This window comes from Hyperolius riggenbachi, chromosome 5 (assembly GCF_040937935.1).
Source record: "Hyperolius riggenbachi isolate aHypRig1 chromosome 5, aHypRig1.pri, whole genome shotgun sequence".
Taxonomy (NCBI): Eukaryota; Metazoa; Chordata; class Amphibia; order Anura; family Hyperoliidae; genus Hyperolius; species Hyperolius riggenbachi.
In genome coordinates this window covers 244,847,608-244,919,696 of record NC_090650.1, presented here as the reverse complement: position 1 = coordinate 244,919,696, position 72,089 = coordinate 244,847,608, and the positions used below count along the sequence as shown (strand labels likewise).

Below are 72,089 nucleotides of genomic sequence, written 5' to 3'. Positions count from 1 at the left end.
TTAGTGGGTTTCCACTAAAGGGTTTACTTTGCTGAGTTCTTCTTGCGGGGAACTCAGTAACTCCTCAGCATATCATTACTGTTGAGGAACGCAATTCTGCGTTCTTATCCTAGTCGCAGAATCGCACACACTGCCCTTCCTTCCAGAGGTCACCTTCCCTCTGAGTTAACGTCAGTGTGGTGGGTTTTCCACAAGTTATCTGTTCCTTGTGTTTTCCAGAGTACGCATAAATATTTGTATTATTGGTGATGCCGCAGATCACCATATAATCAAATATATCTGTATTACTAGTGATACTGCGGATCACTAATAATCAGAAAACTCTGAAGTGTATGCACCAATCACCACATTACAACAATTGTGTGTAAAAAAATCAAAAGATTGTCATTTACAGAGGTATTTCTCCCACCCAGCATGGGTATGTGTAAAAATACACCCCGAAACACATTATATTACTTCTCCCGAGTACGGCGATACCACATGTGTGGCACTTTTTTGCACCCTAACTGTGCTAAGGGGCCCAAAGTACAATGAGTACCTTTAGGATTTCACAGGTCATTTTTGTTTCAAGACTACTCCTCACGGTTTAGGGCCCCTAAAATGCCATGGCAGTGTAGGAACCCCACTAATGACCCCATTTTAGAAAGAAGACACCCCAAGGTATTCCATTAGGAGTATGGTGAGTTCATAGAAGTTTTTATTTCTTTGTCACAAGTTAGCGGAAATTGATTTTAATTGTTTTCTTTCACAAAGTGTCATTTTCCGCTAACTTGTGACAAAAAATAAAATCTTCTATGAACTCACCATACTCCTAACGGAATACCTTTGGGTGTCTTCTTTCTAGAATGGGGTCATTTGTGGGGTTCCTATACTGCCCTGGCATTTTAGGGGCCCTAAACCATAAGGAGTAGTCTTGAAACCAAATGTTGCAAAATGACCTGTGAAATCCTAAAGGTACTCATTGGACTTTGGGCCCCTTAGCGTACTTAGGGTGTAAAAAAGTGCCACACATGTGGTACCGCCGTACTCAGGAGAAGTATTATAATGTGTTTTGGGGTGTATTTTTACACATACCCATGCTGGGTGGGAGAAATATCTCTGTTAATGACAATTGTTTGATTTTTTTTACACACAATTGTCCATTTACAGAGAGATTTCTCCCACCCAGCATGGGTATGTGTAAAAATACACCCCAAAACACATTATACTACTTCTCCTGAGTACGGCGGTACCACATGTGTGACACTTTTTTGCAGCCTAGGTGCGCTAAGGGGCCCAATGTCCTATTCACAGGTCATTTTGAGGCATTTGTTTTCTAGACTACTCCTCATGGTTTAGGGCCCCTAAAATGCCAGGGCAGTATAGGAACCCCACAAGTGACCCCATTTTAGAAAGAAGACACCCAAAGGTATTCCGTTAGATGTATGGCGAGTTCATAGAAGATTTTATTTTTTGTCACAAGTTAGTGAAAAATGACACTTTGTGAATAAAAACCAATAAAAATCAATTCCCGCTAACTTTTGACAAAAAATAAAATCTTCTATGAACTCGACTCGTCATACACTTAACAGAATACATTGGGGTGTCTTTTTTCTAAAATGGGGTCACTTGTGGGGTTCCTATACCGCCCTGGCATTTTACGGGCCCAAAACCGTGAGTAGTCTGGAAACCAAATGTCTCAAAATGACTGTTCAGGGGTATAAGCATCTGCAAATGTTGATGACAGGTGGTGTATGACGGGGCGAATTTTGTGGAACCGGTCATAAGCAGGGTGGCCTTTTAGATGACAGGTTGTATTGGGCCTGATCTGATGGATAGGAGTGCTAGGGGGGTGACAGGAGGTGATTGATGGGTGTCTCAGGGGGTGGTTAGAGGGGAAAATAGATGTAATCAATGCACTGGGGAGGTGATCGGAAGGGGATCTGAGGGGGATCTGAGGGTTTGGCCGAGTGATCAGGAGCCCACACGGGGCAAATTAGGGCCTGATCTGATGGGTAGGTGTGCTAGGGGGTGACAGGAGGTGATTGATGGGTGTCTCAAGGTGTGATTAGAGGGGGGAATAGATGCAAGCAATGCACTGGCGAGGTGATCAGGGCTGGGGTCTGAGGGCGTTCTGAGGGTGTGGGCGGGTGATTGAGTGCCCTAGGGGCAGATAATGGTCTAATCTGATGGATAGCAGTGACAGGGGGTGATTGATGGGTAATTTGTGGGTGTTTGGAGGAGAGAACAGATGTAAACAATGCACTTGGGAGGTGATCTGACGTCGGATCTGCGGGCGATCTATTGGTGTGGGTGGGTGATCAGATTGCCCGCAAGGGGCAGGTTAGGGGCTGATTGATGGGTGGCAGTGACAGGGGGTGATTGATGGGTGGCAGTGCCAGGGGGTGATTGATGGGTGGCAGTGACAGGGGGTGATTGATGGGTGATTGACAGGTGATCAGTGGGTTATTACAGGGAAGAACAGATGTAACTAATGCACTGGCGAATTGATAAGGGGGGGTCTGAGGGCAATCTGAGCGTGTAGGCGGGTGATTGGGTGCCCGCAAGGGGCAGATTAGGGTCTGATCTGATGGGTAACAGTGATAGGTGGTGATAGGGGGTGATTAAAGGGTAATTAGTGGGTGTTTAGGGTAGAGAACAGATGTAAACACTGCACTTGGGAGGTGATCTGACGTCGGATCTGCAGGCGATCTATTGGTGTGGGTGGGTGATCAGATTGCCCGCAAGGGGCAGGTTAGGGGCTGATTGATGGGTGGCAATGACAGGGGGTGATTGATGGGTGGCAGTGCCAGGGGGTGATTGATGGGTGGCAGTGACAGGGGGTGATTGATGGGTGATTGACAGGTGATCAATGGGTTATTACAGGGAAGAACAGATGTAACTAATGCACTGGCGAATTGGTAAGGGGGGGTCTGAGGGCAATCTGAGCGTGTAGGCGGGTGATTGGGTGCCCGCAAGGGGCAGATTAGGGTCTGATCTGATGGGTAACAGTGACAGGTGGTGATAGGGGGTGATTAATGGGTAATTAGTGGGTGTTTAGGGTAGAGAACAGATGTAAACACTGCACTTGGGAGGTGATCTGACGTCGGATCTGCAGGCGATCTATTGGTGTGGGTGGGTGATCAGATTGCCCGCAAGGGGCAGGTTAGGGGCTGATTGATGGGTGGCAGTGCCAGGGGGTGATTGATGGGTGGCAGTGACAGGGGGTGATTGATGGGTGATTGACAGGTGATCAGTGGGTTATTACAGGGAAGAACAGATGTAACTAATGCACTGGCGAGTTGGTAAGGGGGGGTCTGAGGGCAATCTGAGCGTGTAGGCGGGTGATTGGGTGCCCGCAAGGGGCAGATTAGGGTCTGATCTGATGGGTAACAGTGACAGGTGGTGATAGGGGGAGATTAATGGGTGATTGATGGGTAATTAGTGGGTGTTTAGGGTAGAGAACAGATGTAAACACTGCACTTGGGAGGTGATCTGACGTTGGATCTGCGGGCGATCTATTGGTGTGGGTGGGTGATCAGATTGCCCGCAAGGGGCGGGTTAGGGGCTGATTGATGGGTGGCAGTGACAGGGGGAGATTGATGGGTGATTGATGGGTGATTGACAGGTGATTGACAGGTGATTGACAGGTGATTGACAGGTGATCAGGGGGATAGAGGTATACAGTACACAAGGGGGGGGTGTGGGGGGGGTCTGGGGAGAATCTAAGGGGTGGGGGGGGGGTGATCAGGAGTCCCCAGGGGGCAGTTTAGGGTTAAAAAAAATAGCGTTGACAGATAGTGACAGGGAGTGATTGATGGGTGATTAGGGGGGTGATTGGGTGTAAACAGTGGTCTGGGTGGTGGGCAGGGGGGGTCTGAGGGGTGCTGTGGCCGATCAGGGGGCAGGGGGGGGGAGATCAGTGTGCTTGGGTGCAGAATAGGGTGGCTGCAGCCTGCCCTGGTGGTCCCTCGGACACTGGGACCACCAGGGCAGGAGGCAGCCTGTATAATACACTTTGTAAACATTACAAAGTGTATTATACACTTTCCGTGCGGCGATCGTGGGGTTAACATCCCGCCGGCGCTTCCGTATGGCCGGCGGGATGTTGCGGTGGGTGAGCGGAGTCAGGCGCCGGCGGAGGATCGCGTCACGGATGACGCTATCGCTCCGCCCATGCCCCTAAAAGGACCGCCGCCTCTGTGGGTGAGCTGGTCCTTGCGGGCTCCACTTCCCGGCCGCCCTTGTGCGTTAGGCGGTCGAGAAGTGGTTAATTTGGTAAAGACTGTAGAACTCTTTGAAGACATTTGTTTTACCCTCTTCATTATTATATTTCAAGGAGAACCTTTCTCTCAAACTATTAACATATTTTATAGTAAATGGCTATCAAAATGTCCTTGATCTAATTATACAGCCTTTTACTTCTATGCAAATGGACAGACCCAAACCTCAGAAAAAAACATCAATGAAAACCACTTAAGCTTGAATAATTCACAAATATCCCACTAGGATGTGTACCCCTGACTGATACCCAAAGCAACTAACTAAGAATTCAAGTTTTGTCTTAATGCAGCACATTTAAACAATATTTGGAATATAAGCAAACAGTTTATCAGCACCAAGGAAATAGAACATATGATCGCTGCTGAGAATGAACAACGTCCAAAGTCCACAAAATTAGCATTAAGAAGGCAGCACAGATCAAAGAGGAATAAATACAGTCAATAAAACTTCAACACGGTGATATTCCAACCTCACATGGTCTCGTGGCCAACCATCACCAGAAGAGAGTAAGAGGGGCTTACCAGCTGCCAACAACTAGTGTTGGGCGAACATCTAGATGTTCGGGTTCGGGCCGAACAGGCCGAACATGGCCGCGATGTTCGGGTGTTCGACCCGAACTTCGAACATAATGGAAGTCAATGGGGACCCGAACTTTCGTGCTTTGTAAAGCTTCCTTACATGCTACATACCCCAAATTAGCAGGGTATGTGCACCTTGGGAGTGGGTACAAGAGGAAAAAAAATATTTGAAAAAGAGCTTATAGTTTTTGAGAAAATTGATTGTAAAGTTTCAATGGAAAAACTGTCTTTTAAATGTGGAAAATGTCATGTTTCTTTGCACAGGTAACATGCTTTTTGTCGCCATGCAGTCATAAATGTAATACAGAGAAGAGGTTCCAGGAAAAGGGACCGGTAACGGTAACCCAGCAGCAGCAGCACACGTGATGGAACAGGAGCAGGCGCAGGAGGAGAAGGCCATGCTTTTTGAGACACAACAACCCAGGCCTTGCATGAGGACAAGAAGCGTGCGGATAGCATGCTTTTTACCGCCATGCAGTCATAAATGTAATAAAGATAAGAGGTTCAATAAACAGGGACCGGGCGTCAACGCTAACCCAGCAGCAGCAGACGTGATGGAACAGGAGGAGGCGCAGGAGGAGAAGGCCACGCTTTCAGGTGCAACTCAGGCCTTGCATGAGGACAAAAAAATGTGTGCGCAAAGCAATGCAATGAGTAGTTTTCAGGACACAATGGGCTATTCGGAGGAGCTATTCCCACCCCCACAATCTTCTACCTGTGAAAGGTCAATGGAACAGCCACAAATGTTGTGCCCGGATTCACAACCTTTTTCTGTGGAAAATGCACCTCGCACTGAAATGCAAGGCGAGGCCGAGGATGAACATGACGTCAACAACTCAACATGACGCAAAATGGGGGTGGAACAGAAAGCTGCTTTCAATGTTTTGAAGGCCTTAATTGCCTCCGGTGGCCAGTTAGATGCATCATTCATCACACCCAAATCCCAGAGCAATGTGTGCAGGAATTTGAATCTCAGGAGGTGTACCGAGATCATCTGGACAAGTGACCAAGTGACAAAGTGACTAGTGACAAAGTGACAAAGTGACAAAATGACAAAGTGACAAGTGACAAAATGACAAAGTGACAAGTGACAAAGTGAGAAGTGACAAGTGACAAGTGACAAAATGACAAAGTGACAAGTGACAAAATGACAAAGTGACAAGTGACAAAGTGACAAGTGACAAGTGACAAAGTGACAAGTGACAAAATGACAAAGTGACAAGTGACAAAGTGACCAGTGACAAAGTGACAACTGACAAAGTAACAAAATGACAAAGTGACAAAGTGACAAAGTGACCAGTGACAAAGTGACAACTGAGAGGTTGTTCTGGGGAGCTCCACTGCACTCAGTCGCATATGAGGAGAGGTCTCGTCGGGACTGCTGATCCTCCTCAGCTTGCTCAAAGCCTTGAGGGTTCCTGAAGATCCTCTGCTTGGAGTTCGCCGGGGTTCAGCTTGGTGTCGGGGTCGGCGGCGTCCTCCTCACTCCAACGTGGTAGATCTTCTGTTGAAGGAAAAAAAAAAAAACATTGTTAAAAGTCCAGTACCGCTTCTGAAGGACTCACCAAGAGATGCAGGAGCGCTTCAATCCAGCGCACCATCGCTCGCTGGGTGATGTCCCTGCCTACGCGCTGGAATTCTACGCTGCACATGCTAGCACGCTTTTGCGCAGTGCCGAGGCGCATTCCAGCAGCTAGTAGCTACCAAGCTTCTGTGGATCTGATTGGGCCACCATGTTGGATCTCTGCCAAGTCCTCCAAAATTTTGAGCAATCCACGTTGCGTGACTGAGCAGTGACAACTCTACAGTCAGCATTACAATACCACTGCTGTGTTTACTGAAGAAATCAATGTTGAAGATGGAAACCGCTGGCATGATGCAAGTGGGGGATTCTGAAGATGAAAACGATCAGCGTGATGATACCAACATCAGGCAACCTGCCTCAGGAAACGCTGGTCCCAGCTATGACAAAGAACAGGACGAGGAACAGCTGGAGTTGGAGCAGGAATTGGATGCCCCCACTGCCGAGGGACAGAGCGGTGCACGTTGGACTTCCACAATTTAGCGGGAAAGGACAGCAGAAGAGGAAGAAAGTGATGCTGGTGACGAATATGGTGCATCACAACAATCACAACGCTTACAAGAACATGAAGATAGAGGAGTCTGGCAGGACTCTCTGGCACACATGGCTCAATTCATGCTAGACTGCATTGAACGCGGCCCGCGCATTATTCACTATTCATTATTATTCATTATTCTGGAATCTGGACAACACCAATTACTGGGTTTATACCCAGTTTATACAAACACAATGTTAAAAAACTGATTGAAGAAAGTGTCAGACAGGTCAAAAATGGAACAATTCCAGCAGGCCCTTGAGGATGGAGACTTTAGAGAGGAGATTGACAACCTCCTCCTTCTCTAGCCAGTTGTACGCCGACAGACTGACTTCAGCAAACCCAGGAGGACCAGGAGGGCAGCAAAGAACACAAGCTGCTGCTAGTGCCCAAAATGGAATGGTATTGGCAGTGTACTTGGAGTGGGAACATTTTCTGACACCCATGCAGCAGCCCACAGAACAGCAATCGGGCAGTTCCACGTCCTCCAACACCAATCGCCTGGAGAAGATGGTCAAGGTCCAGGACTACATGTCAGATGGCGTAGCTGTGTTGAACAATCCATCTGCAGACAGACGGTGAGTGTGACAGGCAGCACAGAAGGACCATGGCAACTCACTCATAGTACCACAGTTTGATAGTGTTGCCCAAAAAATTATATGGATCCGTGGACCCGGGCACTGCAGGCAGTACTGGGAAGTGGGAACGCAGATTTTAGTACCTAAACACACGATACAACATGTTTTCCGGGGTCGGACTCTGAGGCACATACAGATGGTCCCGATCATCATCCTCATCATACAACTCTTCTCCTGAGTCTGACCCACCCACCACCTCTGCCACCCCAACATCCCCAGACACAGACCCCTCATCGTCCTCAACATTAACTTGGGATGCTGGCCTGAGCCCGACCTCCTCCTCCACATCAGGCCCCATCATCTCCTCAATGGCAGCCCTCATTAATCGTTCTGGCGACGGACCGATGGACACAACATTCTCCTCCGGAGAGGGCTGCTGCTGACCACTGGCTGCTGTAGTGGATGTTATAGCTTGCGTGGGGCGTTGGCTGTTGCTGTTGTTGGGAGTGCTGCTCACAGCGGAGGTCTCTGAGGAACTCATGGTGAGCTCATATAGTGGTTGGCGGTGAGTGGAGTATTACTGATCCCAGCAATATACACACTGACTGGCAGAGTACGCAATGCTATATAGTCTGGCTGAGCGGTGTACACAGAGTGGCAGTACACACAATGCTATATAGTCTGGCTGAGCCGTGTACACAGAGTGGCAGTACACACAATGCTATATAGTCTGGCTGAGCGGTGTACACAGAGTGGCAGTACACACAATGCTATATAGTCTGGCTGAGCCGTGTACACAGAGTGGCAGTAAACACAATGCTATATATAGCGTGGCTGAGCGAGGTACACAGTGGCAGTACACACAATGCTATGTAGTCAGGCTAAGCCGTGTACACAGAGTGTCAGAAAACACAATGCTATATATAGCGTGGCTGAGCGAGGTGCACAGTGGCAGTACACACAATGCTATATAGCCAGGCTAAGCCGTGTACACAGAGTGTCAGAAAACACAATGCTATATATAGCGTGGCTGAGCGAGGTGCACAGTGGCAGTACACACAATGCTATATTAGTCAGGCTAAGCCGTGTTCACAGAGTGTCAGAAAACACAATGCTATATATAGCGTGGCTGAGCGAGGTGCACAGTGGCAGTACACACAATGCTATATTAGTCAGGCTAAGCCGTGTACACAGAGTGTCAGAAAACACAATGCTATATATATAGCGTGGCTGAGCGAGGTGCACAGTGGCAGTACACACAATGCTATATATAGCGTGGCTGAGCGAGGTGCACAGTGGCATAACACACAATGCTATATATAGCGTGGCTGAGCGAGGTGTACAGTGGCAGTACACACAATGCTATATTAGTCAGGCTAAGCCGTGTACACAGAGTGTCAGAAAACACAATGCTATATATATAGCGTGGCTGAGCGAGGTACACAGTGGCAGTAAACAATGCTATATATAGTGTGGCTGAGCGAGCGGTGTACTACTGTTCCCAGCAGCGACACACAATGACTGGGGGGGACCCTGGCTAGCGTGGCTGGAGAGCGAACTACCCTGCCTGCCTACCCAAAGCTAAACCCACAGACAAATGGCGGAGATATGACGTGGTTCCGGTATTTATTTACCCGAACCACGTGACCGTTCGGCCAATCAGAGCGCGTTCGGGCCCGAACCACGTGACCCGTTCGGCCAATCACAGCGCTAGCCGAACGTTCGGGGAACGTTCGGCCATGCGCTCTTAGTTCGGCCATGTAGCCGAACGGTTTGGCCGAGCACCGTCAGGTGTTCGGCCGAACTCGAACATCACCCGAACAGGGTGATGTTCTGCAGAACCCGAACAGTGGCGAACACTGTTCGCCCAACACTACTAACAACCCACATTATAAGGTTGTATGTCTAGAGATGGCCAGAACCTCCGATTTTTGGTTCGCGAACCGGGTTCGCGAACTTCCGCCAAAAGTTTGGTTTGCGCGAACTTCCGCAAACTGCAATAGACTTCAATGGGGAGGCGAACTTTGAACAATAGAAACACTTACTGTATGCTGGCCACAAAAGTGATGGAAAAGATGTTTCAAGGGGTCTAACACCTGGAGGGGGGCATGGCGGAGTGGGATAGATGCCAAAATTCCTGGGGAAAAATCTGGATTTGACGCAAAGCAGCGTTTTAAGGGCAGAAATCACATTGAATGCTAAATTGCAGGCCTAAATTGCTTTAAAAGTCTTGCATGTGTATACACATATCAATCAGGGAGTGTAATTAGAGTACTTCTTCACACTGACACACCAAACTCATTGTGCAACGCATCGCAAACAGCTGTTTGTCTTGTGACGGCCGTGCTGGACTGGTGCGCACCATGGTGAAAGTGCAGGCCGTGGCGGTTTTAAAGCCCATATAGTTGCCGGGTTGAGGTAGCTGAATGACAGAACAGTGACTGTCCAGCCAGAAAAATTAGGCAGGAATGTACACGCACCAGAAAATTTATTATAGCGGTCTTAAAAATTCAGGAATCCGTCTGGAGTCCTGGACCCTGTTGGTGGTGGAAAAGAAGGCAGTCAACCGGCCTGTGGGCAGAGGTGCTGTGTGGGGACTGACTTAGTCTTGGGGCAGGCAGTCACACGGCATGCAGGCAGAGATGCTGTGTGTGGGGACTGACTAGTCTTCGGGCAGGCCTGAGCGTGCTTTGCAGACCAGGCATCCGTTGTCAGATGGACCCTTGACCCAACACTGTGTGCCAAAGATGTCACCACTTGCCTTTCAGCATCACAGTACAGTTTAGGTATCGCGGTGTGTGGCTTTGCTTTTGTGTGCTGCTTTTCCTCAGGTGGTTATCCCATTGCAGTTTGTGCTTTGTAATCATTTGCCTTTGTAAGGTAGTTGTCCCTACGCGGGTCTTGGTCTTTCCACGGCTCAATTTTCGATGGCAGAAAGTACAGATGGCATTGCTCTCATCTGAGGCAGACACATAAAAAAAATTTCCACACCGCTGAGCCCTTTGGTGGTGGTGGCCGACTGAGTGTTAAGTGGGGTGCCAGAATTAGAGTAGGAGGAGGAAGATATGTCACGCTTCCGTGCGAAAGCTGAGAAAGATGAGGTGTTCTGTGTTAAATAGTCAACTAGGTCCTGACAATATTGGGGGTTGATGGCATGTGCCTTCTTCTGAACACTGTACTTTGGTCGAGGGCCGCATGAAATCACGACAGCGCAACCTCAAACAGACCTGCCAGGTGGCCTGCCTCTGCCTTTTGTTTTGTCCATATTGGGGGGGATGAAGTGAAAGGTATGCACTGGCTTGACTAATACAATGTGCAGTCACACAGGTGCAGTTAACAGCTATGTACGGAGTGGTATATCACACTGCATGCACTCACGTAGGTAGGTGGGTGCACTGAACACAACAGGTAGGTATATGCAGTAATGGGTATTACAATGTGCAACTGTCACACACAAACAGGTAGCGGACAGGCACAGTGACACTGCGTGCGCTCACGTAGGTGGGTGCACAGTGAACAACAGGTAGATCGATATATGCAGTGATGGGTAATACAATGTGCACCTGTAACACACAGACAGGTAGCAAACAGGCACAGTGACACTGCGTGCGCTCAACTCATGTAGGTAGGTGGGTGCACTGTGTACAACAGGTAGGTAGTTATATGCAGTATAACTGTATAACTTCAGTGACTACACACGCAGGTAGTCACTGAATGTGCTGGGCCTGGCAGTGGCACACACAGTATGAATTATCAAGGGTTTCTATGCAACACAAGTGTCAGTGGGACACACAGAAAAAAAAAAAAGACCACAAGAACAAGATTAGCTCTCAAAAGAGCTGTTGTGGGGTGCTATTTTAGCAATAAAAATCAGCAAGGAGCAAGCTAACAAGCCTACAAGAGCCTAACTAATCTTTCCCTATGAGAGAGTCTGCAGCAGCTGTTCCTCCTTTATTTACTGCAGGCACACGAGTGAGTAAAATGGCCGGCGATGCCTTCCTTTTATAAGGGGGGGAGTGGCTCCAGGAGGGAGTGTAGCCTGATTGGCTACAATGTGCCTGCTGACTGTGATGTAGAGGGTCAAACATGACTCTAATGGTGCACTATGGGGGCGAAACCAAACTTCCGGAAAAGTTTGCGGTTCTCCGCGATCGTGAACCACGGAAGTTTGCCGGGAACCGTTCACCGGTGAACCATTCGGGCCATCTCTATGTATGTCTTGCATTCAGTGGTAATCCTAATGAACTTCGAGCAGATATGGATCCAAACTTCCACCACTCCCTCACTCCGATATATGGCATGGTATCCAAGAAGGCCAATATATAAACACAACAAAAAACGGCAAGAGAAGACAGGCGGCACCTTTAATGTCTTATTCTCTGTGGACCAGCTTACACGTGCAAGTTTTTATTAGGGGTTCCCAGTTCTTGGGCCCCGTATGTAAGTCTTCGTTTTTATCTTGTTCTTACGGTCTATACTGATTGTCTTTACAATAAATGGATTACACTTAGAGTTGCCATTTTTGTTGTGTTTATATATTGGCCTTCCTGGATACCATACCATATATTGGCGTGAGGGAGTGGTGGAAGTTTGGATCCATATCTGCTTGAGGCTCGTTAGGATTACCACTGAATGCGAGACATACAACCTTATAATGTGGGTTATTGGCAGCTGGTAAGCCCCTCTTACTCTCTTTTGGTGATGGTTGGCCACAAGACCATGTGAGGTTGGAATATCACCGTGGTGACGTTTTATTGACTGTATTTATTTCTCTTTGATCTGCGCTGGCTTCTTAATAATAATAATATTTGGAATATGTTTGGCCTTAAAATCTTAGCTACTAAATTAAATGAATTCAATGGAACATTCAAATTTATTGTAAATTGTACAGGTCCTTAATGGAATATTTACTAAACACACTTCCATACTATGCAGGAAGATTATTTATTCAATCACGACCACGACACAAGTCTATGTTTTTGTTGCTGCAGTATCCAAAGTATTTTACAAAAATTGCACCTTACATTATCTATACCATTCTCATGAGATTAAAGTTGCTAGGGCAGCCCCCTCCTCCCCCCATAATTGATTTACTTGCTGACCTCCTAAACCCAACTTTACAATTAGGTTGCCAGCTGAGTGTCCCGCCAAAAAGTGTAGAGCGGCAGCTGGTGGTACCATGTCTCACCTGTACTGCAGCTCTCCCTCCTCTGACAGTGTGTGTCCTCCTATCTTCAGTGGTTCTTTTTCATGCTAGCAGGACACATGAGCATTAATGCTATAGAAAGCCTTGGAGATGGAGATGCTGGAGGAAGAAGGAACACCCCCGTACTGCATTTGAGTGGCCTACTCCTCTATCCTCCATCCTCTTTATTTTCAACCACTTGGCTTATCTGTTAAAATGTGTCAAGCAGTCATTGGTTGTTGGCTTGGTTCAAGTGATTGACATGTGGAGGGATGCAGCAAATTAAGATCAATACAGAGGTTGGGGAGGGTGCGGGGGTCGTGGAGGGAGTTAAAAGGAGTTGGGGAGCATCTAAGCAGAAGCAGGCTGCAAGTGTTTTCGGCTTTTGAACCTGTAGAGGTGAGGAGGGGAAGTTGGGGAACACTTGGGATGGTTGGAAGGAAGGGTGGGGAAGAGTAAAAAGAAATCCTGGAAGTGAGATTTAATCTACCTGGAGTAATTTATTATGGTTGTATAGTAGTTTTCCCAAGCCATATTGATAACACGGTTTTATGACTTTTGTACAATTTATAGATGGCCTGGTCAGATTCTTGTTTTATAATAATAATAATAATAATAATAATAATAATAATAAAGAAAAAAGTATATACACCATTTAAATGCCACTCCATGTTTTTTTTTCCATGGTATAAAGCAGTTTATTTTGCTAATAAGTTCTACATCCAGTTTCAAACCAAGCTGGGTTTGAAAAAGTAAGATAACTTTGGCTAACACGCTTTAAGGATATGCACTAATGCACAATAAAATTACATAAATCAGGGATGATCTCCCTTCATGTTCTCCTTTACAACTTCATCAGGGGTATGTGAAGAATGTGACTACCATATTTAGTGTTAATCAACATTTTCAGAAGCCCTTTTAATCTATTCTCTTATCGCTCCCTTCCCAGTACTCTCTTTTCCTGTTTTTTTTTTCCTTTCTCTTTCTTTTCCTTTTCTTTTTCTTCTTATTTTGTTTTTTCATCCTTTCTTTCATTTTTTTCACACAAGTGATGCTAACTATTGCCCATCATAGAAACATGCCAATAAAGCTTGTTTTAAAGCGGAATATAACCCTGCATTTCAACTTTGCTCTAAAACATTATTTACAGCATATTATATGCAAAAAGCATTTTTTTTTACTAGACCAGCATTGGAAGGGTTAAACACAGAGGTTTAAAGTTCCATGGAGAGATATGCAGAAGTTCAGATTGTTACATTCTATTTAGTTATATGTATCTATTGAGAAATGTTACACACTCTTTGGCTGTCCTCCAGTTCCTTCTCAGTCAGAGAGATGAGTCACATGTCACACTTAGATACATTTATGTAAACAAAATGTATCTATGTCAGCTTCGGATGCGTCTGCAGACATCTCCAGGAACTTTAAAGCACTGTGTAACCCTTCCAATGCTGGTCTAGTAAAAAAAAAATGCTGGTTGCATATCATATACTGTAAATAATGTTTTAGAGCAAAGTTGAAATGCAGGGTTATATTCCGCTTTAATCAGATAAATCAGTTACTGTAATTTGGGCATGGATCACACCTGATAATTTGGGTGCTACCTTAGGCCACTGTACAAATTGTGGCTATGGTGGCGCTGCAGAAATAATTTGGGTGCAGGATAATTATCAGTTATGGCACACACCTGAGTTCTGCTATACTATAGTGGAACTCTGGCTTTGAAGTTCAGCAGCAGTAGCCAGTGCCAAAAGCGTAATTTGGGTGCCCGGATAATTGCTTGTATTGCAGGTGCCAGAGTTCCACTAAACTAAAGGTTACTGTTAGGTTAGGTGTTAGGTTAGGTGAAGGTTGGGGGAGAGGTTAGTGTTAGGGACCAGTAGGTAGGTAGGGTTAGGCATAGGTGGGGGTGGTGATTTGTGTATGTGTGTGTGTGTGGGGGGGGGGGGGGGGCTAAAATGAGAATTAGGTCAGTGTTAAGTCATAGTGGTCTAATAATAAACTTACTGATATTCTACTGATTGTAAAAATACACTCTAATGGTAAGAGTAAATAATATAATATACAGTGGTTTGCAAAAGTATTCGGCCCCCTTCAAGTTTTCCACATTTTGTCATATTACTGCCACAAATATGAATCAATTTTATTGGAATTCCACATGAAAGACCAATACAAAGTGGTGTACACGTGAGAAGTGGATTGAAATCATACATGATTTCAAACATTTTTTACAAATAAATAACTGCAAAGTGGGGTGTGCGTAATTATTCAGCCCCCTGAGTCAATACTTTGTAGAACCACTTTTTGCTGCAATTACAGCTGCCAGTCTTTTAGGGTATGTCTCTACCAGCTTTGCACATCTAGATACTGAAATCCTTGCCCATTCTTCTTTGCAAAACAGCTCCAGCTCAGTCAGATTAGATGAACAGCGTTTGTGAACAGCAGTTTTCAGATCTTGCCACAGATTCTCAATTGGATTTAGATCTGAACTTTGACTGGGCCATTCTAACACATGGATATGTTTTGTTTTAAACCATTCCATTGTTGCCCTGGCTTTATGTTTAGGGTCGTTGTCCTGCTGGAAGGGGAACCTCCACCCCAGTCTCAAGTCTTTTGCAGACTCCAAGAGGTTTTCTGCCAAGATTGCCCTGTATTTGGCTCCATCCATCTTCCCATCAATTCTGACCAGCTTCCCTGTCCCTGCTGAAGAGAAGCACTCCCAGAGCATGATGCTGCCACCACCATATTTGACAGTGGGGATGGTGTGTTCAGAGTGATGTGCAGTGTTAGTTTCCCGCCACCCATAGCGTTTTGCATTTTGGCCAAAAAGTTCCATTTTGGTCTCATCTGAACAAAGCACCTTCTTCCACATGTTTGCTGTGTCCCCCACATGGCTTGTGGCAAACAGCAAACAAGACTTCTTATGCTTTTCTGTTAACAATTTGTGAGAAAACGCGGAAAAGCCGCCGCGCGTTCTGACAGTAAGGCGGCTGATTCTGCGCCTAACGCGGCGGTTTGCACACGGAGGCGTGCGTCTGGTAACATGGCAGAACGCGGAAAAGCCGCCGCGTGTACTGACAGCAAGGCGGCTGGTTCCGCGTCCAGCGCGGCGGTTTGCACGCAGCAGCATGCCTCTGGTGTCTGAGTCTGTTAGTTCACACAGGGTTAGGAATACGTGCGCGCGCACTGAGAGGCAGAATTTTTATGAGGACCAGAGGGGACCAGCTGACCAGGCTGGTCAGCTGACGCCAGAGCAAGTTTCTATTGGTCCATCACTTAGAGGTGGCGCCAGAAAGCGCTACACTATATATAGTTGCTGCTGGCCAGTCACAAGTTGTCTGCCATTGCGAACACTACGTGGAAGCACTCAGACCTTAGTCAGATCCTGCAGTGTGTTTGAACCAGGTGGACCTGGGAATTCACACTGAGCCAGATTACTTGTATTGTATCATTCTGTTTATGCTTAGACCAGTTCCAGGTTGTAGAGACCACGGACCTCACACCCAGACTAGGGAACCTGTGTTATCAATTTGTTTATGCTTAGACCAGTTCCAGGGTGTAGAGACCACGGACCTCACACCCAGACTAGGGAACTTGTGTTACCATTGTGTTATACATCAGACTAGTTCCAGGGTGTAGAGACCAAGGACCTCACACCCAGACTAGGCATTGTTTGATATCTGTTATGACTTATTGCTTTCCTGACTACTCCTCTGATTTCTGATTCGGTACCTCGCACATCTGATACTCTGTTGCCAAACCCTGCTTGCCTTGGATACCGAATCAGCCTTCTGTCTATGTACCTTATCTGACCGTTTGTTGCCGACCTGACTTGCCCGACCTCGAGAGCTATCTCTACTATTAAGAGATAGTTTCCAGATCACTCAGTGACATTTGTCTTTATTGTCACTCACTCTCTGGACCTTCCTTCTTCCAGCCTGACTCCGCCCCTTGGGGAGTCTCAGGCTACTGGAAGGTTTCCTTATCTTTAGAGCAGTATTGCCCATACTGTCTGTAATTTCCTGTGCTATACTCAAAGTACTACCGTTACACCAAACACTCACATTATCCAGGTGTCCAGAGGTTAGCAATATATCTGTATTATCGGTGATTCTGCAGATCATCAATAATCAGGTATATATCTGTATTCTTGGTGATACTGCAGATCACCAATAATCAGATTCTCTCTGCGTGCTGACACCGATCATTACAGAATGGCAGACCAAACCCAAATGGACGCACTCTGCAGCCGTCTAGATGCACTCACCACTACGGTGGAGAATTACACCCGAGTGGGCAGTCATCAGACTCAAATCAACACTTTGTCTGGGACTGTACAAGGTTATCAGATGGCTGTGAATTCAGTGCGATCTCCTCCTAGCACAGACATATGCATGTTTGTACCTGAAATATTTTCTGGTCACAGATCTGACTTCCAGAATTTCAGAAATAGAGTGTTGTCATACTTTGAGTTAAGGCCTAATTCCTCAGGAACCATGGCACAAAGAGTAACTTTCATTAAGACTTTGTTGTCAGGCGATTCCCAGACTTGGGCATATAGCCTTTCAACTGAGCATAAGGCCCTAACCTCGGTGGAAGAGTTTTTTAAAGCAATGGCTATAATTTATGATGACCCGGACATTGCCTCTACCGCTGAGCGGAAGCTCAAGATGCTACGGCAAGGCAAAGGTCCGGTAGAACATTATGCTGCAGAGTTCAGGAAATGGGCAGTGTCGGCTAGGTGGGACTCATTCACCCTTCTAGACTGTTTTTTGTCAGGGTTGTCAGATGAGGTCTCTGATCTAATGTTGGGTCATCCTGAGCCAAAATCTATCGATGAGGCCATTTCATCAGCCAACAGAATTGATTGACGTCTGCGTTATCAAAGACAGACCAGGGGTAGGAACAACGTGAGATATGTGTCCTACGCTGCACCTCCACCTGTTCCATCTCCCCCTGCTTCACCTCCACCAGAACCAATGCAGATTGGTCGGTCGAGATTGTCCCAGGTGGAACGGAGGCGCAGAGTAACAGAGCAGCTCTGTCTATACTATGCAGAGGGGGGTCATAAAGTGCAGAATTGTCCTAAAAAGTCGGGAAATGCCGCTGCCTAGGCGTAGTCGGAGGGAATACCCTGGGCGCGCAGTCGTTACCTCCAGATGATAAACGTTTGCTTCTTCCCTGCGCGATATCTTGGAAAGATAAGACAGAGATTACTGAAGCCTTCATTGACTCTGCCTCAGCAGCCAATTTTATGGATTTTGAATTTGCTAAAAGATTGAGGATTCCGATCACCCCATTGAAACAACGGATTCGGGTCACTGCAGTGGATGATTCCCCTCTGTAGAGTAACCAACCGCTGTCTCAGACCCCAGAGTTAACATAAAGAGAGTTTACAATTCCTGGTGTTACGAATGAGAACCTCCACGATCATTCTTGGCATGCCATGGTTACAACTTCACTCACCTCAGATCAATTGGGCTACAGGTCAGCTAACGAGCTGGTCTACCCATTGTTATCATCATTGTCTAGCGAAAGTAACCTTAGGTAAAACCAAGATTCACGTGGAGGGTTTGCCAGATCAGTATTCAGAATTTGCAGACGTGTTTTGTCCCAAGTCAGCAGATAAACTTCCTCCACACCGTCCTTTCGATTGCCCCATTGATCTCAGGTCTGGTTGTATGCTCCCTAGAGGTCATCTCTATAATTTATCTGGGCCAGAGAAATCAGCCATGCAAGAATACATCTGAGAAAACTTAGCTAAAGGTTTTATTCGTCCCTCTCGGTCACCAGTAGGGGCAGGTTTCTTTTTTGTGAAAAAGAAGGATGGAGGCCTCCGTCCATGCATTGATTATCGGGGCTTAAATAACATTACAGTAAAGAATCGTTATCCTTAGCCCTTGATAGACGATTTATTCACTCGGGTCACCGATGCTAACATTTTCTCGAAGTTGGATTTAAGGGGTGCATACAACCTTGTGCGAATCAGGGACGGCGATGAATGGAAGACGGCCTTTAACACGCCCGACGGGCATTACGAGTATCTGGTGATGCCCTTCGGGTTGTGTAACGCCCCGGCTGTCTTTCAGGAACTGATCAATGAGGTTTTCAGAGACTTCATGGTGTTGTTGCCCCCAATATTCTCTTAGACAACATCTGAGGCCGTCACAGAGCAGCTGTATTTGTACTGACATTAGATTACACACAGATGCACTCTTTTTAGTCATTAGCACTCATCAGGTAATGTCTATGGGCAACTGACTGCACCCAGACCAAAGGGGGCTGAATAATTACGCACACCCCACTTTGCAATTATGTATTTGTAAAAAATGTTTGGAATCATGTATGATTTTCGTTCCAGTTCTCACTTGCACACCACTTTGTATTGGTCTTTCATGTGGAATTTTAATAAAATTGATTCATGTTTGTGGCTGTAATATGACAAAATGTGGAAAACTTCAAGGGGGCTGAATACTTTTGTAAACCACTGTAGGTACATTTACCCATATTCTACTAACTGGTAAATCTCTGTTATTTTCACTTAAGGCTTTTTTTACTAAAATATTAAAAAACTGTTGGCTTGCAGCTCTCCCTGAACGCAGGCCTAATCATGATATTAAGATGTCCTTTCCTATTCTACTGAACTGGATAGTTGCAGCATGGCATTTCATATTCCATCAACTATAGACTCAAACTACATATTTCAAATATATATATATATATATAATATAATATTTAAAGATACACTTGACTATAAATAATTCATATTTGAGGTTTAAAAAGGAAAAACACAACTCAAAAAATGATAGAATGTAAAATATTTCAAATATGGGGTGTAGAATATCAAAGCACTGATGATTTAATAAACGGTAACTTAACTTTACTAAGGGGAAATACATACATATCACTGCACACATAGGGCTTGATTCACAAAAGAGTGCTAACTGTTAGCACGTGCGTTTTCGCGCGAATTTTCGCATTGCGCGCGATCGCGAATTTTTGCGCAAAACAATAACATTTTTGTGTGCAAACGCGGATTTTTGCGCGAAAACCATATCGATTTCGTGGGAAAATTCGCGTTTGCACGCAAAACCATTAGCGTTTCACGAGAAAATTTGCGATCGCGCGCAATGCGACAATTCGCGCGAAGACGCCCTTGCTAACAGTTAGCACTCTTTTGTGAATCAAGCCCCAAGTCTTGTAATTTTATGTTCCCATACAGTACCTCTCTAATACTCGTAAAAACAAATTAGAACTATAATTCTTGATGTGTCTCATTCATACTTATAGATTCAGCAGTGAAAAAGGTGGTTAATGCAAAAGAAACCTAGAAAATAGCTGAATTCAAACAATGGAATCACATATGATACACGTCAAAGATGTCTATTGGCAACAGTGTCCCATGTGATTTGCACAAATGTCAGTTTTGCACATGCAGAAGCAAATCCCAAGCATAAAGGCAGGATGAAGGAATTATATTTTGCAGAGATACCTTATGTGGGGTCACATTCCCAATTCTCTGAATGAGTGTCCCATGTGATTAGGGTCTTGTTGTGTGTGTAATGTGCTGGTATCTGTTGCAAGAGTCACATGGTCACGCTAAAGTTTTCAGACGGTCAGACCCTGACAGAAAAAAGGCTGATACCACACTACGCACATGAGGGTCATCTGTACTACAAACCACTGTTGGGAGTCGGGAGACCCTTGATTGAATTTGTTCTGTATTTATTACATATTGGCCATGAACACCTAACTGAATATAATTGTTCTGCCACAGCTAATGTGTATGTAGTGACTTATTATAGATAGTAGAGTGTACAGGGACAGATGGATAGCTAGGCAGTGTGGTTATATGAGCAATGCTGGTCAATTGATTTATCGTTATTGTTTAAAAGGTGTGTGTGTTGTGTGTGTGTGTGTGTGGGGGGGGGGGGGGGTATTACTAGAGATTTTGGAAATTGATCACACATGCTATTGTTTCCATTTAACAATGAAGTGTTATTTTTTTTTTAAATAACTGAATTAAAACAATTATACAAAAGAGCAGGGTCAGACTGGGGCCCACCAGAGAAATTTCAAACTGGAGCCCACACATCCCATGATTGTGGTGGGGAAAAAAAGGGGAGCATGACCATGCATCAGAAGGTGGGCGTGGTCATGATGTATCATGGACAGGGCTAAATGTACATGATCTTAGCAGCATTGTAATTCAGAGACCCTGCTGCCCAGCAAAACTTTGCATAGGGTTCCCTTCCTTTAATATAAAGTAATGTAATAGTTACCGTACACGATTTTGATTAGATTCTGAGCTCCTCTGAGGACAGTCAGTGACATGACTATGTACTCTGTACACTGCTGCAGAAGATGTCAGTGCTATATAAATGCATAATAATAATATGGTAGGACATTAGACTATGACGATGGTAGGATTAGATTGTGAGCTTCTCCGAGGACAGTCAGTGACATGACTATGTACTCTATACAGTGCTTCAGAAGATGTCAGTGCTATATAAATACATAATAATAATAATAATAATATGGTAGGACATTACACTAGGACTATGGTAGGATTATACTGTGAGCTTCTCTGAGGACAGTCAGTGACATGACTATGTACTCTGTAATGTGTTGCAGAAGATGGCAGTGCTATATAAAATACATAATAATAATAATAAGGTAGGACATAAGATTAGGATTAGATTAGGATTAGATTGTGAGCTCCTCTGAGGACAGTCAGTGACATGACTGTGTACTCTGTAAAGTACTGCAGAAGATGTCAGTGCTATATAAATACATAGTAATAATATGGTAGGACATTAGACTATGACTATGGTAGGATTAGATTGTGAGCTCCTCCGAGGACAGTCAGTGACATGACTATGTACTCTGTACAGTGCTGCAGAAGATGTCAGTGCTATATAAATACATAATAATAATAATAATATGGTAGGACATTAGACTATGACTATGATAGAGATTAGATTGTGAGCTCCTCTGAGGACAGTCAATGACATGACTATGTACTCTGTAAAGTGCTGCAGATAATGTCAGTGCTATATAAATACATAATAATAATAATATGGTAGGACATTAGACTATGGCTATAGTAGGATTAGATTGTGAGCTCCTCTGCGGATAGTCAGTGACATGACTGTGTACTCTGTAAAGTGCTGCAGGAGATGTCAGTGCTATATAAATACATAATAATAAAAATAATAATAATAATAATAATATGGTAGGACATTCGAATATAGCTATGGTAGGATTAGATTGTTAGCTCCTGAGGACAGATGTCTAGCTCAATCACACCATCCACATAGGACTCGACCCCCCTGTGATGATTCAACGGGTTTTTATTGCGTACATGAGCGGTGATATAGCACACAGAAAGCACGTTTCGGGCAGAGGCCCTTTCTCAAGTGCTTAAATCATCTGGTCAAACCATTGTGCAATATATAAACTCAAATTAACACACCACATCCAATAAATTGGGGGGCGGGCTCAATCTTATGCATACATTAACCCTTCAAGGGCTAGAGAGCAACACTAACATTAATAGAAAACATCTATAGACATAGCCGGCCTTTGACCTGTGCGACCGGAGCGGTCGCTCAGGGCGCCAGCTTCCAAGGGGGCGCCTATAGCTGGTTGCCTATACTAAGGGCACCTACACCTAATTCCTATACTGGGGACACCTATAGCTGGCTACCTTTACTGAGGGCACCAACATCTGGCTACCTATACTGGGGGCACCTACGCCTGGCTACCTATGGGGGGGATGGAGACCTTCAACTGACTTCCTATATTGAGGGCACCTATGCTTGGCAACCTATATTGAGGGCACCTACGCATGAGATACCTGGCATTTTTTTTTTGGGGGGGGGGGGGCGTACTGCGGCTATAACGTGTGCTGCAAATTGTCGGTGCTGTGCTATCATTCCAAATGGAGGGGGACGGCTAACTGTCCCACTGATTGTTTTTATGAATATTCCTGAAAGGTTCTAGCCTTCATTTTTAAGTATATTCAGGATAGTGCACTCTTTCCATCCATTCGTGGTTATGAATTGTATTTTTTCTATAATAGAATGTGACCTGTCACGGAGATCTGAGCATTTGTGTCACAATGTCAAAAAGGTTGGGAACCACTGTCCTAGGAGATATCTCAGGAGAAAAGGTGAATTGCATATGGACCTCTATGTGTGTGCGTGCATGTGTGTGCACGCACGCGGGAAGAGGATGGATGGCACAAAAATCAGGTTTCGCTCAGGGTAGTGTGAAACCTAAGGCCGGCCCTGTCTATAGAAAACATCTGAGACTGAAGTCTTCATTCAGGCCATATGGTGACTGTGTCCCCAGCTTCTCTATCCACCAGGCCTCTCGTCTAAGTAAAATGGTTCTACGGTCCATACCCTCAGAGAATTGTACCACCTCCAAGACCAGCCATCTAAACTGAGTCACACTATGGTTGAATTCTTTGAAATGTCTGGCTAAAGGTGATTCCCGATTGCTATCTTCCTACACACTCCTAGGTTTAGGTTTATTGGGGTTCTGTATATTGCTCCTATGCTCGTTCAACCTTGTCTTAATATCTCTCTTGTTCATTATGTCATTGTTAGAGTTCAGCCTCTCCCACGCCTATTTTAGGTTTGGGGATGATTTTTACCTGCAGACCCTCAGTGTACCCATGGGGGCCCCGTATGCCCCCACAGTGGCTAATATCGTCATGTCTAATTTTGAGAGAACGCATTTTTTGGGTGCTGAGGCCCCAGTGGGTATCCGGGGGTACTGCAGGTTTATTGACAATCTATTTTTCGGTTGGTCAGGTACTGAGGAGGAACTGTGTCAGTTTTTCGATGCAATTAACGACAAACATGAGACCATTAAACTTAAAATGGACTACCATGCCGACTCTATACATTTTTAGATGTAGAGGTGAGGAAGAAAATTGGTCATTTTGAGACCGATTTATATAGAAAAGAAACAGACAAAAATGCTTACCTCTTGCGTTTGCTGATGTGAACGGGGCCTAAGTACTTGCAGAAATCAGGCACATCCAGGGAAGAGCAGGTTAAAGATGAAGTAAAAAAGAAGTTTCCAAAGAGGGAGAAAGGGACATGAATGAATAGGGAATGAGACACAGCAAACAGGCAGCCACAGATCAGGACAAGTTAATAGACTGCCATCTCATACAGTGCTTGTTCTGTCACAAACAGCTTTGCTGTCTTGATTGTGAACAGTGTCCACTGGCTGCTGCAGCACCTCCTGCCCTGTGTACCCTACATATTGCTGTTGATCACATTGAATTCTTCAGTATTAGTAGGGCAGGACAGAGTGTCAGGCAGCAGCACAAGATAACCATCATACAGCAGGATGAGCAGTGTGGGATGTCCCCATGGCTCAGTCTGTGATAAGATCACAGTGGGACACAGCTTTTACCACTGCTCTGTTTCTCTCTAGGAGCTGAAGCCTCTCACCATCCCTTCTCTCCTGGCATGCCTGGGAAGTACGGGGTCGTCTGCTTCTCACCTCTCTCCTCCTTGGCTGAGCAGCTACACACTGACTGCTTCATTTGATCATAACGCTGGGCTGGAGCCTTTGAACTTTGCCGCCCCAGCCCAGCATCACAGGGGGGGGGGGGGGGGGGGTGAGCTACCATAAGACAGCCCAGCCTGAGCCTGCAGCAGCCTCTCAGCGTGACTGATCCAAACGCTGAGAGGAGAATCTTTGTGCTGCAGGATGGGATTTGTGCACACCAGGAGTGGAGGTGGGGCCCACTGGAGATGTGGAGGCGGGGCCTCCCAAGCAAATTATCTGTACTTTGGTGGGTCAGTCCAAGCCTGCAATTGAGTTGGCCAACATTCCTCCACAGTCATTTAATCCCCTGTTGGTAACACTGAGCCAGGCTCGGGCCAGAAATCCGCAGCTCAGAGCAGTAACCCCAAGCCTGGCTCAGGGTTGCATTCTAACTCATTTTCCAGCCTGCAGCATCCGAATAGTCATCCCTCTCCTCTCCCGGTGCTCTCGTTCAGATGGCAGCTCCCCCGTTTAAATCACGAGCAAGTGAGAGAGGGCGCTCGCACGTGCTCAGTATGGAGCAGCCCATCTTACGGAGCCCTTGGGCTCCCGAAGACTGCTGAAGCCCCCATTCGGCGGTGGAAATAGCAGTATTTGACCAATTTAGTCAAATACTGCTACGGGGGAGCCAGGGCTGGAACGGGCACCGGGACAGGAGAGGGAAGGCTCATTAGGACCCTGAGACTTCCCTCTCCTTAGGTAAGTATCTGGCTTTCTGTTCATTTAACGGGTTCCCATTTACTTTAAGTTTGACTTAAGTCTATCTATCTATCTATCTATCTATCTATCAATCTATCTATCTTTCTATCTATCTCTATCTGTTTCATTCCATGGAAATAAGCAGAATCAGTGCACAATTTTGTTCCCATGTCTTCACTCTATTTCACTGCACAGAAAATCCATAGATCTTTATTTATCCATGATTTACATAGGTCCTTGCACCTCAGATGGCATTCCTCACTTTTCTCTATGTCTATTCTGATTAGTTACTGCCAAAGTACTGCAATCAATCAGAAAAGACAAGGCTTTTCTTCCTTCTAGCAGCTATGATTTAAAGCTTTAAATGGGCTAATTTGCTAACCTCAGGCAAACCTTTCCTGGCCAGTGACCAGATTTTAAAAATTCTAGCTGTGCCAGTAAATTTCTGCACACTTGGCAAACTACCCAGCTTTAATGTACATTTTAGCTGTCATTTTATTGCAGTGACAGAGACTGTTTAAGATAATTATATCAAACACAGTATGATTCTTACAGGTGAAACATTATCCATATGATCCCATTACATATTAAAAATGATGCAGAGAGACATAAATTTCATCAATAAATCATACTGTTTGTCATTACCAATACTTCTTATTCTTTCTCTCACTGATAGTGCTCATGGTAAAATCAGCTTTTAGAAAAATGACTGCTGATAAATTACTTTCCCTATATCAGACTGTTCTTTTCTTTTCTTTTCTTTTTTAATACTTGTGTGTAAATATTCATGCTGTAAATATAAATCTTTCTGAACATTGCAGTCATTTCTCCTGACAAGAAATGACCAGGGGTTTGCTTTTTGAATTCTGAGCTATGTCAGCAAAGAATAAAAATCTGAATTTATGCAAATACCATAGACAGAAAGCTTGTTTGGGCAAAACTCTTTCTGTCATTGCATCTCAGTTTTAATAAATATACTCCACTGTTTTATATATGCAAATGGTTGTGTATAACACTGTTTATAATAAAGGATATACTCTACATCTGTCCGTTAGGAGTAGGACCTATATTATCATCAAGGTGGCCAATTTCACTTTTATGACTGACTTCTTTGAAATACAAAGATTCTTATCAGCGCTAATGAGAAGAGAATGACTTGTTTTCCTAACTAAAGAATGCATTTATCAACCACTGATGAATATGAAAATTTCCAACCATTTTTTGAAAAAACAACATACTCATCTATACTATAAATGCACTAACCTAGATTGTCCATGTAAACCATTTTTATTATTTGTTTCATCGGGCAATATAGTCTCATTGCTAATGTGATGCAATTATATTGTAATGGTACTGTTTATATCAGTGCATTAGAAATGCAGTGTAATGGATCCATTGGCATAATGCAGTGCATGCAGTGTGGTAATGCATAACGTACACATTAACACTAGTGGTAAATTATTCTTTCTGTGTACAATCTACTTTACTGTATGTGTCCCACTACATGCACAACCTGCAATGCAACTTTTTTTCCCTCTGCTGCAATCCTGTTTTTCCAGGGCATGCAATGCAATTCCCTAGTGTGAAAGTAGCCTAATACTTGGAAGCTATACTGGTTCCGTAACGTTACCGTTAACCTTCCGCACCTGGGTCCCCCCGTCCCCACTCTCCCTCCAGCTATTTGCGCAAATGTTAAATGTATGCAGCGAGCGGGGAAGTTTACCTTTCTTTCCTTGCATTCCACCACTTGCCGCTTGACTTCCTGAAATGCCGCCCTCTATACTTCAGTAGGTGGCATTGCAGGAAGTCATGCGTCTAGCAGAGGAAGGAAAGAAGGTAAGCTTCCCCGCTCGCTGCATACATTAACATTTGCGCAAATAGCTGAAGGGGGAGCGGGGACAGGGAATCAGGTGAGGGGGGCAGACCCTCCTCCCCACCGCTGTGCCCGCTGCCCCCCATCCTGACTGCTTCCCCTCCATCCTATACCTGGGGACACCTATGCTGATTTCTGTGTCGGTGTAGAGGGAGATCCAGTTTTGCATTGCCTGCCACTATTCTTCTGTGTATCTGGGCTCCGTCTGGGGTCCATTAAGTCCCGACAAGTCCGGACCGTCCATTCAGTTTTTAAACACGGTTTCCCCGGATAGCAGATGGATCCATTTTTTTTTAGGGGGGGTTGTTTGAGTGAATTGCTATTTTTAACATTGGTATCCGTGGCTCCATTTTTGATCCGTGCCAAAAAACAGAGCCACGGATACGTTTTTAAAACAAGTGTGCACCTACTCTTATGGTGGCCATACATGGTACAATTTTTTCATACAATCTTACCATTTCTATGGTAAGGGTAAATTAAGTAAATATACTGAAAGGATAATTTAGGCAGTTCTCTTATACTACATAGAATTGGTAAGATTAGATGAAAAAAATTGTACCATGTATGGCCACCTTTAGTGTCTGCATGAATAAAGTATATGAAAACGGAGGAAGTGTGTAACGATTGGTGTCAGCAAATGCAGAGTTCTGATTATTTGGTGATCTGCAGTATCACCAATAATCCAAATATAGCAACACAAAGGAATTAACGTGACCTTAGTCACACTTTTTTGCACTGAGTGTAGTGATTGGTGCAAACAGTAAGTACTGATAGGTTTAACAACACCTCACCAGAGGAGCTGGTGGGTACTAACAGTACGGAGCCCCTCACCAGAGACAAGGGCTCCCTGGTGAGAGTATAGAGGTCAGACTAATCGATTCGGCAACAGACAGACAGATAAGGTACAAATACAGAAGGCAGAGGCAGAACGATATTCAGGCAGAGTCGGCAACAAGATCAGATGGACAAAGGTACAGAATAAGAAGACTGAGGCAGAACGATATTCAGGCAAAGTCGGCAACAAGATCAGATGGGCAGAGGTACAGAATCAGTGAGAGTAAAAATAGTCAGAACCAGCCAAAGTCATACACAGATAATAAACAGTATAATAAACAGTATAAAGAACAATCCTATTACTGTGTGAAATCCCTGGTTTCCTCCCAGATCAAAGCACACCTGATCTAATTAAGGTCTGAGCGCTAACACGAAGTGATCGCAACAGCAGACAAGGTCTAACTGAATCCTCCGGGCTTAAGAGCCTGAGGCACTCCCCCCCCCCCCCCCTGCGCCCGGCCAATCAGCGGTGGCGGGCGCTTGATGTGACGTCAGCCGACCCGCAGGTCAGCTAAGACGTCTCTTTGCCGCATAAAGGTCGTGACGGTGCGTGCGCGCACGCGTCAATGCGACCCTATGAGCGGCAGACAAACCCATCCTCGGCGTGCTAGACGCCCGAGGCACGGGTGACAGGCAGGGAGACGGAGGCAGCTGCGGTGACTGTGCTGTTCGCCGCAGCTGCCCCACTATTTGTTACAAAGTGTCAGCTCTGCAGTATTATATATGGATTTGCAAAGCAGGTGTGGTCAACCACCCCAAACATTTGGCTTAAACACTCTTGATTACTTGATTACTTCCATTGGCTTTTACCAAGGCAAACCTGTTTGCTTGTACAGATAAAAGAAAGGAAGACTTTTCTTTCATACAGTACAATCACGTGACTTGCATCTGTCACGTGATCTGGAGTAGGAGAATGGCAACAAAGAGCGTTCAGCTTCTAGGAAGCATGGAGGAGACTCATAGCCCTGGAGCAGGTAAATATTACACCCCTCCCAGCATTACTCTTAAGTAGGAGGCGGGTCATGGGGGCTATTGCCAGGTCACTGGGTTCACATTAAATGTATCCATACTGCATTCTTCATATGTCACTGAGTCCCAGGCAAGCATCACTGCTTCTCATTCCAGTGCCACATAGCATCCTACATTAAAAAAATGTAAACCAAATCAAATATATAAGCATTTTTTTTTCACAAAAACAATCTCAGACATAACCAACATGTACAGCTCTTTGCCTGCAGAAAAATCCTGTTTTCACAATGGGTTACAAGGTCATTTGGAATTTTCACTTTTTTGCTTAGAGTTTTCACTTTTCTGTCTCACAAGCATGTTCAGTAGACTTTGTTGGCATTTATGCAAAAAAAAGTATGCATTACATTAACAAAACTTTGCATAACTTTATGAATCTTTGTGACGGGATTCAGCAAATTCCAAATTTGCCAAATTGCAATGCAAAAGTCAGAATAATTTTTCATCTTAACACCTAACCACCTAACTTAAAAGATAATTTATGGCTAAAATATGAAAAACCTTTGTTCTGACAAAGCTCAGGAGAAAAATCATTTTGAAGAGCCACTGTCACAATTTTCTTTTTCAAAACTGTAATCTCTTTTTTTTCTACTTTAACCACTTAAGGACCACAGGCTTACACCCCCCCCCCCCCCCCAGTAACCAGGCTATTTTTTAACAAATGAGTGCTCTGCAGCTTTAATAGCTCGCTACAGAGCCATACAATTGAGCACACAAATGAATCCCCCCCCCCCTTTTCTGCCCACCAATAGATATTTCTGTTGGTGGGCTCTGATTGCTGCTGCAGGCTGTTTTTTTTACTGATTTAATAGTGTTTTTTATATAAATGTATACATTTTTTTAAATGTATTTTTATTATTCCCCTCCCTCCCCCTATCACCCAATCAGGGCGATCCCTTCTCATAGGCATCAGCCTATGAGAGGGAATTGCTATTGGAGCCTCCCTAGGGGACTTGAAATAGTAGACGTGTGTCGACACCCTAGAGAAAAATACAGGAGACACAAACGGGAGCCCAGTAGTGCAATATGTAGTGCAATATGTAGTGCAATATGTAGAGATGCGGGGTTAAAATGATACGTAAATAGATTTTCTACTCACAAAAGCAGTTTGCAAGGGGAGCAAGCAACCAACCACAAGAAGCAGGTGAAGACAATGAACCCGACTCCACTAAGGTTGGACCAACTGGACCTGGATGCAGTTGCTCTCCTTGAAAACAGTGACAGACGACTAGCGGGGTCAAGACCACTAGAAGTCTGCCTCGACCCCTCCAACAAGATTTGTTGTGGAGTATACTAAGCACATTTGGGGGAAGAGGCGCTCTGATATGTATACAACTTTTTAAAAATAAAAATTAAAATAGAAAGTATTGAGGTGGCTTACCTCAACAACAAGAACTTTGTAAATACAAAGGATATTTATTGTGCACAGTCAACACGTTTCGCGGGTCTGAACCCGCCTCCCCAGGCCAATAAAAGTGCCAATTAGATCAAAGTCTCTGACATCGTGAGGCTCCCTATGTCAGAGGCTTTGATCTAATTGGCACTTTTATTGGCCTGGGGAGGCGGGCTCGGACCCGCAAAGCGCATTGCCTGTGCTCAATAAATATCCTTTGTATTTACCAACTTCTCGTTGTCGAGGAAAGCCACCTCAATTCTTTCTATTTTAACTTTTTTTTTAAAGTTTTATACATACCAGGGCGCCTTCCCCCCAAATGTGCTCTCTAGGGGAAAGCCGAATGACATGGCCGTCCCCAGTACAGACCTGCAGTAGATCTCAGTGCTGTACAATGTAAATAGATGGTGGTTTCACCGTCTAACAGTCTAGTAGCAGCAGGGAGATTGTTGACGAAGTGGAGCTCCATCATTCAAGCGGGTATGCGCACGCGTCAGCGCGCGTGATCGTATGCAAAACCCCGCCCCAGGACTTGACGCCTTTCAGCATTAGGCGGTCCTGGGGCTGTCCCTATCCTGACACCTATCAGCATTATATATGGGGGAAGGGAGGGGTAGAAAGGGTTAAAAGGCTTGCTACAGCAATAGGCCACTAGATGTCAACATACCTTTTCCGGTCTGCATTCCAGCCAGAAGGCAATGACAGTCTAGTTCATGTAGAATGGAATGTTGCAACAGTAATCATTCTACATTAGATACTTAGATTGGCTTTGGGAACATATGTTCCCATTTACCAATCTATGCTCACTTGTGTGATACTGCATGCTCGTGCGCTCCAATCGTAAAAAGAGAGGGATGAGTATCTACGCCTCAGAGAGCTCAAGTGCAGGGACATAGATACTCATCCCAGGGGAGGGTAAGTGGTTGGAAAAATAATTATATATATATATATATATATATATATATATATATATATATATATATATCATTATATATATATATATATATATATATCATTGGACTATCTTTTCATAGGGGATCCTCGGTCATTTGCACGGTATTTTGGAAGTTGGACTGCAGTTCACTAAGGGCTTTTATACATAAAGAAATAAGTGAGAATCCCCCATGAGGAGATGGACTGGTAGAACTGAACCTGGAGATCTGTCATATTTTTACTGCCTACTGTAAGTGACAGTGACATAGGAAAAGAGTAATTTACACTGCATTTTACTCTGGGAGAAATCTACACTTACATGTATATATTTCAAATTTTAATGTATTTTTATGCAATAGTTGTTCTTTAATGGTGACAAAGAAGTATAGTTCACCAGAATTCCATAGAAATTTTAAATGTTTATGTTATGATGCCACTTTCTGAGGGAGCGATAATTAAGGGCTCGTTCACATCTAGGGCATGTTCGGCCTTTTTTCAAGCACAGGCGATTTTCTAAATCACCCATAAAACGCTTGTGCTATGATTCTCTATGAGTAGGTTCAGTGCGTTTCATCTGTGCCATTTGTGGAGCGATTTTGCTCTAATGGAAGGCATAGAAAGAGCATTAAACGCTCACAAAATCACTTTATGCGGCGATTGCATTAACATTTTTAAGAATAAATACATTGTATTTATTCTTTTCCGAGTCAAAGAGTTCACATCCTGACTTGCATCAGGGAGTGAATTAAAAAATCGCTTTGCAAAAGCGCTTTAGAAAAGCGCTTTTAAAAAAACGCAGCGCGCATGCAATCGCTGGGAGGCGCTAAAAAAAAATCACACACAATTGTGATTTTGATTTTAGATGTAAACAGAGCCTAAGTTGTGTGGGGTACACTAGTGCAAGGGCTCTAGCCAAAAACATAATGTTTCTTTGAACTCTAAACAGTAACATTTTGCAAGTCTGTACTGTGGAGAGCTTTTTTCACGTATTTACATTCTTCAAATGTACTTGCACATACTTCAAGTCGACCCAGACTCAATAACCTATAAAGCAAATCATTTCTTCATTAAGGTCACATTCACAGTGGGACGTTGTGGTTTAATGCAATATTAAAGTCACAACGTGCCTGCGTTTAGAGGGCTGACACTGATGGCTGCTGCAGTGTGAAGATGAGCTGTACTGAAGGGGGAAGTGGGAAAGGGAGGGATTAAAGCAGGACTGTCACCATAAAAATCTAATTTCAACAGCAACTGGTCTGAGTGTATTAAGTGAGAAAACTTTTTCTACTGTTATGTGTGAGAGATCGCGGAAAAGCCGCCACATGTACTGGCAGTAAGGCGGCTGTTTCCGCGTCCAACGCGGCGGTTTGCACGGGCAGCATGCGTCTGGTGTGGCTGGGTCTGTTAGTTTACACAGATGGATGGAGAGCTACGCGCGCACGCGCCAGAAGCCAGGACCTTTATACCAGCAGCAGAGGTATCAGCTGATCCGGATGATCAGCTGATTCCTGCTGGACTCCTGATTGGCTGAGTGGCTCGGGCGGGGAGGCAGAGTCCTGCAACTATATATACAGCTTGCTTGTCAGTTGCTGGTTGTCTGCCATTGCGAACACTTACGTGGAAGCATTTAGACCATAGTCAGATCCTACAGTGTGTTTGAACCAGGAGGACCTGGGAATTCACACTGAGCCAGATTACTTCTGTTTATATTTGTGTTATACTCCAGACTAGTTCCAGGGTGCTGAGACCATGGACCTCGCACCCAAGTCTAGGGAACTGTTTTATCATTTGTGTTATTCTCCAGACTAGTTCCAGGGTGCTGAGACCATGGACCTCGCACCCATGACTAGGGAACTGTATTATCATTTGTGTTATTCTCCAGACTAGTTCCAGGGTGCTGAGACCACGGACCTCGCACCCAAGACTAGGGAACTGTATTATCATTTGTGTTATACTCCAGACTAGTTCCAGGGTGCTGAGACCACGGACTTCACACCCAAGACTAGGGAACTGTATTATCATTTGTGTTATTCTCCAGACTAGTTCCAGGGTGCTGATACCACGGACCTCGCAACCAAGACTAGGGAACTGTATTATCATTTGTGTTATACTCCAGACTAGTTCCAGGGTGCTGAGACCACGGACCTCGCACCCAAGACTAGGGAACTGTATTATCATTTGTGTTATTCTCCAAACCTGCTTGTGACGCCCATCTTCCAGGGGTCACTAGTCACCGGGTCTTCTTGCTACTCAGCCTGGGACTCCGCCACTTTGGATGTCTCAGGCTGCTGCAAGATCTCTGCACTTCCAAAGGGAGGTATTTCTCATACTGCCAAGGACCACCTGCTCCTCGGGTGGTCCTCACTCAAAGTTATTACTGTTGCACCAAACACTCACACTATATAGGTGTCCAGAGGTTAGCAATATATCTGTATTATCAGGGATTCTGCAGATCATCAATAAACAGGTATATACTGTATCTGCATTCTTGGTGATACTGCAGATCACTAATAATCAGATTCTCTCTGCGTGCTGACACCAATCGTTACATTATGGTTTAAAGTTATGACATAGCTTAGGAGCACCGGCCCTTTAATAGCCATTGCCATTCAGTTGCATGCTGGGGGTTCTTTTTATCTATAATATATTCCTCCTCTTCCCTTTATTTCACTGCCTAGCTGAAACATGATCCTCTGCTCACTTGTGTTTACAAGCAAGGCGGAGGTGACTCGGCGATTGGAGGAGAAAAGAATAAAAAGTTGAGGGAAGAAATTACATCAGTATTTAGCCTCAAACTGTGGGCAAAAGACATGGTTCCCACCAGGAACAGAATTATCTTCATATACTATATAACATTTCACTTAAATCAAAACGTGGACAGTACAATACCTTGTGTTATGTAAGTAGATCAAGTATTTATCTACTTATATATGTTTTTTTTTGGCATAGTATGGCTAATCCCCCTGCATTAAGGGAGTCATCTGGCTACCTATAATTGAGGGGGAGGGGAAGGGGTCATCAGGCTACCTATACTAGAGGGAAGGGGGAGGGGCCATCTCACTACCTATACTGAAGGGGGGCAGCTGGTGACATTGGCCTTGGGCATTAAAGAGTACAAATCCGGCCCTGGACCTAAAACTTATACAACTCCAACAGAGATGATGATGGTGATGATGATGATGATGATGATGATTATTAATAGGGTGCCAACATATTCCATAGCGCTGTACAAAGGGCAAAATTACAACAATGGAGAGCATAGATACATGAGCAGTTCAACATACCGCACAATCAGGACATCCAGTGACACAAGTACCCATACTAAAATTGAAGTGAAGTTTGAATAACATCACCAATACTGATAGATGTTTAGAAAATTATTGCAGGATATCAACCACCTAATATAGTCACCGTCTCACCTATTGAAGAATTATATATCATATAGCAAAGGTCATAGGGAGCCAGGTACTGCAAAGTTACAAATTTATTGACATTTCAATTAATAAGCTACGACATCACATATTAAAAACAATTAAAATTCATCTATATAGCAACCTTCAATGGGAAAAAACCTGGATCTATATAGGTGCACCTATACTGAAGGAATACCGGTATTGCTTTCAAAAGGACTGATAGATGTTTATTTGATAAATTGCACAGGAACAGGAAACAAAAAGGAGAAGTCCCTGCCCTTGCGATCTTGCAATCTAGAGGGTAGTGGGATTGAGACACTGGGGGAATAGACAAGGGGGTTAGAAGATAAGGCAGTGAGCTTTAAATTCTAGGTATAACAAATTATAATCCTGTCTGAAAAGGTACTGTGCAAGAGTTTAGGTCCGTTTTAAAATAATATAATATTTACTTAAATGTAATCATTTACATGCTTGCAAACTGTTGTTGCTATTGTAATTGCCTTTTGCTCACAAGGTTTACTGTTTTCTGAAAGCAATAAAAACATTGCTCTCAGAAATTACTAGATATGACTGTGCACATGCAAGGGAAAAATATTCAGACTAAGTAAAACAGTTACAGTCACTTCTCTTCCCAGCTGCACGACAATTATATTCAGACATTTTAATATTAATGAACAAATGGAGTACTTACATTTTTAGTATCATCTTATAATTACTGTAATTAAAACATTCATATAAATGAAGCATGGCATAAAAGCCAATACGTTTCACTTTGCTAGCAAGAAGAATACTTTTCCCTCCAAAGTCATATTACATAAAGAGTATATCTGCAATATACTAATATAGCACTGCTTAAAAAACAGTGCACTTTAGTACAAGATGACTGCAAATAATCAAACGTATATACATATTGTTAACACAAGTGTAATTAAAATCTGATCTTTAAATCTCTGTTGTTGGTACTGTAAGCTCCACTCGTTGTGGAGATATAATTTATAAGACAAGAAAACTCATGCTAGCCATAAACTGCTCTATGTGGTGAAAAGATAGCCCTCTCAGATCATAATCTAATCACAAAGGGATCTAGCTGATCAAATCCTTCCACACATTTTACACAGATATTTAAGAGATTTCGGCATGAAATTTCTGGTTACGCCGGCATGCATAACCTACTGCTCAGGCACACTAGATGGCAGCAATTCACCTACAGACAAGCATTTTTAAATTATCTTGCCCTCTAGCCAGTGCTGACAGTTCTGACCAGCTGTAGTAGTTTTTAAAGTGCTATGATTTGCCTGTTGATGGCATGGATAGTTTTGACCTTGTCTTCTGCTTTGATCCTGCTATTAACCTTGGTCTGAATCTGTACTTTACATTGCTAATTAACTGTACCAATCCTTGCCTGTGACTTTGCAACTTTGACTTGTCTACCACCTGTCCGATATTGGTCTTTTGACCTACCTCATCCTATCATTCTAATTGCCACCAGTATTAACTTTAGCTTCTTTAAGAACTTTGAAATTTGTATCAAGCCTCCCAGTTGCTGACTCACCTGATCCCAGGGGTCATGACCAGAGCCAGATTAATGGCAAGGCAACAAAGGCACTTGCTTGAGGCCCAGTGAAAACAGGGGGCCTGTATCAGGTGGGCTGCCACTGAATGGAGCTGTGGTTCAGGTGCGCAAATGTGGGGCAGCAGTAACTCGGCAGTCAGACAGACCTCTAGATCCCTGTGGTTACCCGACACCAGGAGAGACAGAATAAGCTCCTGTCAGCCGCCTCATGGTCATGGAAGAAGTCATCTGCACCTTTTTCATGATACTCTGCCAGTAGCTCAGCCAGCATCAGAGAGCTACTCGTGTGTACTCATGTTCACCACAAGAACTTACTTCCTGGTTCAGCGTGCTGATTGTGCTGCTGCCAATCATCATTTCTCTGCTCTTTGATGCCAACTGCGTTCCTGCTGTGATCTGTCTAGGGCCGAGATCAGTAAAGGATACAGATTACTTTTTCTGTGAGGCTGCTGACAGGAGCTTCTTCTGTCTCTTCCTGGTGTGGGGTGACCTTGGGGTTTTAGAGGTCTGTTGGGGCAGCAGAGGGACCATCTATATACAGTATATAATAGAGTAAGTGCCTCAACCTTCATGCAAGAAGAAGTAGCGCCCTGCCCCCAGGGCCGGTCCAAGCAAGAAGAAGGGGCTGGTCCAAGCAAGAAGAAGAAGTATTGTCATATCAAACCAAGGGCAAAGAGGGATAATTTGCATATTAAGTAGCAGTGCATTGTGGGTAACCACAAATGTTCACTTATAGCTGAATTATTGCAGATTTGCTTCTGTTTTAAGAAGGAAAATTACACCAAGCTTTGCTTTTTTTAGTAGGAGGGCTTTTTGGTCTCTTTTATCCTCCTATACATTCTTAGTAGTTTGGGTCACCCTGAGCTGCTTGGTTACTCTGTTGTACTGGTCCAAGCCCTATCTCATACAGCCATATCAATCCCTGCTATGTACTGCTAAGGACCATATGTCTGAAATAGGTTGTCACATGTGGGTTTGATATGGCTGTGTAAAACCTTAAAGCTGTAGGCTTGCTTGACTTACCAAGGGTAAAAAGGAATAATTTGCCTGTTTAGTAGCGGTGCATTGTGGGTAATCACAAATGTTCACTTATAGCTGAATTATTGCATATCTTCTTCTGTTGTAAGAAGGCAAATTACACCAAGCTTTGCTTTGTTTAGTAGGAGGTCTTTTTGGTCCCTTTTATCCTCCTATACATTCCGAGTGGTTTGGGTCACCCTGAGCTGCTTGGTTACTCTGTTGTACTGGTCCAAGCCCTATCTCATACAGCCATGTCAATCCTTGCCATGTACAGATGATGACCAAAAGTCTGAAACAGGCTGTCACCATGGGCGTCCCTACGTCTGGCAAAATGGGGCAGACGCCACCCCCTGGCCAGCTGCTGCCCCCCCCTAGCCACCCGAACTCGGAAGTGTTTGAAGCCGCGGCTGCCACTTGCTCCCCGAGACTGACAGGCTGCTGCTGTGCTGCCCATCACCCACCCACTCTCCCCGTGCACTGGGCGGGTGGCTGGCAGGTGAACAAGTCCCGGTGCCCACCCTCCACAGAGTCCCCCTGCGTCCCTGTACCTATGCACTGCAGCGCTATCATCAGACAGATGACAGGCGCTGCAGAGACTGTAGCATTACTGTTGCTAGGCAACAGCAGGAAGCGGTGTTGCCTGGGTCTAGGAGTGGCCCCACTTGCTTGCCATCCAAGCCATCATGGGACACGGGAACTTCTGGAAGTCTGGCACTGTGACTGCACAGTGTTCAGCATCTGACAGGAATCCCCAGGCAGCAGACAGCAATGAGCTCCTCCACATGACCTCACCAGCCAGAGCCAGGCAAACTTCACGTGCACTGAATGGCTAGTTGTCGCCCGTACTCTGCTGCAAGACGAAGGTATGGGGGAGGGGGTAATAGAGGCTGTAAAGCTGCAGCAGAGAGACGTCTGTGAGCATGTCCCCCTCCCAATCACATAACTGTGTAGGTGTTCTAAGTCTCCCTGCGCTGTAGAGCCCTCAGTGTAACTGCTTCCCCCTCTCACCTCAGGCATTCATTATGTGTAAGGGGGCTGGGAGTTGATTAGATGTGTGTGTCAGTGTGGTGTATGTGTGTGTGTCTGTGTGTCTGTGTACAGTGTGTGTGTGTGTCTGGTGTATGTATGTGTCTGTGTACAGTGTATGTATGTGTCAGTGTATGTATGTGTCTGTGTACAGTGTGTATCAGTGTGGTGTATGTGTCTGTGTACAGTGTGTGTGTATGTGTGTCAGTGTGGTGTGTGTCAGTGTGGTGTACAGTGTGTGTGTCAGTGTGGTGTCTGTGTACAGTGCGTGTGTATGTGTGTCAGTGTGGTGTGTCTGTGTACAGTGTGTGTGTGTGTGTGTATATTTTAGCATACATTCAAAGTGTACCTGTCACTAGGGGTAGAAGAGGATTTATTCTTCCAGCCATTCTTCCAGCCATCAGCTCAGCCATTCTTCCAGCCATCAGCTCTGTTATTGCCCTCCTGGTGCCCTTCAGTGCCAAACACTAACCTTTCCCCTAACTACACCTACCACCAACCCTCCTCCTCCCTACACCTACCACCAACTCTCCCCCACCTACACTTACCACCGACCTTCCGCCAACCTATACCTTACAACAACACCACAACTATCACACACACACACACACACACACACACACACACACACACACACACACACACACACACACACACACACACACACACACACACACACACACACACACACACACACACTACTCGGAAAAAGCACCGGTGGAATTTACACACCTGAGGCGGGAGGCCTCAGGTATGCAAATTCCACCGGTGCTTTTTCCGCTGTTCCTGTCGCTACAGAGTTATGTTCCAGAGTAGCAGGAATCCACTGCTGCTATTGTGCTGTTCCCGCCACTAAAAATGTTAGCGGAACTCCTCTGCTGCTACCATGCTGTCCAAACAATACACGTGCCCTTAGCAACTGAATTACTGGCAGTGGCCGGTAAATCTACCATTTAACATGGGCATCTATGGCGTCGCTCAGTTTCTCGGCCGCAAGTTGCTTGGGGGCGCACTTTGGAATCTCTGCCTCTGGTCAGGACAAGGTCCTCCAGCACCCAAGGCTGAGACACCAAAGTGCGCCCCTCCATCCCTCCCACCCCAGCCGTCACACACTGATTGCTATTAGACTAAGAGATGCCCCAGGGCCCCCAACACCTTCATCTCTAGTTATCTGGCTTGAAGTCACTGCCATGTATCGCCTTTTCTTATTTCTCTCTGCTTCAAACACAATAGGGGAATGATAGCGAGTGAGTGAGTTGTGCCCCCCTCCTACACTGCGCCCTGAGGCTGGAGCCTCTCTTGCCTTTGCCTCAGCCCTGTGTGTGCCCCCCCTACACTGCGCCCTGAGGCTGGAGCCTCTCGCGCCTCTGCGTCGGCCCGGCCCTGCTGGAGGACCTTGTCCCGGGCCCTGGCTGGATGATTGATTTTGATCGGCGCAATAGCCAATTGTGGGGGAAGGGCGGGTGGCCATGGAGACGGCGGGTCACGTGGTAGCAGGCGGCAGCACAATCTGACAAGGGCCGCTCTGCTCCTGATGTGACGTCACACACCCACACTCTGCACTCCCGCAGGGAGGGGGGTGCGGCTAGAGCCCAGCCCACATGCAGAAACAGTGAGGGCCTATTTCCACTATATGTGTGGATTCTGGATGCAGAAAACTGACTCCAATGAATGCCTATGGGAAATCTGCTTCAAAAAAATTGCGTTTAGTGGAAACAGGCCTATAGGCATTCATTGGAGTCAGTTTTTCTGCATCCAGATATTGAATCTGTGTGTAGTGGAAACAGGCCCTTAGACTGTCTGTCTGTAATGTCAGCAAGGAGGCGGGCATGGCCAGGGAGGGACTGTGTCATGTGCAGACTGCAAATGAGTCGGGCGGCAGGCCAATCTGCAACTGATTACAAGGGGGGAGGGGAAATAGGGGTGGAGTACAGGGAAACTGTCTGTCTTTGTACCTACTGCTGTGCTGTGGTTAGTTCTGCCCCCCCTGTCACTACCTGAACTGGGGTGCTTCTGTCACTACCTAAACTGGGGGGCACCTGTCACTACCTAAACTAGGGGCTCCTGTCACTACATACACTGGGGGGTCCCTGTCACTTCCTGAACTGGGGGGCACCTGTCACTGCATACACTGGGTGGCTCCTGGCACTACCTAAACTGGGGGTACCTGCCACTAACTGAACTTGTGGGCTCCTGTCACTACCTGAACTGGGGGGTACCTGTCACTACCTAAACTGGGGGGTACCTGTCACTACCTAAATGGGGGGGGGGGTACCTGTCACTAACTGAACTGGGGGACACCTGTCTCTAAAAGGACTGGGGGTTGGGGCTCCTCTCACTACCTGAACTGTGGGGCCCTGTCACTACCTAAACTGGGGGGCTCCTGGCACTACCTAAACTAGGGGGCACCTGTCACTACCTAAACTATCAAGGCCAGCCAGCCCAGCATCACCACCAGCCAACCAGCCCAGAATCACTGTCAAAAAGGCCACAGCATCACCACCAGTCAGGCCAGCATTTACTTCAACCAGCCAAGCATAGCCTAGCATCACCGACAGCCAGTTCAGCCACAGCATCACTGCCAGCCAGGCCACAGCCCACACATCACCCCCAATCCAGCCAAAAACAGTATTGCCAGGCCAGCCAGGCACAGCAGCCAGTAGAGGAGAATTCAGAAGCCAGGTGAGAGGTGTCTACCATATTAAAGGATACCCGAAGTGACATGATAATAATTGCCTCATGGTTACTGAATTTGTCTTGTTGGGGGCCTCATAATTGCTGAATTTGTCTTGTTGGGGGCCTCATGATTGGTGAATTTGTCTTGTTGGGGGCCTCATAATTGCTGAATTTGTCTTGATGGGGGCCTCATGATTGCTGAATTTGTCTTGTTGGGGGCCTCATGATTGCTGAATTTGTCTTGTTGGGGGCCTCATAATTGCTGAATTTGTCTTGTTGGGGCCCTCAGGATTGCCGATTTGTCTTGTTGGGGGCCTCATGATTGCTAACAGCGAGACTATGAGAAAAGCTGAATCATCATCATAAGAGAAAATAGCATTAAACCTACTTTTTTAGCTTTTTAAAACAAAAAATAAAACTGGGAGGTTCTAAAAAAAGAGTATATTTTTCAGGAGTAGGATGGATGAAGTTATTTATCTTCACAGTTTATTTTCAACTTGGATTTTCCATAATGTTCATGTATGAGTTAAAACATTTGTATTTAGTTTAAATTGCTGTTGCCACTTTGCGATAGATAAGTGACTTTTGGGTTGCAGTTTGGGCACTCGGCCTCCAAAAGGTCCCCCACCACTGTCCTAATCTGATGTTCCACATTGCTAAGTTCATGTAAATTTGTCTCCACCCATGACCACACCCACATTCTGGTCCATGGCCACACCCATTTTTCGGCGCGGCGCGCTAAGCGCGCCGCACAACTTCTCCAACATTTTCGGCGCGGCGCGCTGCGCGCGCCGCACCACTTCTTCCTCCCCTTCTTGCCCCCCCCTGGAAACATTTCTGCGGACGCCCATGGCTGTCACATGTGGATTTGATATGGCTGTGTAAAATGTAAAGCTATGGGCTTGCTATACACCAGTGGTTCTGGATGCTTGCTTGGCTTACTAAGGGTGAAAAGGAAATATTTGCATATTTAGTAGCAGTGCATTGTCAGTAACCACAAATGTTCCAATATAGCTGAATTATTGCATAATTCCTTCTGTTTTAGGAAGGCAAATTACACCAAGCTTTGCTTTTTTTAGTAGGAGGTCTTTTGCGTACGAGAGAGAACGGCGCCGGAGACTTGGGCGCAGGACACAGCCAGTATATGGCTGATCCTGCTGCCGCACAAGTCCGGGCCGTGTTAATTACTATTCCCCCTCCAGGCCGACATGGATAGTGGGGGAATGAAATAATTTAGCTTCCAGCAATTGCTGGAAGCCGAATTATTGTTTTAAAAGCAACTTCAGATCCGTCTTCTGACGGCGCTAAAGTTACTCCCTGTGCCTGCGATAGCCGTAGTTCCTATTACGGCCTATGGTGGCGCCGGCTGCGCCCAAGTCTCCTGCGCTGCTGCGCCCAAGTCTCCAGCGCTGGATTTACCGTGTTCGGGTCTTTTTGGTCCCTTTTTTCCACCTATACATTCCGAGTAGTTTGGGTCACCCTGAGCTGCTTGGTTACTCTGTTGTACTGGTCCAAGCCCTATCTCATACAGCGGCATCAATCCTTGCCATGTACTGATGAGGACCAAAAGTCTGAAACAGGCTGTCTACATGTGGGTTTGATATGGCTGTGTAAAATTTAAAGCTATATGCTTGCTATACACCAGCGATGGGAAGTTTGGATCTTGTCAATGATTCGGATGATTCGAATCGGATCATCGATCCAAATCTCGGATCATTTTACTAGGGAAGCATTTGGGGGTGAAATGACTAGCAGGACAGGACTTTCCCTGCGGTGGACAGAGAAGGGGAGATGGTGGACAGAGACGGGCAGGGAGTGGACAGAGAAGGGAGGAGGGACAAGCAGAGACCAGAAATGTTTGGTTGCACACAACACCCACATGCTGCAATCATATGCTTTACATATATTTCACCTATATGTTCATCTGTATACTTTGAATGCAAACGTCCCACAGTGAAAGAAAGCATTCCCAGAAGTGAAGTGCAGCTGTTTAGAGCAGTGCAGGAGGATCATATTGCCCTGCAATCACAGTGCCTGCCCTGTCCTAGCTAGTGTTGGGCGAACAGTGTTCGCCACTGTTCGGGTTCTGCAGAACATCACCCTGTTCGGGTGATGTTCGAGTTCGGCCGAACACCTGATGGTGTTCGGCCTTTTAAGTTCGGGTTCGCCCCGAACTACTAATTGGCCGCCGAACAGGGCCGAACAGGGCCCCTGTTCGGCCGAACAGGGCCCTGTTCGGCCGAATACTGCCCTCTTATGGGGTCGCAGGCATAAGGGGGGAGCATGCCCCGATCGCGGGGGGGGGTCGGAAATTCCCCCCACCCCCTCCGCTAGCGCTCCCCCCTCTGCCCGCTTCCCCATACAAAAGTTTAAGGAAGTACCGGTCCGGTGGTAGTGGGTGGCTGGCAGTGGGCGGCACTGTGAAGTGAGTGACTGAGGAGGAGGAGTCCGGAGAGTGACGCGTTGAGGGAGGCCGGGCAGCGGGCGGTTCAGCAGTAGTACCGTACTACTGCTGAACCGCCCGCTGCCCGGCCTCCCTCAACGCGTCACTCTCCGGACTCCTCCTCCTCAGTCACTCACTTCACAGTGCCGCCCACTGCCAGCCACCCACTACCACCGGACCGGTACTTCCTGAAACTTTTGTATGGGGAAGCAGGCAGAGGGGGGAGCGCTAGCGGAGGGGGTGGGGGGGATTTCCGACCCCCCCCCCCGCGATCGGGGCATGCTCCCCCCTTATGCCTGCGACCCCAAAGGGCCCCCAAAAGTGGGATGATCGGGGAGTTCGGGGTTCGGCCCGAACATGCCGAACATTGCAGCCATGTTCGGCAAACTTTCCCGAACCCGAACATCCAGGTGTTCGCCCAACACTAGTCCTAGCCCAGCACGCTGTCTACAAAGTTACTGAGCTGTGCTTCTGAGCCAAAAGTTTCCCATTTGTTCACTGTGCACAACTACGGAACAGACAGCCTAAAATGAGCAGCACATTGAAGCCAGTACGTGTGCTCTACACATATCTGGCAGTGGCATTCATTTCCCCTATTTCATCTACCTGTCCCTGCAAGGTTGGCTCAACTCCAACTGAGCGATCCATGATCTCTGCTCTGCTTCCAGGACCCCCCTGCCCGCTGAGAGGGGGCGTGTCACTCCTGGCCCCGCCCGCTTTGTGATCCGAATCACTCATTTTGATGATTCGGATGATTCGACTCACAAAAGAGATTCGGATCAAAGATCCGAATCGTTCATGATCCGGACAACACTACTCTGGATGCTTGCTTGGCTTACCAAGGGGGAAAAAGGGGTAATTTGCATATTTAGTAGCAGTGCATTGTGGGTAACCACAAATGTTCACTTATAGCTGAATTATTGCAGATTTCCTTCTGTTTTAAAAAGGCAGATTACACCAATACAGTGTGCGGCATTGCAGGAAGTGACGGCAGTGGAACGCACAATGGAACACGGAAGAGGTGAGTCATCCCCGCCCGCTGCCTCTCACTAATAGTGGCGGCTGCTACTGTGCTTAAGCAGGAGGGGGAGCGCACATGGGGGACCCAAGTGATGGGGGGGTTCCTGCTGAGCTTAAGCTGGAGGGGGAGCGCACATGGGGGACCAAGGTAAGGGGGGGGGGTTCCTGCTGAGCTTAAGCTGGAGGTAGAGCACACATGGGGGACCCAGTTGAGGGGGGGTCCAACCCCCCTCCCCGCTGCTGTGCCCAATACCCCCTTCCTGCCCTCTACCCTCTTATGCGGCGTATGCTACGCCACGGGTCAGCTAGTTTTATATATAGAGCTATGTTGGTCTCTTCCTAATTTGCCCTGCATCCCACTGACACAAATGACTCCATCAGCCATCCCCTTCCTTTAAATTCCTTCCTGACACCTAGCCCTGGTCTCCATTGAGACTTTATGCCCTAATGTTGATCCCTGTGTGACAGCCAAGAGCATTGTTCTCTGCACTTACTCTGCTCCTGTGCCATTTCACATCTGTGCCTCGCCATCTCCCCCTCCCACCAAGCAACACAACATGCTTGCAGGCTAGCAACGTGTCTTTGCAGCATCAGCCCATGCAGTGTCACCCATGGGATCAGTACTCTATGTATGTACTGTATGTAGGTACAGAGCTTAATACTTTACTTAAACATAATTCCTAGGAATGATCAAGGAGTTTTGGAATTCTGTTTTAAATTATTCGGATTAGAACTTAAATTTAAACTAAAGCATAAAACTCACCCTTGTGAGTCACCCTTGCCGCAGTGCGCTACCCTCCACATTGCATTTCAGCCCTCATATCCTTCCTTTTTCATTGTCAGTACAAGGAAGTAGCTCAGAGCTGGAGTGCAATGTGGAGAGTAGTGCACAGAGGCAGCGACAAGAGTAAGTTACCTCACCTGCTGCAGACTGCTTTAGTTTAAATTCAAGTTCTGATCTGAATGATTCATGAACCCGCTTGATTACCTTTAATAATGACCCCTCCCCAGCATTATTTCAAACCTGATATGTAATCCTAAACCCCACTTTAGCATTATATCCTTCCTGAAGCCTGACTCCCCTAAAGGTACATACACATGTCCAACAAAGTACATGACCAACACTACAACATGACCGACAGCAGGACAAACCATTTAGATAACTTGTATTTTCCCCGCACCATACAACTTAACAACCAACTCATTTACATACAGCACATGCAAGTAAAACAATGGAATATAGGACATGGCCACATTCAAAACAAGTACGTTGTTCAAATGATGTTGTACACGCTTCTTTTTAAATTGCTTTTCTGTCTTTTCTTCCACATCACTTCCAAATCGTACTGTCTCACTAAGGCAAAAACAGTGGGAGTGAATTGTTAGGGGGCCCAGATTCGTCACTCTTCCTAGGGTCCTGTGTGGTCTTAATTTGGCTCAGGTTGTGTGACCTGGTGGCCACTTGTAGGAAAGAAGTCCATTGCACTCTAGGGTTAGCAGCCCACTGTCGCTTGTAGGGCAAAGTGAAAACCATTGGTCACGTTGACACTTCACCTTGGTAGATTCCATGAGAACCACTGTAACTGGGGTCAATAGGTCTTGTCCTGATAACCCTAAGGGTGCATATGCACATCCAATTTTATTATCCAATCACTAGCCAATTTACCACTTTAATGTAGTATGAGAACTTACCTACACAATTCAGTTCATAGTACCAATTTTTTTTGCATCACAAGACACTATTTTTTTCCCCAAAAAGGGGGGGGGGGATATTGGTATAAATTTGGCTGTGTCCTCATGCTGTGCTCCATTTCCTTCATCTGATTGAGATGTCTTTGTGCTGTGCTCCGCTCTGCACCCCTCCCTCTGATACACAGCAGGCAGCCAGTCACTAACCCCTAATCACAGTGGAAGCTGCTCTGTATCTGCATTACACCTTCTGGCAGCTGTACTTCTCTATGGGGCCACATCTCCAGACATCTGTGCGAGGAGGAGCATGCTGACTACATTTCCTGGCACCTCCCCACACTTGTCTAGCTGGACAAAAGGAAGAGGAAGCTGGGGAGGGAAGCCACTGGAGCCTGAGGGATGCCTGTAGAGCAGCACCCATATCTACACTCTGCTTCACTCCCTCCCTCTGATACACAGCATGCAGGCAGACAGCCACTCATCTTCCATCGCTGTGGCAGCAGCTCTGTATCTGCATTGCATAACCCGACAGCCATGCTTCTCTACAGGACCACATCTCCCAGCAGGCAAGGAGGAGCATGCAGACTAATTTTCCCAGAATAGCCCAGATGAACAAAAGGAAGAGGAAGTCAAACAGTTTACAACATAAGCCTCCTGGGCACAACCACCTCTAATGACCTAAACTTACAAGCCAATGTTGCCTCTGCCAATTAAAGAAATTTGGTATGGCTCAAGAACTTCTGAGGTGCTACTACTCTGCCACCATTGAATCTGTCTTCTGTTCATTCATCCTAGTCTGGTACACCGGCTTATCCACTAGCGGCAGATACAAGCTCCACAGGGTCATGAGAACAGTGGAGAAGATCAATGGAAAACACTATGGACCTCCTCCACAACTACAGACTGCACTTAAGAGCTATGAGAATATCAAATGACCCCTTCCACTCAGGTTACCATTTCTTCAGTCAGCTCCCATCAGGCTGAAGGTTCTGAGCCATCTCCACCAAAACCCCAAGACATAGGAAGTCATTTTTTCCCTCTGCTTTCAGCCTCTTGAACTCACTTCACATCCCCATCCCCATGATCACCCCGCCCCCTTACTATGTTAAGCTGATGCTGCTCATTGTTGTATCCGGGTTGTTGCAATACTGATGTTCCCCCTGTTATTGATGCACTGCTCTTAATTTTTGATGGACCTCTAATCTGCCACTTGTGTACTGTCTTCTTCCTACCACATGCCTTGCATGTTTGCTGTATGTGCCAAAACCCATTCAAAGTGGGGTCATGACTAAGTGGTGCAGCTTGTTGTAAGTGCAAGATATAATGTGAAACCAACCTGAATACAGTGATCAGACACAGCTGATCTGTAATCTTGGCAGATTGTGATAACAAGAGTCAATATAAATCTTGACATCAATGAGGCATATATAAATGAATGCAGAGACACAAAGACCAGGTTCAAAATTCCTTTTTTACTTCTTACTGGGTAACCACTCTTTCTCAAATTGACAAGTATTACAAAAAAAAATTTGCCTGAAAAAGCATGGACTATATGGCTGGATGTTACTATCTCATAATTTAGGGACTGCTATTGAAGTAGAAGACACTATTTACATACTGTACATTATAGACAGACACAGATGAAAGTGTTTGTGAAGATCCATGGCAAAAAAAATTGTGCAGTGATATGAAAAGCCAACGCTAATTATTCAGGAGTGTTATATTGCATTAAACACTTACTTAATTCCAGGTCTGCCAGATACCAGAGAGTGTGTGTCAGCTAGGGAGAGAAATGCATGGCCACTAGCATAGGTGAGTGCTAAGGCACTCTTTCCCTGTTGGTTTTAATAGTTAAGAAGGTTTCTGTGTGTGGATTGATTTTTATAAGCCATAAAGTGTGGTATTTAACAATTAAGCTTAATAAAGGTATAGTAGTTTGTGTAGGTGTAACAGAGAGATGCTGACTGGAACCCAATGGATGTTTCTTTTGCTGTATGTGCAGCTATCACTGAGATATGTGGTAACCATGGTGATTGTGGGGAAAATGTGACTCTCAGAAGATCTCCTTTACCGAGTTTCCAGGGGAGCACTATGGGGGGAAGGAGCACATCCTGATCTAAACACAGAGCTACTGTAAACTGACCAGTAAACAGTGGTCACTACTACAAGTCCCTGATGATGGATGAGTTGGTATTCTCACTACCCTGCTGACCTTGAAATTGGAATGACAGGACTGGTACATCCTTGTAGGGAAGTGCACCCTTACACCAAGAGTTGTAAATAATTTAGCACATTTCATATGGTTTATAATGCACTGTAATTGGACCAGCAAGTGGGAAATGCTTGTCAGTGTTTATAACTCTTTTACTGCATTTAGGAGTTTACCAATTCTACGTGTCATATGTGATTTTTTTTATTGATTTTACCCAGCTCAACAGTATAATAAGTGTCAGCAGCAGTGCCGTTTTTTGGTACAACTATTCCAGGCCTGCACCTGAAGTGCTGCCATGTACAAAGGGTGCACTCATGGCCCTTTCTGACTCCCAAAGTGTGGCCCATTTAAGCTTTGAAAGCATTAATGGCACTCTTGATGACCGCTAGCTCCACCCCCAAACATGTCCCACCTATGTGATTGAATAACACAGCTGGTGTGACTAGAGGAAGTGAAACTGTCACTGAGTGCAACCAAAACCACCTTCCATCAGGAAAGAGGCCCCACCCCCTGCATGTGTAGCAGAATAAGAGTGGGGCTGTGATCAGGGACAGGAGTGCTCTGTCTGCACAACTGTAAGCCTGGCACACTGGCAAGGGAAAATGTGGAATTTCTGCCACCTATTACCAACAGGGTGAGGCAGGTAAGTTCGATGTCAGCAACTATCTGCTACCCATCTCTGCTACTACTTTTCACCCAGTGCTTGTCACTACTGGCTACCTACCTGCACTGTCTGTTACCCAGCCAGGATTCACTACCTGTCATTACCTGCACTAGCCAGGCATACACCTCAGTCCTCCCCCTCCCCATTGCATATGTCCAGTTAGTAACAACATCAAAATACGAGAATTCCACAAGCGTCTACTTTCAACACATAAAAACAGGTTTGTTGCTCATCAATAGAAAACTCTATCCCCCCATTAAAAGCAGGCAACATAATCTGTGTTGACGTCATCATATTCATGAGCAATACAATTTTTTCATGTGTTGAAAGTAGCTTGTGGAAGTCTCATATTTTGGTGTCATATATGCTATCCACTGAGTGGCTCCCCTGTAATTAGGGTTAACACCGTATTATTACCTGAGTGCTTAATTCCAATATTACATTGATTCCAGTTAGTCACAACACAGCTGAAATGTCAGTGTTGCCAGGAACCTGAACTGGTTAAGAAGTGTCCACACATCAATGTCTAATCTTGTTTTTATTTATCTCTGGAAAAGAAAATGAATTAACTGTAGGGATATATGCTGTAGATATGTTAACTTTAAGGGAATCGGTTAATTTAAGTGGTACAGAGATATGTGTTGTAAAATCACCAACAAAACAGCATTACTTAGCCAAAATAGAAAAGCACTGGTAATTACATAATTTTACTAATTTACCAATTACTCTGTTTATCTCGTTCCAGTATCACACCGGATCTCCCCACAGCAAAATCATAACACCCTTTCTACTTGTTGATGTGGAGGGTAAATTACTTTTCCAGTATATTATTGATGTGTATGCCTACTGTATGTCTCATTTTAATTTGTTAGAAACCTACTTAATGTGATGATCTAAAAAGTCACTTTTGAGTTGTAAATTGCTCTTTTTTTTTTTTTTGTCACCTCTCCTCAGTAAATCCAAAGCGGCAGCAAAGGTTGCTAATAATCTACTATTTCCGCTGTGCAGTAATTAAATGTTCTACATGCGCAAAGTACTATTGCCATAATTGGAAATATGTGAAACTCGAGCACCACAAAAACTTTACAACACAATGGAAAAAAGTATTATTGAATAACTTAATAGCACAGAAAAACTTGCATAGCACTATCACAAGTTATATCAAACATTCAACCACTTCTGCAATTTTTGTGCAACAGTGTCTTGCGAAGCTAGCAACAGTGCGGCTGTGTTACTATAGTTATTTTCTGGCACTGTTTTCCTCCTCAAGTCTCTTGTGCATGCTCTACTCTCTGCCCTTCCTCTCAACCATGATACATAGAGGAAGAGCAAAAAGCAGAGCCACCTAGAAGATTCACAGAGAAGGAAGACATGGACAAGTGGCTACATGGTGGGACATAAGAGAGGTTTGGTGGCACTGTTGGGGGATACAGCAGCTGTGAGAAAGGGGGAAGCCAAGGAAGGAGGAGAGGTTAGTTGAATAGACATGGGGAAGGATCTCTTACAGAACTTTCCTACCCAGTTGTTACTCTTGGCTGTTAGCATTATCTGTATCCATTAACTGCAGTAAACCTTTTGCGCAGCATTAACTGATTAATCAAACTTATCAGAATGTGACTAAGCAGTAGTGCAGTGCAGGGGGTATTTCAGCAGCCAGTGGATATGAATGATGATGACGATGAAGATGATGATGACAGGAGCAGTGGAAATCTCTTTGGGAGGTACTGTAGATAAATTAACTTGTTGGTAATTCACTCTTCTGAATGCTCCTCTATGGATGCTTCCTCGTTGCTCTGGTATCAGTCTATTCCTCCCTCCCCCTGTCTACCACATTCAACTGTCTACCCTCCTCTCTTTTACATGTTGGATATATGTTTCTGAACATGGAAGTTTTGAATCAGGATGATACCATTTATTGGCTAACTCAGTAGAAAAAGTATAATATTGTAGCTAACAGGTCTTCTATTCCTGTAAACTGACAAAATGCTTAAATAAATATGCAACTTATTTAAATGTGAACATTAGAAAGAGGTACAGAGATTTGTTTGCAAATATAAATAAGTCTCTGTAACGATTGTGAAATTCTCTCCGTGATCAGCGCACAGGACGTGCGCTGACACTGCGGAAATCCTCCACAAGCGTATAATTTGAGGGAACCCAGCAAAAGGTGCAATGCACCTGCAGAGGGAAATTCCTGTCGGCAGGTGGAGCTGTGGAGTGCAGAGGAACAGCTCCTCTGCCCTACCACCGACGCCAGACAGGAATTGTACGAAGGGAAGAAATACAATCGCAAGAGAAGCGATTGAGAGTGAGCACAGAGACAGATTGTGTGTGTGTGCATAAAATTAGTCGCCAACCCGCGACTGTGCACACACCACAGCAGATAAGAAGCAGGAACGCGATCGTGAGAGGTGCGATCGCCAGACGTGACACAAGGTACAGCAAGGCGGAGCACGAGAGTAGCAAAGGCACAGCAAATAATACAATAAGGAGATACAGAAAATAATAAACGCTAGCTAACCACGAACACCGCACTCATTCGCAACAGTGCACGCGGTTATGCACGGTCTCCACGTGATAAGCACAATAGAGACAAGCACGCCTAACTAACCATTAACAGACAAACATGAAACAGAGGACGCGAGCACTTGCTTAACGGTTACCTCACCGAGCCTCCAGCAAGCGCAGCAGACAAGACAGACACACGAAAACAGGGACAAGCGACAGAAGGATCCCCAGCGCTAGCGAAAAGTGGCTAGCGCGATCCCAGAAGACAGAACAAAAGGATCCCCAGCGCTAGCGAAAAGTAGTTAGCGCGATCCCAGGAGACAGAGTAGCAGAACAGAAGGATCCCCAGCGCTAGCGAAAAGTGGCTAGCGCGATCCCAGAAGACAGAACAGAAGGATCCTCAGCGCTAGCGAAAAGTGGCTAGCGCAATCCCAGAAGACAGAACAGAAGGATCCCCAGCGCTAGCGAAAAGTGGCTAGTGCGATCCAAACACACGGCAGACAGAACAGATGAGGTAGGCAGAAACAACCGCTGTTCCAACCTACACTCCAGACTCAATCAGAAGGATCCACAGCCGCTAACGCTAGGGCTTGTGCGATCCAAACACAAGACAGACGGAACAGGCAAAACAGATAATGCAATCCTAACTGCACTAGGGAAATTGCCTAGTGCATTCCAACGAATTACACTAAGATAACCTTAACAAACGGGAATGGCTGACACTCCAGGAGTGTCCATCAGGAACAGACCATGAAAGGGAAATGTCCAGCAAAGCATTCTGGGAGCAGAATGCTTTTATAGTGCCAGTCATCAAAAGAAGGCAGGTATTGGATTTGCATGACTAATGTATGCAAATCCCTCAGCAACACAAGCTGCACAACTGACAGAAGGTCTCCTTTCCAGAGTCCTGCAGCAAGCAAACCTAAACAATGGTCAAAAGGCTGCCTGCCTGCGCAGGCAGCTGAGCGGATTCTCACAGTACCCCCCCCCCCTCCTAGGGTCGAATTCCAGACGACCCTCAAAACTGATATCTCCAAACCACTCTAACAGAAGACTCATGAAGGTCGGGGCAGCCCGACAAGGTCCAATTCCAGAGTCAGTCCACCCGAAACCGACCTCATCGGAAACAGAAGCCACCGAAACATGCCCATCAGTACTACCAGTCTCAGTATAACACCCATCAGGACTGTGAACGCCAGAGAAGAAGCCATCAACACCCTCCAGACAATACCCACCACCTTCCAAGGAGCGTCCGAAAATACCAAACCTGCCACAATACCTGTTCGAAGTGTCCCTTACAACACAAAAGCCACCGTTGATCTTATCCAGGGTACCAAGCAAAATCTCTCCCGGAATCTCCCAGAACCTTTTGAAGCTCCACAGAGATCCCAAGAGGGTAGAACAATCACCAGGCTCACATGGAGAATTACCAAGAACCCCCATGGAACCAATGACAATTCCGGATTCAAAATTACGAGGGCACCCATCAAGATCAAGACTTTCAGGGACCACTTCTGGGCATGCAAGCAGGCAGGCCATATCAGAGCATGTCTCCACCGAGGAAGCATGTGAGTACGCTGGTAACCGAGGCACACTTGGGCTTTCTGGGTCACAGAGCACACTGGGGTACACCAGCACAGGAGAAACCTCAGGACATGTCGGGGAACTGCCAACCTCAGAGTCCGGCACGTCAAGACCAAAACCAGTACCGGGCAGAGAAACATCATGAGTGGAGGTCACAGGCACTGGACTTTCAAAAGAAGACTCGGATACAAATTCAGAAATTTCTGTGACAATAATATCATCATTGACTACACAGGCGTGAAGCTTCATCAGAGCTGAAAAGGTAGCCAGCAAGGCAGCAATGCCTACTGAAGTGGGCAACACCTCAGAAGGACTTGGGGGGCAGGAGACGTCTCCTACAAGTTCTGCACCCTTTGGGAGGAACTCGGAGATCTCCAGGAGGTCAGACAGGACCTCAGGAACATCCTTTTTCAAGTTTCCTAAGAAGGATTCTGAACTATCCATGTTACAGGGCAAGGCTTGAACTTTATTTTGTGAACCGGGCAGATGTCCCAGGGAAGGTTCCACCATAAACTGAGACTGAATTTCATCATCAGGACAGGGATACACAGAAATATCTAGTGAAACTAACTCTGGCTTTCTGAGTTTCGTTTCACTGCAGGGAAATTCCTTCATAGCAGTCAAACCAGACTGCAATTCCAAAATAGCAGAGAAACAGGTAACAATGGTTGCAATACCTAGACGAGCCTCTAGGGACACTGCAGGAGATTTTAAACAAGGTAACATTGACTCATCCAGATTACTGGGTGGAGAGTCAGTACTTACTTCAGAATCAGACTCACAAATGTCAATGCGGGTGGACATAATGTCTTTATTCATGATACAGGGCAGGCTCAGAGACATCTTCTCTGGACAGAGCAAAGGTGCTTCAGTATCAGGTTCACAAAACCAAAGTGCTGTCTCACTCTTAGACTCGGCCAACGATGTCGAATCCGAGGAGACAGAACGCAAAATTTGCGAATTCACAATCGCTTTAGGTTGCGAGACCAAACACTCCAAAGACAGGGATTCTGAGGTCTCCAAGCTGGATTGCTGGATCTCAGAAACGCCAGCTGACAATGTACCTTTACAAACGTCACCTGAATGACGTACACGTAGTTCATTCAGAATCATTTTCCACATACAAATCAGCGGACTCACAAAGTCAAATTCACACCCCTTTTTTTCTCTTAAGGCGGAAGCATAACTTATACATGCTCTCAAGACAGATTCACTTCTGGCAATGTAGTACTCACAAAACGACTCTGAATCGTTCTCCAATTCATACGCCAATGCTTCGAGCTGTTTTTTCTGGAACGGGGGCTCCCATTCACACCTGACTAGGTCTGAGCATTCATACTGAACCATGTTAGGGGAAGTTGTGACAACAACATGAGGAATCATATTAATTTCACTCTTGAAACTGCATAGTTTGGGAATTTTCCCCATAGCAAGATCATAGATGGAGGATCTTAAAGTAGTACTGAGAGAAGAAGATCTGTTTTTACATGACAAGGGATCACACAAATCATTGACAAAACTGACACACTCACGCCGATCACAATCGACAGGAACATCTGAGAAACCGGCATCAGATCGCACAGATTTAACCTCTAAACAAACGGGAGAAACTCCATTAGAATTCACGCAGGTGTCCACAGTCGAGGCACACCCATTCATTTCAGGTCACACAGTGTCCAAACTCACTTGCTTTACCCCAGAAAGACAGGAATAATCATGTGACAATGGTGTCTCTTTATTGGAAATAATTGGTTGGTGTGTGTGCAATTCGTCCAAAATAGTCTGCCACACATAAATCACCAGATCCACATCACACTCATCACATTCATCAGAATCGATCAAAAGGTACATAGAGTCGAGACAATCATTCAGGTCATCCGCGCTCTTTGCGATATAAAAATCGCAAAAGGCTTTCCAATCGAAATCAAACTCTTCCAACAAGGCCCCAATCTCCCATGAGGCAAATGGCGGTTCAAACAACCCAGTATCTAGGTAATCTCCATATGGGTTGGGGTCAGGAACGAGGACAGACTTTTTAACTGCTTTAATGTAGTGTGCGATCCTACCTATAATAGGATCCACATATGCCTTTGCCTCAGGCAATGACATCTGAACAAAATCGAAGGTTCCCTCTGCCCTGGGAATTTTGGTTGGGCTGGACATTCTGTAACGATTGCGAAATCGTCTCCGTGGTCAGCGCACCAGACGTGCGCTGACGCGGCGGATTTCCTCCACAAGCGTATAATTGAGGACACCCAGGCTAGGTGCTATGCACCTGCAGAGGGAAATTCCTGTCGGCAGGTGGAGCTGTGGAGTGCAGAGGAACAGCTCCTCTGCCCTACCACCGACGCCAGACAGGAATTGTACGAAGGGAAGAAATGCAATCGCAAGAGAAGCGATTGAGAGTGAGCACAGAGACAGATTGTGTGTGTGTGCATAAAATTAGTCGCTAACCCGCGACTGTGCACACACCACAGCAGATAAGAAGCAGGAACGCGATCGCGAGAGGTGCGATCGCCAGACGTGACACAAGGTACAGCAAGGCGGAGCACGAGAGTAGCAAAGGCACAGCAAATAATACAATAAGGAGATACGGAAAATAATAAACGCTAGCTAACCGCGAACACCGCACTCATTTGCAACAGTGCACGCAGTTATGCGCGGTCTCCACGTGATAAGCACAATAGAGACAAGCACGCCTAACTAACCATTAACAGACAAACATGAAACAGAGGACGCGAGCGCTTGCTTAACGGTTACCTCACCGAGCCTCCAGCAAGCGCAGCAGACAAGACAGACACACGAAAACAGGGACAAGCGACAGAAGGATCCCCAGCGCTAGCGAAAAGTGGCTAGCGCGATCCCAGAAGACAGAACAAAAGGATCCCCAGCGCTAGCGAAAAGTAGCTAGCGCGATCCCAGGAGACAGAGTAGCAGAACAGAAGGATCCCCAGCGCTAGCGAAAAGTGGCTAGCGCGATCCCAGAAGACAGAACAGAAGGATCCCCAGCGCTAGCGAAAAGTGGCTAGCGCAATCCCAGAAGACAGAACAGAAGGATCCCCAGCGCTAGCGAAAAGTGGCTAGTGCGATCCAAACACACGGCAGACAGAACAGATGAGGTAGGCAGAAACAACCGCTGTTCCAACCTACACTCCAGACTCAATCAGAAGGATCCACAGCCGCTAACGCTAGGGCTTGTGCGATCCAAACACAAGACAGACGGAACAGGCAAAACAGATAATGCAATCCTAACTGCACTAGGGAAATTGCCTAGTGCATTCCCACGAATTACACTAAGATAACCTTAACAAACGGGAATGGCTGACACTCCAGGAGTGTCCATCAGGAACAGACCATGAAAGGGAAATGTCCAGCAAAGCATCCTGGGAGCAGAATGCTTTTATAGTGCCAGTCATCAAAAGAAGGCAGGTAACGGATTTGCATGACTAATGTATGCAAATCCCTCAGCAACACAAGCTGCACAACTGACAGAAGGTCTCCTTTCCAGAGTCCTGCAGCAAGCAAACCTAAACAATGGTCAAAAGGCTGCCTGCCTGCGCAGGCAGCTGAGCGGATTCTCACAGTCTCATTAAGATACATGAACATATCTGACAAGACAGATCTCTCTCTTTCTTTGTCTCCCTCTCTTTCCCTACCATCTCTCCTTCTCTCTCCCTCTCCCCCCTTCTCTACCACTCTACTTCCCCTATTATTATTATAATGTAGTTGTTAAAACATGCTGAGACTTCTATAGCAGTTTACAAAGTTCATAGTCAGTGTGTGATATACAGAGACATCAGACAGTGCATATAGAGCACTTATACGCTGAGCAGTACTGCTTTTTCAGAATGCACTGCTGCTTGCATTTTGTTCAGAGCACAGCGCAGTCAGTTAATAGAATGAGCACGTCAACAGTAGGCAATAATGGTGCCATGCATTCCTATAAAACACATGGCCACCTCTATTCCCAATCAATGTGAAAGTGTACTCTGGTACTAACTCGGGTACTAACTTTCTCAAAGGAGCTCACAATTGGAGCTTGCAATCTAATAATTGAGAGCACTATCTACTACTCCACCATGCCGCTACTACACCACCATCCATGAGTATACTTTGAATGGATGCTTTAGGTAGCCCCTCTTAGTACATAGAAGTAGTAAGATTGTACAATAAACATTGTATCATTTTGACAGAAAGCTTTAGAGTAGGGAGGGAAGGTTGATGAAAGAGGGCCTATGATAGTGAAAATACAAATCTGACCCTCAAAGCGGGGTGATGGACAAAATTGGACTTTTTGTGTTAAATATTCAGTTATTAAATTAAGAATTTAAAGTTATGTTTTTATTCTCTTTGATTGCATCTTGGTCTCAACTGTAAAATTGCTTGCTTACAATTTGATTGCAACCAACCCCTCACTGGGATGCCACTACTGTTAGTATTTGTTTTTCTTTTTGAACTGTACCTGTACTTCTGGTATTTACAGATGAATAAAAAAAATAGTTGCACTTTAGCACAAAAAACTGCTCATATAGAGTAATCTTCCAGAAAAGATTGGAATGTATTCATACATAATACTGAAAAAAAGGATCCCGAGACATACTAATAAAGTAACACGGTCAGTATTTGATAATGAAATGGAGTCATTGATATTGAACAGCTGTAAATCTGTAGTCCTTTTAAATCGTGTAATGGATGGTAATTCAAGCATATGGTCAATATATATGGATGAAGAAAAAAGATATGCTGCAAAGACTTTGTAAATCAATTAAGTAGGGTTAATTAAAACGTATTTCATAATTAAAAGTCTCAAGCTATCAATATTTGCAAATAAAAACCAATTATTTACATGCAAAACTGCTTTTGAAATAATAAGTCTATGAAGTATTAATATAATATATGGAATGTTGTGTTGTAGGCTGATATGAAAGCTGCAGTTAAGTATGGAAGTTCAGAATGATGGTAAGTGAAAGAGCTGAAACACTGATTGATCATAATGCTGTGGCCAATCAGTGTCTCAGCTCACAATGATGTGGACATTTACTTTTAAAGACTAACTCTTCTTATAAAGTGGTATGGCCTCCAATATGGTGGAAGGGCAGATTGGACTGCTATAATGTTTTGGATTGTAGCAGTACACATAAAGATATATAATTAGTCACTGAATTTCTAAATTAACACCATTTTTACAAATATTTCTTCTGTAACCCATTTGGGGACAATTGAACTGTGTTCTCAGGCCATCCAGCATTTTGGTTTTTGTTGGCTGGAAATAAGGTTACAATTTATCCAAGCAAGGGGTTTTAAAATTAACAGGGGTTCCCAAGACTGGTCCTGGCGAGTATGACACACATTTATTTATAACCCTCAGTTACACACTAGCTCTAGTCCTAGCCAGGCCTAGGGTAAAGAATATAACATGGGCCCAGCAAAGCCCGCTCTTTTTGATTGACAAACTGCGGATCATTGTATTGGTATGCGTGAGGAGCTAATGGATGTCATGGACAGGGCCTCTTTATCAAGCTTTTAGAAGAGCCCCTAACACTATAAATCAAGAGACCCTCATTTGGATGGATTGCAATGACTGGGACACTGCTTGGGTCAGGATTACAGATAGTTCATAAATAAAATCTCTTAAGTCTGTCTGTTGACCTTTTTTAATTCAGATTTTTTTTTATGGTGTTCTTTTATTTAAGTACTTTTGAATGTTTTTGGATAGTTAATGGGTCTTCAATGATCCCCACCTTTATTCACATGAGTGGGGGAGGATATCTTCAGGCTCCTTATTAAATACAAACTGTAGTGAAAATAACGTAATGAATACAATTGCTTTTTTTAACAATATTAATTTATAAATAATTTGGTCAGAATTTGCCCTTTGTAAAATCTTTTCTAATCCTGATCTACATTCTAAAATTCATATCAGGTGGTGACATCTTAAGTCCTGTCAGGTAATCTCGGTGGAATGTTTCTTTACTAACAATTCTAAAGCCAATACAAACTATACCTGGTCTACCAGAATGCCCAGGATGGGAATTTCCACATATCTAGGCTAAATATTCACCTAGGCTAGACATTACTGGTAGGGCAGGGCAATATACAGCAATATTTAGATATAAGAAGTGTTTCTGATGCTGACATCAGGAAAATTACTGTACAATGGATATCCTAAATAATTTATTAAATTCTACTATATGTCACTACAATGCCTCTTTATAGGTTTTATTTGTTAAGGGCCTTCCATGTACCAAATATTTGGCTATTTGGCAGAGCAACATCTGAGCCAAACAGAGCAACACTATCTACACATCCTACCAAGCTTTCAGACCCTAAGACCAATCTTACACCTCCTTCTTCTATTTATCATAGTCATCGCCAATAAGTCATGAAGGCATTTATTACTTTAGAGAGCCCTACATAATCTTTATAAGAATTAATAGTAGGTATTGATTCTTTAGTAAAATTAAAAAAAAAAAAGTTCAGGGAGCCAGAGAACATTTTATCAAAGATATGTATTTCACTTCTGTCATAATATTAATTTTCTACAGTTAAAACTAAAACCATTACCAGTTATAACTAAAACCATCACCAAGCTTCATTTAGTTCTGCAAATCATGAAGACATTTGAAATGATCACATTTAACAGATTCAATCTTTACCATGCTATTCTTTTAGCTGGTACCTGGTACCTGTCTTACAGAGGCCAGAGATAATTATTTCTGTTTCAATACATTTTCTTGCAGGTTTATATAGGGATTTTATAGTTACTGGATCACATCCACTGAAATATTGTCACTCAATAAAGTAATTTTTAGATACCTAGGCTAGAATACTATTTTAATGTACAATTTGCAAACGTTGGCAGAGCAGGCTGGAATAATGTGGGAAAAGAATATGCTTAAAGAACAAGTGACACCCATGCTAATGCTACCCTAGAAATAAAAAAACACATATATAAATAGGTAAATACTAGTTTTATTTACATAACAGGTGTATTGCACTGTCCACATTATGATTTCTGTGAATTTTATAAAGGAAAAGTGGAGAATGCTATTCTAGACAAGTTTCCATCTTAATTAGCTTTGAATGAAGCTAATCCTGACATCATTTCCCCCCTCACTCTTTTTTCTTCCCTTGCTAATTGTGTATTCGTTACCCGCCCTCCTGCCAGAGTCTTAAGACACTCCACTGAGCTCTATACTAGGAAGTGCACTGTCTTATGTCATTAAAAGGAGGGGGAAATAAAGGGAAGAGGAGGAATATATTATAGTTAAAAAGACCCCCCAGCACGCGACTGTTTTACCAGCCGATGGCAATGGCAATTAATTGCTCCTAAGGTATGGGATAACTCCAAACCATAACAGCAGAAAAAGTTTTGAATGCAAGATTAGCATCTTTATCACTTAAAGGAATACTATCGATTCACATATTTTTTTCAATTGACACAGGAATTGTTTGGGAAGTGCTGCTAAGTACTGGTGTATACATTTTAGTAGAAACTTTTTTGTTTACTGTTAGCAAAATACATTCAAACTTTACTGACGCCAAAACTGACGGCCGACTGAGCCATGAGGAGAGGGGAAATTCCCCTCACACTTGATCAGTTAACTCTATGTGTAGCTCTGTGTGTGACAGAGAGAGAGAGAGTTCCCAACAGCTGCAGCTGCTGTGTCCTGTGTTTCTGACTGAAATGTCTGAAGAGAGCAGAGGAAATGTAACTAATCGTCACAGCTTTTCATACTGTTTTTGCTTTCAGAGTTTGATATGTTTGATATTTTCTTTCTGTAGTCTGATATGCAACTCTGGCTGTGCATTGAAGCAGACACCCCTTCTGCAATTGATTGAATTCTGCATTGTCCCAATGTAGCTAAATCCTACCCTCAATAAATTACAGTTTTTGCCTCTGATATTTAACATGAAAAGTAGGAAAATGTTTACACAGCTACTTAGACATTATTTGCACACTGTCATTTTAGAACACTTGGGTATCGATAGTATTCCTTTAATACACTCAGACCAGTTGGTGTTGAAATTTGATTTTGATGGTGACAATCCTGCTTTAAATGAAAATCAGCTATTGGAAATTAGATAGTGTTCAAAAGTGAGCGCTGGCAAGAGTATGTTAGAAAACTTTCTTTGTGCAGGTACACAGATGGGCCCATTATTTCAGAGATAAGCTACCGGTATTTGACTAGTATCCATTAGTGGTAAATGTTATTTGGTCATTTATCTTTACTCAATACTTAGTAACTTTTGAATTAAAAAATGATGTTTACTAAATAGCATTTAAGTCATTGAGAAAAAAAACATTTTGAGTAGTTTACAGTTTCTATAAAAGGATCGGATTTTTAGGAAAGCTTCATTGAACAATACTTAACCTATTGCTTAGCCTAACTCTAAAGCTAATTCACCTTACCATAATTCTAGTAGCTTTAATGCTTCCAACCTAAATTCTGCTAACCAAAATCCATTTAACTTTAGTTCAAGTTCAACTTCAGTTCTTACAATAACTTTAACCACTTGAGGACCAGAGGTTTATACCCCTCTAGTGACTAGGCTATTTTTTAAAATGTTTTACAATTCAGCACTTTGCAACTTTAACAGTTTATTGCTCGGTCATACAATTTACCACCCAAATACATTTTACCTCCCTTTCTTCTCACAAATAGAGCTTTCTTTGGTGGTCTCTGATTGCTGCTGCAATTTTTCTTTTTTTATTAATTAAAAATGATGATTCTTTTTTATCCCCCCTCCCCCCTAAATTAGCCCTAGACTATGTTACATACACTACACATTACATACATAGGCATATGCCTATGATAAGTATTAGATAGTGAGCCGCTCCGAGGGACAGTCAAGTGACAAGGCAGTTGTTTGTACAGTGCTGTGCATTTTTTTTACTATTTTAATTGTAAAAAACAGCCTGCCAGCTCCGATTACAGCAGGCTGATAACAGCGGCCCCCTGCGTTTAATGCAGGGAGCCCGCGCTCGAGCAAGCAATTGTTCCCCGCAAATTGTGCCTCTCGTGAGATCACTCCATATGGTGTGACTGAGGAACTAGAGATCCATCCTGCGTTAGGTGGCCACAGGGAGGTTAACCATAATATCATCAATTTTAATTACCTATCTTAACCTTAATTTTCCTGATTCTAATTATTTCTCCAAAAACCTAGTTCTATTGACCTTAATTCTCCTTATCCTACTTCTCCTAAAACACAATTTTTATAATTCTAATTCTGCTGAAATAGGCTTAGGGTAAATAGAATAAGAGTTAGGGTAATTATGGTTTGACTTATGCTCGGTGTTCAGTGTTTAGGTCATTTACATGTTCAACCCAGGCATCGGCTTTTAAGGCTGAAGTAAACAAAGACATACATTGCAGATGTTCAGCAGTGTATTTTTGGTAGGAAAGGTGAGAAGAGTGGGCATATGGCAGGATTCCTCATAAAACGACAAGTTAGGATGAAGGTTGAGCAGGCAAGTCTCTTCTCAGTTTTTGTGACAGAAGGCTTCTGGTTGGATAACTGTAGATCATTTGATCTTATCCAGATGCAGGGGAAATCGCTGTGTAGAATAGCTATGGACTGGGCAAGCAAACATTTTACAGTATGATCTTAGTGCAGATGCAAGCAGTGTCCCTTCGGGGTGCATAGTGCTTAGTCTCTATGTGTTAGGCCTGGAACCCACTAGAACTTTTTTTGAGTGTTTATGGAGCGCTTTCAATCGATAGCGATTTCCCTAAACACTCTGCCAGTGTAAATGGATGGGACTGATTCCACTAGAACATGCAGCACTTTGGGAGCTTTTCCATTCTAATTAATTATATAGGAGCAGAGAAATTGCTCCCAAAATCGCTTGCAAAATACTATCACAAATCAATAGCGATTGAGATAGCGTGTTGCACTTTCTAGTGGGTTCCCGGGGCCTCAGGTTGGTTTTGATAGTGTAGTGTAGGCTTTTGAGTATTATGCTAGATGGTACAGGAGACTGTAAAGAAGGAATATTAGGACTTTAAGTACCGCTGGGTGTGTTTTGCAAATGTTTATTCTTTACCAAAACATATTTGTATATTACAATATCTAAAATATATATTTTGATATCTGGCAGTAATAACAGTCAATAGGAATAATCAATGAAATTCAAATAATTCTAAAATGATGCAGGATTATGCAAATATTGCAAGCACATTTTTGGAGCTTAAAAACTAACCAATTGATATCCATTTTCACACTGCATATATTTCCATGCAAACTTTACATAATGTTGCTTTAACTTGGAAGCCTACATTGGACTTGTCTATGTTTACTTTTTATTTCATTTATTTATTAATTTGCATTGCAAGAGACCAGTGTTTTATGGGTACAAATGTGGCAGTCACACAGCACTCAAATACAGCCATGACTCTTTTAAAAAGAAAACAAACACAAAAACACTTTTACCTGGCTGATCTAACAACCAGTGATAAACAGAGAATCCTCCCAATCTCAAAGTCAGATATTTATTTTTTATTATGAACTAAAATGTTTACTGCTGGGCAAACTTAGAAAAATAAATCTGACCCCATGTCCAAGGTAGCAACACAATCAAAGAAACTAATTTTGAGCATACTGTTTTGCTGCAGGAAATACAGTCTTACACACAGAATATATAGGTCAAACTTAACCCTTAAAAATGAAAATAAGAATATGAGGCACCAAGAAAGTTCTGCATACTATTGCTATTACCCATTTTGTTAATTATCTCTTAAAGGGACACTTAAGCCACCTGAAAAAAAAATGAGTTTTGCTCACCTGGGGCTTCTAGCAGCCCCCTGCAGCTGTATTGTGCCCATGTAGACTCGCTCCAATGCTCCTGGCCCCGCTGGCAGCCACTTCAGGTTTCGGCGACAGGAGCCGACAGGCCGGGAACACGAGTGATTATTTGCGTTCCTGGCCACAATAGCGCCCTCTATGCTGCTATAGCATACATGCTATAGCAGCATAGAGGAAAATGGAAAATGTATTTGCAACTTTACAGGAACACCTTTAAAAAGTTCTATAAGACAACATGTAATAAGATGTTAATCAGGCATATTGTACAATAATTTTAATTTCACCTATTGTTAAATATAAGACATATTTTCATTACAGATAATTGAACTAGGACACTCTCAATGCCATATGAAGATTTACATCTACCACCTACCAGGTGAGAAAAGAGAGATTAGTTGAGTAATAAAATAATTGAATAATAATTGGGGATAGCAGTATTCCTTGCTTTCCACTCCAAAACAGCCTTCAAAATCTCCTCTAAGAAATGTATTTCTCTTTCTTTAGCTTATCCTTAACCCTTTCATAAATATTTTTATCAGGCTTAAAAATTTGCATGGAATAGTGCAGAGAATTATGGGATTACTCCTGGTGGTTGTGCTTCCAACCGCCAAGGTTCTTTGGCCACTTCACTTGTTACCTATTTATCATTTTCTATGCATATGCCTATTCACAATACTCCCGGTTAGCCCACTTATACACACCTCTCCACGCTGGTCACACCAATCACCCCACGCATATAGTGCATGTCCGATAGACTAGCCCCCTTAAGGGTCATTCGTATTCTTACCAGACCTAACCTACACTGATCTCCATGATTCTCTACAGGATCCCACTTATGCCTAATTAATTTTTCACTTGTCCACCCTATGGACCTGTATGTACAACACCCTCACTTTATTGTATAGGCCTAACCCTTTACCAGCGTATCCTGTCCAACGTATGAAAAATATTAGCTTTTCTATTTAAATTATATTGGTATATGAACTTTTATTATGTGAATGCAAAACATAGTATATGTTTCTGTTGTAGGCACTTTTTATTGACCTGAGGGAGTGGGCCAGTAACCATGAAACGTGTAGAGATGGGCCGAACCTCCGATTTTAGGTTCGCGAACCATGTTCGCGAACTTCCGCGAAAGGTTCGTTTCGCGAAAAAGTTCGCGAACCGCAATAGACTTCAATGGGGAGGCGAAATTTCAAAGTTTTAAAAAATTCTATCAACTGGAAAAATGATAGAAAACATGTTTCAAAAGCTCTAATACCTGGAGCCCCACCTAATTAAGTGAACTACACATCACTGCTGGAGGACCCTCCCTCCTCCAAGCAAGGTCCTTTATACCATTTGCCTACCTACACTAATTAGTTATGGGACAGCTGCTACACACTCTGCTAGGGAAATTTTAATTTCCCTCCTCCCTCCTCCCTTTTTACCCTTCTACCTATTCCCTCCTCCCTCCTACCGGAGGAAGGAGGGTCTCTTCTGCCAGGGAATTATACTATTTTAAAAACCAGTATACATCATACCATAGCTGGGAATACATACATGAGTATACATCATACCATAGCTGGGGATACATACATGAGTATACATCATACCATAGCTGGGAATCGAACCCAGATCTCACTGTGTGGTGGGCACGTCAACCTAAGCACTGTACCACTACAGAAGTTAGTGAAGCTAGCCTAAAATTTAACATTTATGCTCAATGCAATAGAACCATTAGGTTGCTTAAAGGAGAACTGTAGTGAGAGGTATATGGAGGCTGCCATATTGATTTCCTTTTAAGCTATACCAGTTGCCTGGCAGCCCTGCTGATCTATTTGGCTGCAGTAATAATAATAATCCAAACATTTGTATAGTGCTTTTCTCCTGTCGGACTCAAAGCGCTGAAGAGCTGCAAGCCACAGGGACACGCTCAAGAGGCCACCCTGCAGTGTTAGGGAGTCTTGCCTTGAACTCCTTACTGAATAGGTACTTGACCTAGCCAGGATTCAAACCCTGGTCTCCCATGTCAAAGGCAGAGCCCTTATCCAGTACACTATCCAGCCACTGTAGTGTGAATCACACCAGAAACAAGCATGCAGCTAATCTTGTCAGATCTTACAAAAATGTCAAACACCAGATCTGCTGCATGCTTGTTCAGGGTCTAGGGCTAAAAGTATTGGAGGCAGAGGATCTGCAGGATAGCCAGGTAACTGGTATTGCTTAAAAGGAAATCAATATGGTAGCCTCCATATACCTTTCATTACAGTTCTCCTTTAAAGGGAACCTTAACTGAGAATGATATGGATGTTTCCTGTAAACAATACCAGTTGCCTGGCAGTCCAGCTGATCTTTGTGACTGCAATAGTGGCTGAATCACACCCTGAAACAAGCATGCAGCTAATCCAGTCTGACTTCAGTCAGAGCACCTGATCTGAATGCTTGTTCAGGGGATGTGGCTAAAAGTATTAGAGACACATGATCAGCAGGCGATTCAGGCAACTGGTATTATTTTAAAAGGAAAAATCCATATCCTTCTCCGTTTAGGTTCCCTTTAAGGATTTGTAGCATAAAAGCCAACTCACATTGGCTGGGATTTGAACCTGGGTCTCACTGTATGGTGGACAAGCACACTAACCACTATACCAACTGAAGCTGGCCTGAAATTGCTGGCCTCAAATTTACTATTTATGCTCAATTAGTGTTGGGCGAACACCTAGATGTTCGGGTTCGCGAACGTTCGCCGAACATCGCCGCGATGTTCGGGTGTTCGACCCGAACTCCGAACATAATGGAAGTCAATGGGGACCCGAACTTTCGTGCTTTGTAAAGCTTCCTTACATGCTACATACCCCAAATTTGCAGGGTATGTGCACCTTGGGAGTGGGTACAAGAGGAAAAAAAATTTAGCAAAAAGAGCTTATAGTTTTTGAGAAAATCGATTTTAAAGTTTCAAAGGGAAAACTGTCTTTTAAATGCGGGAAATGTCTGTTTTCTTTGCACAGGTAACATGCTTTTTGTCGGCATGCAGTCATAAATGTAATACATATAAGAGGTTCCAGGAAAAGGGACCGGTAACGCTAACCCAGCAGCAGCACACGTGATGGAACAGGAGGAGGGTGGCGCAGGAGGAGAAGGCCACGCTTTGAGACACAACAACCCAGGCCTTGCATGAGGACAAGAAGCGTGCGGATAGCAATTTGCGTTTTGTCGCCATGCAGTCATAAATTTAATACAGATGAGAGGTTCAATAAACAGGGACCAGAAACGCTAACCCATCACAGATGTTCATTGTTCATGTTACTTGGTTGGGGTCCGGGAGTGTTGCGTAGTCGTTTCCAATCCAGGATTGATTCATTTTAATTTGAGTCAGACGGTCTGCATTTTCTGTGGAGAGGCGGATACGCCGATCTGTGACGATGCCTCCGGAAGCACTAAAACAGCGTTCCGACATAACGCTGGCTGCCGGGCAAGCCAGCACCTCTATTGCGTACATTGCCAGTTTGTGCCAGGTGTCTAGCTTCGATACCCAATAGTTGAAGGGTGCAGATGGATTGTTCAACACAGCTATGCCATCTGACATGTAGTCCTTGACCATCTTCTCCAGGCGATCGGTGTTGGAGGTGGATCTGCACGCTTGCTGTTCTGTGTGCTGCTGCATGGGTGTCAGAAAATGTTCCCACTCCAAGGACACTGCGGATACCATTCCCTTTTGGGCACTAGCTGCGGCTTGTGTTGTTTGCTGCCCTCCTGGTCGTCCTGGGTTTGCGGAAGTCAGTCTGTCGGCGTACAACTGGCTAGAGGAGGGGGAGGATGTCAATCTCCTCTTTAAAGTTTCCACAAGGGCCTGCTGGTATTCTTCCATTTTGACCTGTCGGACTCTTTCTTCAAGCAGTTTTGGAACATTGTGTTTGTACAGTGGATCCAGAAGGGTATAAACCCAGTAATTGGTGTTGTCCAGAATGCGCACAATGCGTGGGTCGCGTTCAATGCAGTCCTAGGCCGAAGAGGTCATAGCCTAGGGTCACAAAAACCTGTTTATTTGGGCTATTTTAATGGTAGTGATGGTGACGTACATAAATCTCAGCCATGGCCGTTAGCAACGTCTGAATTTCACGAAATGTCTCATGCAGGTAGAAGACATATTGTTAGACTTGGATTCCAAAGATGGGGTCCCTACATCTCTGCAAACCAGAGTTACAGGGGTCCAAAATTGGTAAAATCCCCCATAGACTTTAATTGCCTCCCTATTTCACTTTCCAAAATCTCACATCTTTTCAAATGGCAATGGCTCAGCAGTACCAAATTTTCTAGCATTGTAGGGACCCTTAGGGGGAACATGACTGGTGAGTTTCGGGCCCCTAGGCCAAAGAGGTCATAGCCTAGGGTCACAAAAACCTGTTTATTTGGGCTATTTCAATGGTAGTGATGGTGACGTACATAAATCTCAGCTATGGCCGTTAGCAACGTCTGAATTTCACGAAATGTCTCATGCAGGTAGAAGACATATTGTTAGACTTGGATTCCAAAGATGGGGTCCCTACATCTCTGCAAACCAGAGTTACAGGGGTCCAAAATTGGTATATGAAATAGCCCAAATAAACAGGTTTTTGTGACCCTAGGCTATGACCTCTTTGGCCTAGGGGCCCGAAACTCACCAGTCATGATCCCCCTAAGGGTCCCTACAATGCTAGAAAATTTGGTACTGCTGAGCCATTGCCCTTTGAAAAGATGTGAGATTTTGGAAAGTGAAATAGGGAGGCAATTAAAGTCTATGGGGGATTTTACCAATTTTGGACCCCTGTAACTCTGGTTTGCAGAGATGTAGGGACCCCATCTTTGGAATCCAAGTCTAACAATATGTCTTCTACCTGCATGAGACATTTCGTGAAATTCAGACGTTGCTAACGGCCATAGCTGAGATTTATGTACGTCACCATCACTACCATTGAAATAGCCCAAATAAACAGGTTTTTGTGACCCTAGGCTATGACCTCTTTGGCCTAGGGGCCCGAAACTCACCAGTCATGTTCCCCCTAAGGGTCCCTACAATGCTAGAAAATTTGGTACTGCTGAGCCATTGCCCTTTGAAAAGATGTGAGATTTTGGAAAGTGTAATAGGGAGGCAATGAAAGTCTATGGGGGATTTTACCTATTTTGGACCCCTGTAACTCTGGTTTGCAGAGATGTAGGGACCCCATCTTTGGAATCCAAGTCTAACAATATGTCTTCTATCTGCATGAGACATTTCGTGAAATTCAGACGTTGCTAACGGCCATAGCTGAGATTTATGTACGTCACCATCACTACCATTGAAATAGCCCAAATAAACAGGTTTTTGTGACCCTAGGCTATGACCTCTTTGGCCTAGGGGCCCGAAACTCACCAGTCATGTTCCCCCTAAGGGTCCCTACAATTCTAGAAAATTTGGTACTGCTGAGCCATTGGCCTTTGAAAAGATGTGAGATTTTGGAAAGTGAAATAGGGAGGCAATTAAAGTCTATGGGGGATTTTACCAATTTTGGACCCCTGTAACTCTGGTTTGCAGAGATGTAGGGACCCCATCTTTGGAATCCAAGTCTAACAATATGTCTTCTACCTGCATGAGACATTTCGTGAAATTCAGACGTTGCTAACGGCCATAGCTGAGATTTATGTACGTCACCATCACTACCATTGAAATAGCCCAAATAAACAGGTTTTTGTGACCCTAGGCTATGACCTCTTTGGCCTAGGGGCCCGAAACTCACCAGTCATGTTCCCCCTAAGGGTCCCTACAATGCTAGAAAATTTGGTACTGCTGAGCCATTGCCCTTTGAAAAGATGTGAGATTTTGGAAAGTGAAATAGGGAGGCAATGAAAGTCTATGGGGGATTTTACCAATTTTGGACCCCTGTAACTCTGGTTTGCAGAGATGTAGGGACCCCATCTTTGGAATCCAAGTCTAACAATATGTCTTCTACCTGCATGAGACATTTCGTGAAATTCAGACGTTGCTAACGGCCATGGCTGAGATTTATGTACGTCACCATCACTACCATTGAAATAACCCAAATAAACAGGTTTTTGTGACCCTAGGCTATGACCTCTTTGGCCTAGGGGCCCGAAACTCACCAGTCATGTTCCCCCTAAGGGTCCCTACAATGCTAGAAAATTTGCCACTGCTGATCAATTGCCCTTTGAAAAGATGTGAGATTTTGGAACTGTAAATAGGAGGCCCAATGAAAGCCTATGGGGGATTTTACCAATTTTGGACCCCTGTAACTCTGGTTTGCAGAGATGTAGGGACCCCATCTTTGGAATCCAAGTCTAACAATATGTCTTCTACCTGCATGAGACATTTCGTGAAATTCAGACGTTGTTAACGGCCATGGCTGAGATTTATGTACGTCACCATCACTACCATTGAAATAGCCCAAATAAACAGGTTTTTGTGACCCTAGGCTATGACCTCTTCGGCCTAGGACTGCATTGAACGCGACCCACGCATTGTGCGCATTCTGGACAACACCAATTACTGGGTTTATACCCTTCTGGATCCACGGTACAAACACAATGTTCCAAAACTGCTTGAAGAAAGAGTCCGACAGGTCAAAATGGAAGAATACCAGCAGGCCCTTGTGGAGACTTTAAAGAGGAGATTGACATCCTCCCTCTCCTCTAGCCAGTTGTTCGCCGACAGACTGACTTCCGCAAACCCAGGACGACCAGGAGGGCAGCAAACAACACAAGCCGCAGCTAGTGCCCAAAAGGGAATGGTATCGGCAGTGTCCTTGGAGTGGGAAAATTTTCTGACACCCATGCAGCAGCACACAGAACAGCAAGCGTGCAGATCCACCTCCAACACCGATCGCCTGGAGAAAATGGTCAAGGAATACATGTCAGATGGCATAGCTGTGTTGAACAATCCATCTGCACCCTTCAACTATTGGGTATCGAAGCTAGACACCTGGCACAAACTGGCAATGTACGCAATAGAGGTGCTGGCTTGCCCGGCAGCCAGCGTTATGTCGGAACGCTGTTTCAGTGCTGCCGGAGGCATTGTCACAGATCGGCGTATCCGCCTCTCCACAGAAAATGCAGACCGTCTGACTCAAATTAAAATGAATCAATCCTGGATTGGAAACGACTACGCAACACTCCCGGACCCCAACCAAGTAACATGAACAATGAACATCTGTGATGGGTTAGCGTTTTCGGTCCCTGTGTATTGAACCTCTCATCTGTATTAAATTTATGACTGCATGGCGACAAAACGCAAATTGCTATCCGCACGCTTCTTGTCCTCATGCAAGGCCTGGGTTGTTGTGTCTCAAAGCGTGGCCTTCTCCTCCTGCGCCACCCTCCTCCTGTTCCATCACGTGTGCTGCTGCTGGGTTAGCGTTACCGGTCCCTTTTCCTGGAACCTCTTATATGTATTACATTTATGACTGCATGCCGACAAAAAGCATGTTACCTGTGCAAAGAAAACAGACATTTCCCGCATTTAAAAGACAGTTTTCCCTTTGAACTTTAAAATCGATTTTCTCAAAAACTATAAGCTCTTTTTGCTAAAAAATTTTTCCTCTTGTACCCACTCCCAAGGTGCATATACCCTGTAAATTTGGGGTATGTAGCATATAAGGAGGCTTTACAAAGCACGAAAGTTCGGGTCCCCATTGACTTCCATTATGTTCGGAGTTCGACTCGAACACCCGAACATCGCGGCCATGTTCGGCCCGAACCCGAACATCTAGATGTTCGCCCAACACTACACGTGACCCGTTCGGCCAATCACAGCGCTAGCCGAACGTTCGGGTAACGTTCGGCCATGCGCTCTTAGTTCGGCCATATGGCCGAACTCGAACATCACCCGAACAGGGTGATGTTCTGCAGAACCCGAACAGTGGCGAACACTGTTCGCCCAACACTATGCTCAATACAAGAGAAAAAGTAGACAAGACAAATAACATTTATATCACACTTTTCTCCTGGCGGACTGAAAGGACCAGAGCTGCAGCCACTAGGGCATGCTCTATAGGCAGTAGCAGTGTTAGGAAAACTTGCCTAAGGTCTCCTACTGAATAGGTGCTGGCTTACTGAACAGACAGAGCTGAGATTTGAACTCTGGTCTCCTTTGTCAGAGGCAGTGCCCTTATCCATTACACCATGCAGCCACTGCTTACAGATATTTAGCCAGACATGGCCTTCTCTTTTGTGTTATTTGTCTTGTCTACTTTTTCTCTTGTATTGAGCATAAATAGTAAATTTTAGGCCATCAATTTCAGGCCAGCTTCAGTTGGTATAGTGGTTAGTGTGCTTGTCCACCATACAGTGAGACCCAGGTTCAAATCCCAGCCAATGTGAGTTGGCTTTTATGCTACAAATCCTTAAAGGGAACCTAAACGGAGAATGATATGGATTTTTCCTTTTAAAAT

The 72,089-nt window shown here is 44.6% G+C and overlaps 1 long non-coding RNA gene across 2 annotated transcripts; it reads left to right on the top strand.

Moving 5' to 3' along the window:
• The first annotated feature begins 37,438 nt into the window (after positions 1–37,438).
• Positions 37,439–64,067, top strand: LOC137517603 (uncharacterized). 2 transcript variants are annotated; one of them, XR_011020591.1, is made up of 3 exons: positions 37,439–37,922; positions 49,535–49,595; positions 64,009–64,067. It is a non-coding gene; the product is annotated as an uncharacterized lncRNA (long non-coding RNA). The 2 variants fall into 2 exon arrangements; XR_011020592.1 differs by lacking the exon at positions 64,009–64,067 and adding an exon at positions 57,797–57,840.
• The last annotated feature ends 8,022 nt before the right edge of the window (positions 64,068–72,089 follow it).